The sequence below is a fragment of the Vicugna pacos genome, unplaced genomic scaffold (assembly GCF_048564905.1).
Source record: "Vicugna pacos unplaced genomic scaffold, VicPac4 scaffold_19, whole genome shotgun sequence".
Classification (NCBI taxonomy): domain Eukaryota; kingdom Metazoa; phylum Chordata; class Mammalia; order Artiodactyla; family Camelidae; genus Vicugna; species Vicugna pacos.
The window spans coordinates 50,979,241-51,051,183 of NW_027328740.1; the positions used below are offsets into that span (position 1 = coordinate 50,979,241).

Genomic DNA, 71,943 nt, shown 5'->3' on the forward strand with positions numbered 1-71,943 from the left:
TCTCTCCCTGTGAAGGTCCAGACAGTAAACATTCTAGGCTTTGAGGGACCTACAGTCCCTGTCACAACTACCACCCTCTGCTGTTGGAGGGCAAAGACAGCTCCTGCAGTAGGTAGTCCAGTCTCGCACCCCCGCTTCCTGACATAAGTATTCCTGAGATACAATTTTCACATAACTTTGTTGGCTTTAGGTGTGCAGCATAATGACTTGTTACATGTGCATATTGTGAAATGATCAGTGCATTAAGTTTACCTGACGTCTGTCATCACCCAAAGTCACACACTATTTTCCTTGTGATGAGAAATTTTAAGAGGTACTCTCTTAACTATCAAATGCACAACGCAGTGCTGTTAACTACAGTCACCTTTCAGTACATTATGTCCCCAGGACTTGTTTATCTTCTAACTGGAAGTTTGTACATTTTGATTATCTTTCCGAATTTCAATCATCCCCTGACTCACCTCTGGCAACCACCAACCTGATATCTGTTTCTATGTGTTTCGGTTTATTTTGTAGATTCCACATATAAATGAGATCATAGGTATTTGTCTTTCTGTCTTATTTATTTCACTTAGCATAATACCCTGAAGGTCCTCCCAAGTTGTCACAAATGGCAGGATTTCACTTTTTTAATGTCTGAATAAGATTCCATTTTATATACATATATATGCATCATGTTTTCTGTACCCATTCATCTGCTGATGGACACTTAGGTTGTTTACATATCTTGGTTATTGTAGATAATGATACAGTGAACATGAGGGTGCAGTTGTCTCATTGACATAGTGATTTCATTTCCTTTGGATATATTCCCTGCAGTGGACTTGCTGGATCATATGGAAGTTCTAATTTTAAATTTTGGGGGAGCCTTCTTACTCTTTTCCCGAGTGATGGCATCAATTTACATTCCCACCAACATTGCACAAGTTTCCCTTTTCTTCACACCACCACCATCACTTGTTGTCTCTTATATTTTGATGACACCCACCCTGACAGGTGAGAGGGGGTATCTCATTGTGGTTTTGATTTGCATTTCCCTGATGGTGAGTGATGTTGAGCACCTTTTCATGTACCTGTTAGACATCTGTGTGCCTTCTTTGGAAAAATGTCTATTCAGTTCCTCTGCCCACTTTTTAAATCACATTGCTTTTTTTTTTTTGCTGTTGAATTGTAAGAGTTCTTTATATGTTTTGAGTGTTAACCCCTTATCAGATATATAGTCTGAAAGTACTTTCTCCCCTTCTGTCTGTTACCCTACCCTCTGCTTTCTGGATGACAGGGGTCCAGGCACTTAGGAATCTCTGCTTCTCACGTGTTTCCAATGTTGGTTGGGTGAGGGCTGTGTTCTGATAAAAGTGTGCACAACCGTGTGTCACTACCCCTTATTTTAGTAGGTGGGCTCTGAAGAGTGCAGTGTGGGCAGGGATGTTTCCCAGAAGTCATCATTTGGATGGTCATGTGCTCTGGAACTCACACCAACTAGCCCGGATGTGATGGGGCAATTTGCAAAGGGAGGACCTTGCAGCTAAGACACAGACCAGGTGCTCTTGTGTCTTGTTGGAAGGACCTGGAAACAAAGTTGTGTGGAACAGGGAATCCTCCAGGTCACAAGGCTCAGTTCAGACTTCTGGGGTGCAGAGACCTGCTCTGAGCCACTGTCACTGAGGAGCGAAGGGCCTCAGGCAGGAGGGAGGAGTTGCTGGATTTCACTTGCCCTGTGTGTCAAGTTTCAGCTCTGGTGATTTGTGGAACATGGGCTTAGCTTTGGGAATGTAAGAGGAGAGGTTACTGGGGAAGGGCTGGCTTTTTCCTTTGATTGAGGTCCTACTGTGTGCCAAGCACAGCAGTCCTCTGAGTCAGGGCTGGAAAGCCAGGCACAGAGAGGTCAGGGAGTTTCCAGGTCACACAACATTAGGCGCATCATTAGGGTCTGATGCAGACCTGACGCCCAGCCCACATTCTCTCTCCTTTCCCAGGACCATCATGATCCCACATGTCAGAATCACCCAGAGAGGCCCAGGTATGGGCACTGGGACCTTTCCTGCCTAACATGCAAGGAGCCTTAAGAGGGACAACAAGGCACTTCCTGAGTCCATGATGCCCAGAGGCTGCTCTTAGCAAGAGGCTCAGCACACACTCTTGGATGAATCCTAGCTCTGTCCTGAGTCACTCTGTCCTCCCTGCCTCAGTTCTTCTGCCCACATGGGGCTGGAAACAGCAGCCACTTCACAAGGGTCTAAGGAACCTCCAGGATCCTGGAAGCAGCACCCTCACACAGGGAGCACGGTCTCCTTAACTTTTCCTCACCTCTTTGCTGGATGTAGAGTCCCAGCGGGGCCCTGGCTTGTCCCAATTCTCACCCCAGATCAGGGTCCAGCAGGGGGTGGTGTCCAGGCTGGACTCTGTCCTCTGCCCCTTTTGGGGACCCTCATTCATCGCACCTTGGCTGCCTAGACACTGTCTTCCAGGGGCCACTCTGTGCCTCCCACACCTACCTAGCATCCACCCACCCTGGGTTACTCCAGCGCCCTCTGGCCCTTGGACACACACCTACTCCGTGTTGAGTGGAAATGAGGTGACCGACATGCTGGGCCTCCTGGACAGTCTGGAGGAGACTGATATCCCCAACCTGCCCACCACCCCAAGAGCCCAAGATGGGGAGAGGGTGTGCCTCCATTCATACTCTGATTTGCTCAGATTCTCAGCACCTACTTTGCTGGGTGGATATGGGGGCAGAGGTATGATGTAAAAGCAGGAGACCTGGACAGCAGACCACGAGAAGGGGGCTAGCCCAGGCTGGTCTCATAACCCCCTTAGCTTTGGTTTTATCATCTTTAAAGTGGGACAGACTCTTGTGAGGTGAGCAGGATCCTGACCCATAGCCAGGAACTGTCCTACACGCCTTAGAGAAGCTCACTGACTCCTCACGAAAATCTGTGGGGCAGGGACAGGCATTATCACCCATTTCTGCAGAAGTAACTGAGGCACAGAGAGAACAGCTGAGGTGACCACCCCAGATTACAGAGCCCAGGTCATCTGGTTCCAGTGTCCAGGCTCATGGTCAGTGCCCACTCTGGGTTTTCCTCCTCCCTTCATCCACCACTGGGACCCATGGCCGCAGCCTCATCTCAGTGTGATTGTTCATGGGGAGCAGGATGGGTGCACTGAGGGCCCGTTTCTCTGAGGACTGCTTTCCCAGAAGGCTCAAGGGGTTGACTGTATTCACTACTGGACACCCAGGCCTGGGCCCAGGCCAGCCACACTGCAAAGCCTGAATCAATGATTGTTGAGTGAATACCTGAACCTCTGCATGTACCTGCATGTTGCCCCCATTTCCTCATCTCCACAGCTGGCTACCCGGCCAAAACCCCGTGTAATCAGGCCTGGGCCAGGGACAGTCACGGGGACCAGAGATGCTCAGCTGGGGACAGGAAGCCTCAGGGGCCCTGTGGCTGTCCCAAGCATCTCCTGGGGCAATTCACAGGGAAGCCCAGCCAGCTTCCAGGAACAGCAATCAGGTCCCAATCCCAGGGGTATAAGGTAGGTCTTGAGGGGTGTTTCCTGAGACTGACTCTGTGTATGAAGGGGGCCTGGGGGTCAGGCTGCTTTCAACGTCCATTCCAGGCCTACATCCCTGCTGGCAGCATGGAGCTAGTCATAAAGGACACAGGCCGTGGGGCCAAGGCTATAACAGGGCTCTGCTCCCTCTCTGTGGCTCAGTGTCCTCATCTGTAACAGAGAACTAGTAACAGGGCCATGGGAGGGCTCACTGAGACCCTCCTCTGTGGCTTTGGTTGGACACTGCCCTCCCTCTGCTCAGTGCCATTCTCTGTAATAGAGAATAGTAACATTTCTCTTAACCCGTTTTGGCCCCATTTTTCTGAGTCTCTTTCTACATTGGGCCCAGGGCTTTCACAGAGATCACAGACTTGGGATGTAATCAGAGTGTGGTCACAGCCCTAGTGGTCCCAATTGAGGCCAGAGGAGCTTCGGGGGGGGGTGGGAATCCAGAACTGCTTCATGGAGGAGGTGAGATCTGAGCTGTGTCCCCAAGGATGAGCTGTCATCTAGCTGAGGCCTGACACTGAGCAGGACCCATGTACATGGTTAATGAGGGTGTGAATGAATGAATGGGCACCCCTCTGACAGAGAGTGAGGGGGGAGTCCCCTAGGCCAAAGCAGGAAACACAGGGCACCCTGGGGGAGCAGAGGGCGTGGCTGCAGTGTGATGCCTGCCTCACCCTTTATGGGTGTCTTGCCACCACTTTAGCGTGTGTTCTGGTGGATTGGGAGCCCTTTTCTCTCCTCTGCTTCAGTATCCTGCTCTTCATTCCGAGGAACACCCGCCTGTGTCACCTCAGTGTCCCCAAGTGGACCTGGACCTGTCTTGTGGGAGATTTTGAAGAGGGATTTGGTGTGCAGCCCAAGACTGAATTGGGAGGGAGAGGATAATAGGGACCTCCAGAGGGGATCATGGGCTGGGAGTCATCGGAGGGGTGGGGAAGGCAGAGCCTCAGAGCTGTAGGATCCTGCTAGTGGTGGCTCCTTCACGAGGGGCTTCACAGGGAGGAAGCAATCATGGGGAAAAGGCAGAGCTCAGTTTGGGGCTTGCTGACATGGAACAGCTCATCACAGAGACGTCCAGAGGAGCTGGATGTAGGGAACGAAGATGCCACTGATGTCAGGGTCAAATCCTGAGACCCAGATGAGGTGAGGCGGTGGTGCAGGGGAAGGGGCTTGAGGATATCAAGATGTTCATTCATTGGGGTCCTCAGGGTGGGGACCTTCATGTTCATTTCACAGCCACCTGGTGCCTGACAGAGTTAGGCTTAGGGAGGTCACTGAGTAGACACGTGCCGATAACCTAGATTCTCCTCTTTCCACATAAAGTCCCTGGTGTGAAGCCAGCAGGCACTCTTCAGAGTCATACACCCTCACCCCTGGGCTCTCTGTGTGCCTAGAGCCCAGTGGCCCCTTACCTCCCACTCCCCACTGCAGGACCCTTTGCACACCTGCATTTCCACAAGCTATAAAACATCTTCTCTTGCTGTGTGTTTACTCTATGAAACCTCATTGCCCCAGGAAGAGAGGCCTCACATCCTTCCCTTATTAAAGTGGTAAAGCCTTTTGTTCAGAGAAGCCCCTGTCAGATCTCATAACCAACCAGGTACCTGTGCATGAATTGATCATGCAGCCCCCTCCTCCTTGTGTGCACAGCACCCCCCCCAATAACAGACCCCACACACTCAACCTTTGCGCTCTTGTAGGCACCTCTTACCTGTGTGGCCTGATGTTGTCTATAGCAGTGTCCCTATTGAACTTTCCTAAACCCTTCTCAGACGCTGGTATTTCTTTACCAACCCAAGTAATTAGCCTGCCATTGTGCCCACAACACCTGAAACAGAGTTGGCTAAATTATGCAGATTGATGATGCAGGTTAATTTGCTATAAAGCTGAAATCAAGGTTTACAAATAAAAGCAACATACATACTCAAGGCAGGACTAAGAACTCACACGGATAACTAAGACCCTCCACATACATCCCACTTTGCCCTTAGGGCCTTTGCGATGGCTGCTCTTCCAGCCAGGGTCTCTCTCCGCCTGCTTCTTAAACACCTCCAGGAATCTGCTCAAATGTCCTCCCTGACCTTATTTTTCTCCATGGAACATATCACCTCCGGACATTGTGTATATTTTACTTAATTTTCTCTGTGTCCCACACCAGGCTGTCTGCTGCATGAGGATGGAGAACTGACTGCTTCACTACCTGCTGTGCCCGGTATCTGGAACCCACCCAACACACAGTAGGACCTCAGAAATTGTGTGACGGGTGTGTGATCACTGTAGGCCACAGACAAAAGTCTTCCCAGCAGTCATGGTAAGAGTCATTCATTCTCTACTTACTGAGCCCTACTGTGTGCTGGATACTGACCTGGGTGGGAGGCATGCAGTGGATTAGACACAGTGAGCACACACAGCATGTTAGGAGGGACATGTGCTCTGGAGACCACACAGGGCTGGGGGAAGTCAGGAGTGCAGGAGTGGAGGAGAAGAGGGCCAGGTGGAGACAGTGGTGCCAGAGGAGACAGAGAGGTGGGGCCCAGGTCGTGCAGGGCTTTATGGCTCCTGTGAGAGCTTTTCCTCAGGGCAGCGGAACCATGGCTGGGTACGGAGCAGGGGCCCAGTTCCTGAGTGCTATGCAGGAAATGGAGCAGGTGTCTGCTGGGGAGATGTGCGTGGAGGAGGCTGTCCCTGTAGACTGTGCAGGCAGAGAAGGCTCCTCTGAGGAGGTGACATCTGAGCTGAGCCCTTGTATGGACCGTGTTTCCACCTTCTGTAGACTGGATGCTTTCATCTGCCCTGCAGCCCTATGCAGGACACACCCTGTTCTCAGTCACCTGGACTTGGCCTCCTGCCTGCCTTTTGGGCCCTCCCACCCCAGAAGGAGTCCTTCTAGATCTAACTCACTACCTCCTCCACTGGACTTGGACTCACACTGAGCCACTGTCCACCTGCCCAACTCACCCAGAGTCAAGTCCAGACACTTGGGGGAGCCCCTCCACTCCAGAGCCCATGAACTTACTCAAATGGCCAGTCCTCAGCCTGCTCACATGCCTCACACTCCCCTCCTGCAGAAACCCTGTGACAGATCATGTCCACAGCACCCTGCTCCTCCGATCCTGACCCCAGGCTTTCCCATGTGGTGTGACCCCGCATAGGTTGCAGTCCCCTCCTCCAGTCTGGTGAGTAGAAACTACCTTTTCTTTTTTCTTTTGTTAATATATTTATTTTTTAATTTTTATTTTATTGAGTTATAGTCAGTTTGCATTGTTGTGTCAATTTCCAGCATAGAACATAATTTTGTCAATTGTGTTTACTCTTTCAAGAAACCATCTCTTGGCTTGATTTTTTCAAATGTTCCTTATATCTCTATTTTATTTTTTTCCTCCCTGATCTTTATTATTTCCTTCCTTCTGCTTACTTTTGTTATTTTTGCTCTTCTTTTTCTAATTCTTTTAGGTGGTAAGTTTGATTGTTTATTGCAGTTGTTCCTCGTTTTTGAGGTAGACCTGATTCTCTCGCTATAAACTTCCCTCTAAGCACTGCCTTTTCTGGATCCCATAGGTTCTGTGTGATTGTGTTTTCATCATCATTTGTCCCAATGTGTTTTTTATTGCTTCTTTGATTTCATCATCCACCCATTTTTTTTTAAAGTAGTATGTTGTTTAACCTCCATACTGTCATTTATTTCTCCTTTATTTTTCTGTAGTTAATTTCTAGTTTCATGGTATTGTGGTCAGAAAAAGTTGCTTCAAATATTTTCTATCTTCTTCAAATTGTTAATGCTTCTTTTGTGCCAAAGTATATGACCTATCCTAGAAAATGTGGTATGTGCACTTGAGAAGAATGTATGTTCTATTTTAGGGAAATATAAAGTTCTGAAAATATTACCCAAAACAAATTGTTCTATTGTATCATTTAATTTCTATGTTGTCTTATTAATTTTATGTATGGAAGATCTGTCCAGTGATGTTAATGGATTGTTTAAGTCTTCTACCGTGATTGTATTCCGATCAAATTTTCCCTTTTTATCTGTTAGTATTCTCTTTTTGTCTGTTATATATTTAGGTGCTCCTATGTTGTGTTCATATATGTTAATGAGTGTAATATCTTCATCTATGACTCCTTTAATCATTATAAAATGGCCTTCTTAATCTTTCTTTATAATCTTTGTTTTAAAGTCTATTTTATTTGAAATCACTGTTGATATTCCTGCTTTCTTGTGATTTCCATTTGTGTGGAATATCTTTTTCAATCCTCTCACTTTCAATCTATGTGTTTCCTTCTCCCTAACGTGGGTCACTTGTATACAGCGTATTGTAGATACTTGCTTTATTATCCACTCTGCACTCTATGTCCTTTGATTAAAGCATTTAGTCCATTGACATTTATAGTAATTATTAATAGAAATGTGTTTATCACAATTTGAACTTTGTTTTGCAGTTCATTTTGTATTTCCTCTTTGTTCCTTACTTTTTCTTTTTGTGGTTTGATAATTTTCCTTTTTATTATCTTGGTGTCTTTTTAGTTTTGTGACTCTATTGTAACTTTTTGGCTTGTGGCTACCCTACTTTGTACATATATTAACCCATTACTATATCTGTTTGTTTTAAACAGATAATAATATAAGCTCAAACCCATCCTACCAAGAACAAAAAAGAGAGAGAGACAGAGAGAAAGAGAGAGAGAAACCTGCATATTTTCTTGCTCGCCTCTCCCACGCTTAATGATTTAGATGCCCTCTTTTATGATTTCATGTTTATTCTGTTGTAATTCATTGTAGCAATCACCTTTCCAATTATGGTTTTCTCCTTTTTGTAGCATCCTGCTTCTTTTCTATTTAGAGTAGGTCTTTCAATATTTATTTTAGCATAGGTTTAGTGTTGCTAACTTCTTTTAGTTTTTGCTTCTCTGTGAAGTTCTTTATCTCTCCTTCTATTCTAAAGGATACCCTTGCTGGATAAAGTATCCTAGGCTGCATCATTTTTTCATTCAGGACTTTGAATACACCTTGCTTCTCCCTTCTGGCCTGTACTGTTTTTGTAGAGAAATCAGCTGAAAATCTTATGGGGGTTCCCTTGTATCTCATTCTTTGTTTTTCTCTTTCTCCCTTTAGAATCATTTCCCATTCTCAACCCTGGTCATCCTGATTGTAATATGTCTTGGTGTGGGTCTGTTTGGGTCCTCCTTGTTTGGGACGCTCTGTGTTTCCTGTACTTGGATATCTGATTCCTTCTTTAGGTTTGGGAAGTTTTCAGTCATGATTTCTTCAAATATCTCTTCAATCTCCTTTGTTCTTTCTTCTCCTTCTGGGACCCCCATTATGAGTAGGTTGGCATGCTTTATGTTATTCCAAAGGTCCCGTATATTGCTTTCATTGGTTTTTATTTGTTGTCTTTCAGCTGTTTTGTTGTCCTGCCTTCTAAGTCACATATTCATTCCTCTCAATTATCCAGACTACATTTTATAGCCTTTACCTCAACTCTCCTCTCAGCAAATGAGTTTTCCAATTTTCACTGGCTCCTCTTTAGAGTTTCAGTTTCGTTATTTGACATATTCTCTGTCTCTATACACAATCTCTTTTAGTTTCTTCAGTACTTTGATCACTCCTTTTTTGAAATCATCTAGTAGACTATCAATGTCTATTTCATTGATTGTTCTTTCAGGGGGTTTATCTTGTTCTTTTAATTGAGACAGGTTGCTCTGCTTTTTTATCTTGCTTATATCTCTCTGGCACTATGGCTTATGGAGTATCAATTATCTACTGTGGTCTTTTAAGAGTTTATTTATTTATATAAAGTGGATGCAGAAATAAAACTAAGCACAAAGAAATTAGTTTTAAAAGCAGTATAATCAATAACAGAAGAACATATTGAAACAAGATAACAATTGAGTTGGGATGAATTTTTAAAATATTAAAGGAAGAAAAAATATTTGAGAACAGAGTATAATCACAACAGAAGAACAAAACAAGGATAAAACTGAAATTGGACCAATTGTAAGATAATAATAAAAGTATTTTAAAAGAAAATTTTAAAAGGGATTAAAAATAGAAATATAAAAATTATTTAAGAAGTAACATTTAAAAAGTAAAAGAAAATGGAACAGAAAAAGAAAAGAGTATGTTCCCTTGGAGATTGTGTGCCCTTAGTAATTTTATCAAGAGGTCCTTCTTAAACATGTGTGGTTACCAAGTCTTACTTCTGTGCCTTTTGTCTGTTATCCCTTTGGTTAATGATGTGGCCATTAACCTGTTAACCAGAGCCTACCCTGGCTATTGAATGGGGACTCCTCTTTGTTTTGTTGTTGTCAAAGCTCCTGCCCTTGCCTTGCTTCATGAACTCAGCTCGTTGTTTCCAGAGACCCTCTGGTCACACCCTTGGTCTGTGCTGCTCCCAGTGCCTGTAGGTAGACATGTCACTTCTCCTCCCAGTGCTGCATCTTGGTGCTGCACTCCTGCATGGTAGGTGGACAGGTTGTGTCCCTTCCCAATGCCGTGTCCAGGTGCAGCAGTCCTCCACAGTAGTTGGGTCGGTTGCTCCCATATTCAGTGCTACTCCCCACACCACATCTGTTCCACACTCTGTGGGTGGGCTTGAGGCAAATGGCCACACCAGCCCTAATCCCTGCTCTTTGCCAGAACTTTGCTCCTTGTTCATTTGTCTTAGAGGTGTGAGTTCATAGAGGCACCAGGACAGAAACGTCCTATATGTCTGGGGATGTAAACAAGTCTCAGTCCCACCTATGAGGTTACAGAACTGCCAGGTACATATTCAGGTTTCAACCCCATGTCTGCCTGGGTGGGTATGATGGCTGTGGCTGAGCCTCATCTCTCTTATTCTGAAAAATCACCAGTTATGTTGCCGTGAGTCAGCAGAAACAAAGGACGAAACACCCCTTCCCCCAGGCAAGCCAGCAATATTGCTTTGCTTTATTTTTTTCTTATTTTATGGGAGGCCCAGGCTGTTCTGATCTGTATACAATCCAAGCAGTTTTCCACAGCACACTGCAGTCCCCCAGGGTTACCTATGTACAGTCAACCAGAGTCTGCCTGGATCCAGCAGCCTGTCCCTTCCCATCCCTGATTCACTTCTAGGTTTGGGGGTTGTTGACACACTTTGTGCCCATTTAACTTAATTCTGTTAGTCAAGGGTGGTTCTGTACACATCTGAGCCTCAGAGGTTCCCTGTCCATCCTGCTGACCTCTCCGTTGGAAAGAGGGGACCCAGTCAACCAGCACTATCCCTCCTTTGCTGCTCCCTCTTCAAAGGACCAACCCCAAGCCATTTTGCATTTTCTTCCTTCTTTTTTCCTTTTCTCCTAGCAGATTGGTGGCACATTTTGTCTTTTGAAGATGGCAATGTTTTATCAAAGTTCAGCAGATGTCCTGAGTGGATGAGTGTGTCTGTGAATGTCAGTCTTGGTGAATTTATTGGAGAGGATAAGATACAAGCATCCTTCTACTCCAATATCTTGGCCTTTCTCCAAGAATATACACTCTTAATAATTTTGTCATAAGGTTATTTTTAACTATGGGTGGTTGCCAAGTCTTCCTTCTACGCCTTTTGCCTGTTATCCCCTTTTTTGGTGGTGTGGCTGGTGTTCTGGTGGCCTGAATCTGCCCTGGCTATTGAGCAGGAGCTCCTTTTTTCCTGTGGTTGTCACACTCCTGCCCATATCCTGCTGTGAAAACTCCACTTGCTGGTTCCAGAGGCCGTCTAGTCGTGCCCCTGGTCTGTGTCCCAGCATCTGTAAATGGGTGGTCTGCACCCCCCACCAGATGCCTGGTCCCAGGACCACACTTGTGCAAGGTAGTTGGCAGGTAGCTCCCCTGCCGCATTAGGTCCATGCTTTGTAGGTGGACTCAGAGGAAACAGCTGCACTAGCCCTCACCCCTGCTCTGTTCCAGAACACTGCTTCTTGTGCATTTGTCTTAGAAGAGCCAACTCAGAGAGGCATCGGTGTGTAATGGTCCCTTCTTCTTGGGACTGTAAACAAATCTCATTCCCACCTATGAGGTTGTGGAGCCCCTAGGTAGGGATTTGGGTTTTGACCCCTCCTCTATCTGGGAACCATGCACCAGAAAATATAGTGGCTATGGCTGAGCCTTGACTCTCTTCTCCCAAGAAGTCTCCAATAATGGCACTGTGGGTCTGCGGACACAAAGGCTATGGCTACCCTTCCCCCCAGGGCACACCAGCAGTGTTTTCTGCCTTTTTTTTTTATTTTATGGGGGACCCAGGCTGTTCTGTATACTCTCCCAGCCATGGCACACAGAACATTGCAGTCCCCCAAGGTTTCCTCTGTAGAGTCAGCCCGAGTCCTCTGCTCAACTCAGGCAGGCTGTCCCATCCCACACCTGCTGGTTCGCATCTAGGGCTGGGGATCGTTGGGACCCTTTGTGCCCCATTAACTTAGTTCTGTCAGTCAAAGTCTATTCTATACAGATCTGAGCCTCTGAGGTTCCATCTCCATCCTGCTGAACTGGCCATTGGAGTTGGAGAGACCCAGTGTATTAATGTTATTCCTCCTTTGCAGCTCCCTCCCCATTGGAATGGTCCAGAACTATTTTCCTTTTTCTCCTTTTCTCCTGTTCTCCCACCAGATTTGTGGAAAATTTTATCTTTTGAAGAAGCCAATATTCTGTCAAAGTTCAGCAGGTGTTCTGGGTGGTGGGTGTGTCTGTTGATGTCACTCTTGGTGAATTTGTGGGAGAGGGTGAGCTCTGAGCATCTTTTTTACTCCACCATCTTTCCTCCTCCTTCACTCTTTTTCTTTTGATTGGAACATTTAGTCCATTGACATTTATAGTAGTTATTTTATAGATGTGGGTTTATTGCCATTTTGAAATTTGTTTTCCAGTTGATTTTGGTATTTATTTGTTTCTTTCTTTTAATTATTTTTATTTTTGTGGTTTGATAAATTCCTTTTCTATTAGCTTGGTTTCTTTTTGGGTTTTATGACTCTATTATATACTTCTGATTTGTGGTTATCTTGTCATTCAAGTATGGTAACCCCTTACTTCATCTGTTTGGTTTTAGTTGATAGTCATGTGGGCTCAAGTGCATCCTAAAAAGAAAGAAGACAAAGAGAAAAAAGAAAAAAAAAAAGAGAAAAAATATATATTCTCTTGCTCTCCTCTTCCACCTTTTATGATTTTGCTATTCTCTCTTTCTTGTTTGCTTTCTTGTTTTCTTTATTGACTTACTGACTTATTTATATCCTCATGTTTTCCCTTGCAACTCATTGTATTTATCGCATTTCCAATTATGGTTTCTTAATTTCTATAGCTTCCTGTTTATTTTTTATTTAGATTAAAACTTTCAAATTTTTTTTTAGCATAGATTTAGTACTGCTGAATTCATTTAGTTTTTGCTTGTCTGTGAAATTCTTTCTCTCTTTCTGTTCTAAAGGATAGTCTTTCTAGATAGAATATCCTAGTTTGCAGCCTTTTCTTATTCAGGACTTTGAATATATCTTGCCACTCCCTTCTGGCCAGAAGTTTTTAGGTAGTGAAATCTGCTGAATGCTTATGGGACTCCCTTGTAACAAACACTTTGTTTTTCTCTCACTGCCTTTAGAATATTTTATTTAACTTTAGCCGTTTTAACTATAATATGTCTTGGTGTAGGTGTGTTTGGTTTCTCCTTGTTTGGGACCCTCTGTGCCTCCTGTACTTGGATAGTTCTTTCCTTCTTAAGGTTTGGAAAGTTTTCAGTCATGATTTCTTTAACTAACTTTTCAATCCCCCTTTCTCTTTCTTCTCCTTCTGGGACTCACCATTATGCATAGGCTGGCACACATTATATTATCTTGCTTTAATTGGTTTTTATTGACTTTTCTGTCTGCTGTTCTTTTTGGGTTATTTCTTTTATCTTGTCTCCTAAGTCATTTATTCATTCCTCTGCATTATCTAGTCTTCTTTTGATTGCCTGTATTTGAATTTTCTATTTTTAACTAGCTCTTCTTTATAGTTTAAATTTTATTTTAAAGTTTTCTGTCTCTATTGATAGTCTCTTTTAGTTCTTTCAGTGAGTTGATCATTCCCTTTTTCAAGTCTAGTAGACTATCAAAGTCTATTTTACTGCTTGTTCTTTCAGGGGATTTGTCTTGTTCTTTTAATTGAAAGTGGTTCCCCGGCTTCTTTATTTTACTTATATTTCTCTGGCTCTATGCATTTCTTCTAGACCCGTTTCTGAGCTTTTACATGTAGTAGGCAGGGTTGGAGCACTTCAGTTGTGAAGAAAAATAGGCAGAAGATGTTCACTGGGGAGTTCTCTCTGTGGTGTTGCCTGTCACTTGTTATGCAGACTTACAAAGTCCTATTTGTTGATTTTGGCTTTATCCCTGCCTTAGCTATGGGAATGTCAGCCACCTACTCTGGTGCCACTCAGGTTCTGAGCCCCAGGAAACATCAGTGCAGATCCAGCAGTGTCAGTCCCTTGGACCTGCCTTAGCAAGTGTGCAGTCACACATATGAATTTGTGGTCCACTACAGGTTCAGCTCAAACCCCAATCCCGCACTCACATATGGAACCATACACCACCCTGTTGTAAATACCCTCACTGGCCACCCTTCTTGAGTAAGAACTCCACTCACTACCTGTAAGTCTCAGAGGTGTGGATCCACAAAGTGACCAGATACAGCAAATCCACCCTCTCTGCCTGGGGCTGTAAACAAATCTCAGTCCCGCCTGTGAAGTTGCAATGGCACAGGGTATGGAGTCAACATTCAGCTCTGCCTTTGTTCAGCAGTGTTGGCTCTCACCAAGCCCCATTTCTCTTCTCACGAGAACACACCAGCAATGGAGCCAAGTGGAGTAAGTGACTTTGGCACAACTGTGTTTCATTCCTCCCCCATTATATCAAAATTTGTGCTTTTTTATGAGAGTTTCAGTCTTTTCTGTTCCACACACACACACACAGCCAGAGCTCACACTGCCCTCTAGTTTCCTGAGGCTGCCTCTCTGCAGTGTGACCCAGCCCTCTGCCTGGGCTCTTCACTGACTCCAGTAGCCTGTTCTGGCTCATCCCTTCTAGCTCATGTATAGGGCTGGTCATCACAGGGACCCTCTGTGTCAGTTTTCCCCAGTTCTGCCTGCCATGCAGTTGCCACTGTCTCCTCCAAACCTTGGAAGCTCTGCTTCTTTCCTAGCTGATCTCCCAGCTAGAGAGGTTGTGTCCCAGTGTGAGGGTGCCTTTATTCCTATGCTACTCTTTCCCTGCAGGATCAGTCCTGCACTTAATTTTTCTTTTCTCTTTTTATTCCTTACCATATTTTGTGAGAATCTTCCTGTATTTCAAAATAAGAGACACTCTACCAGAGTTCAGGAGGTTTCTGTGCAAATCAATGTTTTTGTAGATGTAATTCTTTGAGTATTTGTGGGAGAGGTCAAGCTGTGAGTCTGTCTACTCTGCCATTTTGGCTCCTTCAAATTTTAAAATAGGGCTAGTTCTTTCTTAATTACTCTCAAAAAGCTGTTGTAGTTTTCAGCGTACATGTCTTGTAATTTTTCCTTGCCTCTATTGGATGCTGATTCAGAACATACACAACCTTCTAGAGAAACCTGTCCCACCCTGCCATTTACTGCCAACTAGCTGGCCTGTGTCTGAATCACCAAAAGGTTTTGTTCTTTATCTGATTCTTAATTCTTTAGAATTTATCATTTTACTCTCATAAATGCTGATAGTACTTGTAACATATATTTTAAAATAAAAATAATAAACTTTATTCTATAGATGAAATATGAATGAATCTCAAGTAACATATGCTTTTAATACCTTAGAATTAGTAAAGCAATATAGATACATTATAAATGCTTGAAATGTTGCCTAAAGGAAAAGTGCAGAGATTTGCAAATCCCACTCCCAGAAGTGACCGTCATTAATGGTTTGGTGAACATCTCTCAGTCTCTATCTCTCTCATTCTCTCTGCCTCTGTGTCTCACACACCACAAGATTCATTTACATCTATGATGATTTGACACATATGTGGTTATAGAGATGGCATCTGGGATGTAGATGATGGATTAACAGGCATCCAAACTGAGGGCTTCCTTGACATCAGGTAAAGACCAAGCACTCATTTTTCCAGCTGCACAACAATCATTCCTCCATGTGAATCAGAACTGATGAATCCCACCCCCTCTCCATGAACATTAGTGTTGCTTCCATTTCCCTAGTAGTTTAACCAGGATTGTGATGAACATCCTTGAAAAGACATCTTTGAAAAATTGTGCAAGAATTTTAGTATGATCAACACTAAGCATCAGCACTGCTCGGAAAGTGGTGCACTTGTGGAACTGTGATGCATTCTGCATACTGTTCTCCCAGAGAGGAGAGTCTGCTCACTCTTCCCTCCAGGGGATCTACTGTGGCCTCTGCCTCCTCATGTTGTCACTAGAGCTGGTTGTCTCCAGGCTAAAGGCCTGCCAGTGTGATGTTGACCAATGCTGTCTCCGAAGTGTGGACATCTTCGTGCATCCTCACTTGAGAGGTCGAGCATCTCTAATATACACTGGCCACCTGCATTGCCACTTGTTGGAATTGCATGTGTTTGTTCTGTTTCTGTTTAGAACACAGTGTTTCAAGATATTTTTGGACCACAGGGATGTGAAACCTTTCTCTGACTTTAGGTTATGAAAAATGATTTTTCCATGTTATGGTTTGTCTTTCATGGATTTTGATTATTATTTTTTTTTTATTTTGTTAGGTTATGTTTTGCCACAGGAAGAGCTAAGCATCTCCCTCCTGGCTCTGGTTTCACACATAGAATAGCAGTGCCTATCTCGAGATTATGCACATAGTTACTAAAAATATTCATTTTGTATATCTCATATTTAATCCACCTGGATTTCCCTTTGAAATAACCATAATGCTACTTCAAGTAAAAAAAAAAACACCAATCCCTTGTTAAAATATGAGAGCAGACACAAACAGCCACCTTTTGTATGATTTCATTGATAGGGAACATCCAGTGTAGGGAAAGACACACAGAGAGAAAGAGGATTAGGGCTTGTCAGGGGTTGGGGGAGGGATAAACGAGAATGTGTGCTTTGGATACGGGGTTTTATTTTGAGGAAAGAAACAGTCTGAAACTAGACAGTGACGATGGTTACACAGCATTGTGAATGCACTTAATGCTCCTGAATTGCACAATTTAAAATGGAAAAACATCTAAATTTTATTATGGTAAACTTAAAACATAAAAATAGATGATACTCTAAATGACATGAAAGAAAACAAGGAAATGACAGAAAAAACAAACAAAAATGATGCCAGGAGAAGGGAAGTAAAGTTCGGGTCTGGGAGTGGGTTGATTCTTAGAATTAGATGACAGTGTTGGTGGTTGCAGAGACATCTCAGCCCGTAAGGGTGGTGATGCCTGAAATGGCTCTGGGTCTCATAGAAGTATGTGTGTAGGTTCAGGGGGAGCTACAAGATCAGGCTCAGGGTCTCCCTGCAGGACTGGTAATGTAACTTGGCTCTAGGTCTCCTGTAGGGCTAGTCTTACAGTCTGCAGAGCTGGTGGGATGTGACACGGTTCTGTGTGTTTTGCAGGTGCAGGCTCGGGTTCCCCAGCAGGGTTGTTGGAATGGGACCCAGTCCTGGGTCTCCTGCAGGAGCCAGATCAGGATCTCATGCAAGACCAGGCTCAGGGTATCCTTGTAAGGCTTGTGGAATGAGACCCCATCATTTTTCTCCTGCAGCAGCAGATTCAGGGTGTCCCTGCAAGGTTTTTCAATTTCACCCTGCTCTATATCTCCTGCAGGAGCAGGCTTGGACTGTCCCTGCTGGGTTGTTGGAATATGACCCATCTCTGATTCTCTTTCAGAAGCAGGCTCAGGGTCCCCCTACAGGGCTAGTCGATTTTGTTCCAGTCTTAGGTCCTTTGCAGGTGCAGGACTGGGGTCTCCCTTCAGGGCTGGTGAAATGTGACTCAGCTGTTTGTCTCTTGCAGAAACAGGCAGAGTTTCTCCCTGCAAGCCTTGTGGAATGAGACCCAGTGCTGGGTCTCCTACAGGAGCATGCTCAGGGTCTACATGCAGGGCTAGAGGAATTGGACCTGGCTAATGGTGTCCCTGCAGTGCTGCTGGAGTTGTTCCAATTCTTGGGTGTCTTGAAGGTGTAGGCTCTAAGTCTCCATGCATTGCTAGTGAAATGTGACTCTGTTGTGGTTCTCCTGAAGGGACAGTCTCAGGGTTTCCCTGCAGGGCTGGTGGATGGGACATAGTGCTGGGTCTCCTGCAGGAGCAGGCTCATCTTGCAACATGACCAATCTCAGGTTCTCCTGCAGGAGTAGGCTCGGGGCCTTCCTGCAGGGCTAGTGGAATTGGACATGGCTCATGGTCTCCCTGCAGTGCCATTGGAATTGGTCCAATTCTTGGGTCTTTTGAAGGTGTAGGTTGCAGGCTGATAAATTACCTGTAGGGCTGGTGGAATGTGACATGGCTCTTAGTCTAATGCTAGAGCTGATTCAGGGTCTTTCCACAGGGTTGGTAGAATTGGCCCAGACCTGGGTCTCCTGCATGTGCAGGCTCTGGTATCCCTGCAGGGCTTGTGGAATGTGACTGGGTTTCTGTTTCCTGCAGGGGCAGGCTCAGAGTCTCCTTGCAGTGTTGCTGGAATGGCACATGGTTCTGAGTTTCCTGCAACAGCAGGCTTATGTTCTTCCTGCATGGCTAGTTGAATATGACTCAGACCTTGGTCACTTGCAGAAGCAGGCTAGTTTTCTCACTGCTGGGGTGGTGGAATCAGACCCTGTCCTGAGTCTTCTGCAGAAGTAGCTCCAGGTCTTCCTACAGGGCTGTTGGAACATGACCCATCACTGGTTCTGCTTCAGGAGTAGGCACAGAGTCTCCTTGCAAGGATAGTGTAATTGGACCCAGCTCAGGGGTCACTACAGGGCTGATGAAATTTGTCCTGGCTCTGTGGTTCCTGCAAGTGTAGATTCTGTGTCTCCCTTCAGGGTTGGTTTAGTGGGACCCATTCCTGAGTCTCCTGTAGTAGTAGGCTCAGAGTCTCCCTGTAGGGCTGGTGGAATGGGCCCCTTCTCTAGGTCACCTGCCAGAACAGATTTGGACTCTGCCTTCAGGCTGGTGGAATTGGGCCTGTTCTTGCATCTCCTGCAGGAGCAGGCCTTGGGTCTTCCTGGAAGAATACTGTAATATGACCCATCTCTGGTTCTCTTGCAGGAGAAGCTCATGGTCTCCCTAGAAGGTTAGCAGAATTTGTCCCATTCCTTGGTCCAAGGCTCAGGGTATCCCTGCAAGGTTGGTGGAATGGGACCTAGTCCTGTGTATCCTGCAGTAGCAGGTTCTGTTCTCTTTGCAGGGCTGGTGGAATATGACTCCACACTGTGGTTCTTTGGCAGATGCAGGCTCAAGGACCCCACCAGAACTGATGGCTCTTAGTCTCCTATGGGAGCAGGTGAGGGATTCCCTGGAGAGCTGTTGGAATTGGTCCCAGTCCTAGGTCTCTTACAACTGCAGGCTCAGTGTCTCCCTGCAGGGTTTGTGGAATATGACTTGGCTGTGGGTATGCTGCAGGAGCAAGCTCAGTGTTTCCATGCAGGGTTGGTGGAATGGGATCTAGTTCTGGCTCTCCTGCAGGAGGAGGCTGGGGTTCTCCCTGGAGAGGCTGATGGAATTGGACTGGGATGTCTGTCTCCTGCAGGAGCAAGCCTATGGATTACCTGCAGAGCTGGTAGAATGTCACACAACTCTTGTTCTTCTGCAGGAGCTGGCTCATATTCTCTGTGAATGGCTTGGTCTCCCCCAGGAGTAGGTTTGTAGTCTCACTACAGGGCTGGTGTTATGTGACCCGCACTGTGTTTTCTGCAGATGCAGTCTTAGTGTTGGACTGCAGGTTTGGTGGAATGGGACGAAGTTCTGGGTTTCCTGGAGTAGCAGGCTCACGGTCTCCCTTCTGGGGTATTGGAATGTGACCCAGTCATGTGTTTCCTGCCAAAGTGGCCTCAGGATATCCCTGCAGGGCTGTTGGAATTGTACCTCACTGTGTATCACCTGCAGGATCAGGTTTGTGCTCTCCCAGCAAGGCTGGCGTATTTGGACCTATTCCTGGGTCTCCTGCAGAAGCAGGATTTCAGTCTTCCTGCAGGGCTTCTGGAATATGACGTATCTCTAATTTTCCTGCAGGATCAGGCTTGTGGGTCACCCAGCAAGGCTAGTGGAATTGGACCCAATTCAAGGTCTTAGTGCATGATTGATGGAATGGGACCCATTCCTGGGTCTCCTGCAGGAATTGGCTCAGAGTCTTCCTGCAGGACTGGTGAAATTGGACCAATTCCTGAGTCTCCTGCAGGAGGAGGCCCTGCATCTTCCTGGAGGGATGGTGGAATATGACAGAGATCTGTTTCTCCTGCAGGAACAGGCTCAAGGTCTCCCTACAAGGCTAGTGTAATTGGACACATTCCTGGATCCATTGCAAGTGAAGGCATGATGGTCTTCCTACAAAGCTGATGGAATGTGATTCGGCTCTGAGTCTCCTGCAGGAGTAGGCTTAGGGTCTCCTTGAAAGATTGGTGAAATGGGACACAGTGCTGTGTCTCCTGCAGTAGCAGGTTCAGGTTCTCCCTACAGTATTGGTAAAATTGGACCTGGCTCTAATTCTCCTGCAGTAGCAGACTGAGGGTATACCTGCATGGCTGGTTGAGTGTGAAGGAACAGCAAGTCTTAATACATTGGCCCACTCCTGGGAAAAGGATAAACAGGGCGTAGTGCATTGTCTCTTGTATTGTCTGAAAAAGCCCCTTGAGATGTGTTGATTCTGATGACCTCTTCCAAGAACTTGAACACTTTTAGAATCTCTGCCAACTCATCTTGTTTAGACTGAAGGACTCTGCCTTTCATCAGTTCTTGGAATAGAGATCAACACAAAAGGAAAGAGGGAAGAAAAAATTACCAATCTATCTGTTGAGAAATCAGCTGAAGACATTAAAAAGTTCTCTTGCAATGCACTTGTTTCTATTTTGGTGCATTTAGAATCATTTCCTTATTATCAATTTTTGCCATTTAAATTAGAATATATATTGTCGTAGGACTACTGGGGTTCATTATGCTTGGACGCTCTGTGCTTGCTGTGTTGAGATAGCCGGTTCTATCTTTGGTTTAAGAAAATTTCAGTCTGATTTCTTCAAATACCTTTTCAAACCATTTGTCTTTATTCTTTTCCATGTGGGATCCCTATGAGTCATACACTGGTATGTTTTCTCTTATCCCAGGTTTCAGTTGCATTGCTTGCATTGGTTTTCACTTGCTTTTCTATGTCGTGTTCTGACTGAGTGATTGCGGTTATCCTGTTTTCTAAGTCATTTATTTGTTCCTGTGCATTATCTAGTCCGATTTGGACTGTCTTTAGCTTAGCTATTCTCACCATTGAGTTTTCTGATTATATTTGGCTCATCTAAAGTGTTTCTCTTTCCATTTATACTAGCCTGCATTTGTATTCATAGACTCAAGATTTCCTTCAGTGTTTTTATGTCCTCCCTTTTCAAGTCATGTTCTAGTAAATTTTGGGGGTCTAATACATTGGATGTTCTTTCAGGAGACTCCTGTCTTTTGAAAATTTGGAATAGTTCTTTTAACTTTATTATATCTCTCTATCGCTATGGGTTAAGGATTATCAGTTATCTATTATAGACTTGAACGGCTTTTGTAAGTGAAATCATTTCTGTGCACATTTAGTTTTAATGCTGTGAGGATTGTTTTTGGTATGTAATGATGCCATGCATTCCTTCTGTGTCCGTTGCCTGTTATATCTATGATTGCTACCGTGGTTTTTGTTGTGGTGAATATAACCTATTCTAGTAAAGTTAGCAGAGTGTCATTTTGGTTAAATGTTTATCATAGCTCTGACAGTGCTGGGACTACTAATTTTTGCTGGAATAGAGGTTTCCAAATGATTTCTGGGCTGCAGGCTGGATATGTGGAAAGGGAATTGTTCCAATATACACTCATTAAAGTGCATTCGTCCTTACTGTTGCCACGGAAAAGTCAAAATTTTATAATGGGTTCCCTCAGGTTCTCTGCAAACAAAGACAAAAGTGGAAACAAATCTAATGATGTCACACATTAGAAACTGCTGAAACAATCCTGCAGTGCCACAATTGGGTCCTAAGTGTAGTACTGGGTCAGCACCACAACTTTAGTTGCATTAGCATGTGGTAGGCAAGGTTGATGGAAAAGCTTCAAATTCTCCTATTTTTCAGCAGATCTCTGCTCCAAGAACTCTTGTCAATAAGGCATGGGAACTCAAAGGCAAGCATGGAGCATTTCAAAAACCTCTGCTTTGGACAATAAGAAATTTCAATCCTGCCTATGATAGTTGCAGATCTTTTGGCTATAGAATCTTATTTCAACACGAAATTGCCCTGGATTCTAGAAACCAGATAAAGATGGCTCTGATTGAGACCATTTCTCCTTTATGGAGAAAATGAGCAATTATACTGTGGATGTGAAAAGGCTGTGACTAAGGCCCTGGGTTACTAAGCTAATCCACAACACATATGCCAGCAGATTTAATATTAAGAGAGGACCCAGGCAGATCTGTTCTCTAGATAGTACCAACCACAGCCCAAAACAATCTCCAAACCCCTGGGAATAAATTTGTGACATCAGCCACACCCCTAACACAGATTCCACAGGCACTCCTAGCTCAAAACTGGCAGATGCAGTCTTGGTCTGGGAATCAATTGCAGAGAAATTTTGTGATTATTGCTTTCAGTTATGTCAATCAAACGTCCACTATGCACTCTTTTAACCCTCAGCGCATCGTCTTCCATCTTAAATGACCTGTCCACTTTAGAGTGTGCATCCCAGTAAAACACAGTTTCGCCTTTAGTGCTCCTTCACCGAAGGTCAGGACCTGTACTGATTTCCATTCTCTACTTTGCCTTCTACTCTTTCCAGGTTATGTGAGAATTCTTTCTGACTTTTGAAGTAAGAGATGTTTGGCCATTATTCAGCAGGGATCCTGAGCCAAGGGCCGGGAGAGTGGATGTTTATCTTGCTGTATACATGGGAGAGAGTGAGCGAAGTTTGCACTGGTACTCTGCCAGTTTGGCATGGATAAATTAACACAGTTTAGACATAACTCACAGACACTTGATCCTTGTTTAGCTATTTTTCTCTATATCAATTGTGGAAGGATGTGTTCGAAGATTCCAAGTCTGACAATGTGTACATACCTCCATTGCAGACTTTCAAATAGTTAACAGAATTGAATTACATACTATGGGAAGTGTATCAAAATAAAGATAGTTTTAGAAATATACTAAATCTAACTACAAGACAGAGTTGCCATATTTAGGTATCAGCTTGAAATACCCAAATAAGAAAAATACACAGAAAATACTAGTTAGCAGCCAAAATTCATGAAGGAGGCAGGTCAACACTTTTCTCTTGGTGCTTCCAACACTAAGAAAAACAATGAAATAAATCTTAGAATCATTAACAACCACAACCATGGGTTTCCATTGTTCATGTGGTGCCCTTTCCTAATAATGGCACATACTGGTCAATGTTGGCGATTCAAGGGGCAACATTACTATTTAGGAAAGCACAAAGAAACCCAAACAATGTATTTTTATATAGGCTTGGTTTCAATAGCACTTAGAGACATTATAGATATGAGAACACTGCTGCACTTCTGCTAGGCTATTGAGAATCATGTGCTCTTCTATGAAAGATGAGTATGTTTAATCGTCCAATTATGTTGAGAAACACAATTAAACCCGACAAATATGGCAACCACATTATATCCTGCACCCGGTACTTGACTGAAGGGAAAAGATGGTCCACAAAAAATGTGTCACTACATATCTATGTCAACAATTACACTTCATTTCAATAACAGAATTATAATAGTTACAAATACTGTTTTGAAAAACTGAGGATAAATAAATATTCAAATTCAGGCAAAGAATCCACTCACTTACAAAACACCCTTCACACCAAAGTAGATATAACCCCAGCATGATCTGAATCTGGGGGAAGGTCATCATTTCACAGTGTGAACTAAGAATTCAAACCAACCTATTTTAGTCCAGAGTAGTTGACCATGGAGGAGTTCACTGTTGTGCACAAAATGTGAAGGTGGAGGAACTCTGAATCTAGGAGGGTCTTCCTGTGCTCCTACTGGCTTCAATGCAGTTCAAGGGCTGATTCTCTGAAATGGATAACTGAGTGAAGGGGAGGGAAAAGCAAGTGCTTCAGAGCAAGGCCCAACCCTGGGAAAAGGCTTACCAGGGCTTGGTGCTTGGTCGTCTGAGTGGTTTATAAATGCCCCGTGGGAAGTTTGGAATTTCAAGACATCTTCCAAGAACATGAGAGCTTCTATCATTTCTACCTTCTCTTCTGTTTTGGACGGAAGAAATCTTGGACCCGTACTTGGAGCAGAGAATTCAGTAACTTCCTCAAGTGCACGTTCAGATTCCACATGTAATTGACAGTATCAACGAGGCTCAATATGTCGATGAATGTCTTCCAAGCTTGGTATTCTCTACAGCTGTCTCCATGCCAGTATTCTTCATTGTAGCAGAACAACTCTCATCAATGTGTTCGCATCTCTCCTCAATCCATGCAGCCAGCTTTTCTGACAGATTCTCTTCGTGTCTCCTATAAAGTCAAATTCTAAATGATTGGGCAAATCTGAAAGTACCTCCGAGATTAACCAGTGAGCTGATGACACGCATTTCTTCCACTGTCTGCTCTTTAAGGTTCTGGAAACTGACCCGTGAACACAGGCCATTGGGCAGCAGCAGGATCTCGAACTTACACAGCTTCCCAAAAAAGAGACCTAAGCCAAGCTCCAAAGAGGGCGACAGCCCATCCATCACACTGATCCACCCACAGGGCTCTGCCCAGTTTCCATGGATCCACAGGCCACAACAAACCTCATGGAACAAACGAACATTCCACCTGGAATTAAACCGGCAACTGCCATCCCCAAAGGTGGCTGCAACTTGTCAGTGTTGGGGGAGGGGCTGTATGAGACAAGAGGTTCTAAAGGTAAATGTGATTCTATCCACTAGCGTCCCATGGGCTTTTCTCTTCCCTCTTTCCTTTTATTCAGATCTGTACGCACAGTACAAACGGAGGGAAGTGTGTCCAATTATAGTTGATGATTTCACACGTCTATAAACTTTCTAACAGTTCACAGTACACAGAGACCCACTAAAGGAGACTTATGTTCCTATAATATCCGTACACCCGGAATACATATGCGTCGCCTGATTTCTGCTGAAACACCCGCACTCTCAGGACATGGATCCATTTATTTCATGGGGGCTGAAATTCCTACAAATGAAACCAATCCCAATGTGCAATTTACTGTCTGTCTCTTTTGCCCTTAGAACACTTTTGCAGAGCTACTTCTCTTTGTTATAGGCTTATGCCATTTCTTCTCTACGTAGGGTATAATATGGCATACATTCAATCTGTTGGGAGACTTGCAAATTTATATCACGGACTATAAATCCATTTTATTCCAAATAGGCATTTGAATTAGGTCACGATATGCTCTTATGAATCAGTATTTATGAATATTAATGCACGCATCTGTTTTCTGAATACAAGTGTGTTGAGTACATGCAAGCTGTGATATTGGGTCGATGAGTGCTGAATGATTCTTGACATCACCTTGAGTACTTTCTTGAGAATATTCATGGTTCCATTGTTTTATGTCAGCCAACCGTGCCCTTTTGGTGCTTGTTTGTTTGTTTGATTGTTTGTTTGTTTGCTTCTTGTTTGTTTTGCAAACACATTAGGCCATGCATCACTCCGTTCACTTAAGAGAGTCATATAAGCAGATTCACTTAAGATAGTGCTTACAATCATCTATGATTTCCTGCTTCACTCTCCCATATATAGGGTTTTGATGTCCTCTTGCTTTCTTCTTGTTTATTCTCTGCAACTCATGCTCCTCTTGCATTTCCAATAATAGTCTTCTTCTTTCCATTTCATCTTGCTGCTTTTCTAATCAGCGAAGAATTCTCAATCATTCTTTTAGGATAAGTTTTGAACTGCTGAATTCTTTTAAGATGTGCTGGTCTGTGGAATTCTCTAGCTTTGCCGTTATTAAAAATGGCGGTCATGTGGCATAGGCTACCCTAGATGGCAGCATTTCCCCATTCAGGATATGGTCTAAATCCTGGCACTTCTCCCTTTCCTGAAATATTACTGCTGAGATACAAGCTGAAAGCGCTCTGGAGGTTCCCTTGTGATTATGTTGCTTTCCTCAAAGTGCATTTTTTTCATTTTTTTTCCTCCAGGTGCATTTTAAATCACATGGATGCTCATGAACTTTGTTGATTAGAATCATCTGGCTGCTGGTAAGTCTATTGGGATTTCAATTCCGTTGGATGCTGTGTACTTCCTGAATTCATATACATGATTCTATCTTGGTTTTCAGGAAGGTTCAGTCAAATTTATCTACAGATATCTTTTCAGAATTTTTTTTTTTTACCTCTTGCTTTTCCATCTGGGACTCTTATGAATCCTAGTCTTACATGCTTTACTTAACCCAGGACTCAACAGCAATGTTTTCATTGTATTCAACTTGCTTATCTATGTCTGCTTCTGACTTAGGGATTTCTGTTCCCCTGTATTCACATTCATTCACGTGTCCCTCTGCATTATCTAGTCAACTTAGGACTGAATTTAACCCTGATATTATCCCATCCATTGAGATTTCTGATATAATTTGGCTCGTCTTTAGACTTTATCTTCCACATTTCTGGTATTCTGATTTTGTGATTCTGAGACACGGTTGTGCTTCAGTGTTTCCCTCATCTCCGTTTTCAATACTAGCCCTGGTAGCATTTTGCAGTCTAGTTGTTTGAAAGCTTATCTTTTGGGCCTTCAATCCCTATGGAACTGAAAATGGTACTTCCTGTTTCTTTTACTGTACTTCTACATTTCAACTGGTCAAGTAATATCAGGCATCTAATGTAGACTTCAAGGGCTTTGTTAAGTGAAAAGTTTAGACCCTTGGCTCTATGCAATTCCATGGGATTACTGTGAGGACAATTTCTCCTAGACACTGATGCCATGTCCTGTTCCTGTGTGTGTTGTCTGGTATATCTCCAATTGCTGGTGTTGCCTTTGCTGTGATGAACAACCCGTACTATTTCGATTAGCATAACCTCATTTTGATTACGCTTATCTCACAATTCTGAACGTGCGCAGGACACTTTCTCTTGTGGAAATGAAGCTTCAAAAAGTTCTCAGCTCTGCATTCTTCTCTATGTCACTTTGGAGTGTTTCCTAAACAGCAAACTGAGAGTGCGCTTGTGCTTTTTAGTGCCACGGGAATGTCCCAATGAAACCAGTGCTTCCCAGAGCTTCTCTGTCTACTGAAACACCAGTGGAAGCACATCCATGGATGTCACAAATCAGGGCCTGCTGGAATGATCCCGCAGACCGACCTTGGTGTCCTCGGTGCCGTACCGTGCCATCCAAAATGTAGCAGCTTCATTCTGGAGATAATGCTGAAGGAAATGCTTCAACTTCTCATGCTGTGGACTTGGACCACTCTTCCTTGTCCTCTCATTCTTGTGGCACAGGTGCACGAAGACAACCACAGAGCTGTTGTGCATCCTGTGCCTCAAACCAAACCATAATCCTAGCCCAGGTTATGAATGTAGCAGATCCTAAGGCTTTTCATTCTGATATCAAAACCAAGGCCCCCTGGATCCTTCAGACCAAATGCACGATATCTCTGATTCAGCCCCACACGTGCTCTATTGGCAAAATGCCAAATTGTTCCCTGGTCTTGCAGATGCACTGGGTGTGGCCATGGGACATATCGATAATCTCAACCTCGCGCGCCAGTGTGGTTGCTTTCTCATTGGGGTCACAGGTCGGTTTGCTCTCTTGATAGGACCCACCACATCCCACAACGCACTCCAGGTCCCTGAGACACAGCGTGTGCCATCATCCGTAGCCCTATCCCTCCCTGACCGCTGACTCTGCTACCTCAAATTTGGAAGCTCAGATCTTGGTCTCAGAATCAAGTGTGGGGATATTTTGCGCTGGTTTCTTTGAGTTCTGTCAGCCAAGCATCTGCTGTGCACTCTTCTAACACTCAGCGCATCACCTTCAATCCCATGTCTCCTGTCTGCTTGAGAGTGTGCGTCCAAGTTCAACAGAGTTTCAACTTTGCTGCTCCATCACCAGGGGCCAGACCCTGCACTGGTTTCCATTCCCTGCTTTGCCTTCTCCTGCTTCCAGGTGTTCTGAGGCCTCATCCTGTCTTTGGAAGTAACAGACCTCTCTTCGGCAAGTGTCCTATGCCAAGGGCTGGGTGAGTGGATGTTTCCATTGCTGTGTACATGGGAGCGAGTGAGCGCAGTTTGCACTGCTTCTCTGCCAAGTGGGCATCGATGAATCAACACTTTCCAGATACACTTCCCAGATATGTGATTTTTGTTTACCTCTTGGTTTCTATACAGCCGTGGTGGGAGGGATTGTCCAAAGACTCCAGTTTTGACATTGTGTTGATATCTCATTTGCAGTCTTTAAAAAGTTTAATAGAATTGATTTCCATGTTTTGGGAGCTATACGAAAATGAAGTTAGTTTTTGAAACATACTAAATCGACCTAGAAGCCAGACTTGTCAATTTCGGTAACATTTTGTCAGCTCTAAGGAAAACATAGACAGATAGAATGCAAAGTAGCAGTCCAAACTGTAAAAGGGGTCATGTCAACTCTTTCCTGTTGAAGCCTCCAAAACCAACAGGAATCATGAAATATCTATTGGAAACATGAAATAACCCCCAACCTTGGATTCACTTGTGCATGTGGTGCCCTTTACTCCCAATGACACCTACTGGCCAATGTTGGCATTTCAAGGGGTAACATCCCTCTCTAGGAAAATACAAGAGAAAACAAACCAAATATATACATTTAGGCTTGAATCCAAAAGCACCTAGAGGCATTATAGCTTTGAGAACCGTGCTGCAACTATGCTAGGCTATTGAGAACCAGGTGTTATTCTATCAGTGATGAGAATGCTTAATCATCCGATCATGTTGGGTAAAGCAATTTAACGCAGCCGAGTCTGCACCCCCATGATATAGTGCCCCCGGGGGCTTGACTCAAGTGAAAGACGGTCCACATAAGCTGTGTCTTTAATGTCATTGGCGACTTTTACAGTTCAGTTCACTATCTGACTTATAGTATTTACCTATACTGTCTTGAAAGACTGAGGCCTGATACATATTCAAGTTCAGTCAAAGATTCCCCTCACTTACCACACTCCCTTCACCCCAGAGAAGACACAAACCCAGCATTTGCTGAATCTAGCGGAAGTCCATCGTTTCTTTGTGTGAGCTAAGTATTCAATTCCTATCTATTTCAGTCGAGACTATTTGAACTTTAAAGAGTTCCCTGTTGTTCACAGAGTGTGAAGCTGGGGGAACTCTGATTCGAGGAGGGGCATGCCCTTCTCGTACTGGCTTCATTGCAGCTCAGGTACTGATCCTTCAAAATGGATGCCTGAGTGGAGGTGAGGGAAGAGCTTTACTTGATAGCTTGGCGCATACCAGGGAAAAGGCTTACCTGGGCTTCGTGCACTTTGGTCTGAATGGCTTGGAAATGCCCCTTGGGACGTGTGGATTCTCAAGAACTCTTCCAAGAACATGAGCATTTTGATCACCTCTGCCATCTCTTCTCTTTTAGACGTCAGGGATCTTGGACCCGTTCTTGGAGCAGGGAATTGAGGAACTTCCTCAAATCCACGTTGGCACTCCGTATGTTTCTGCCAGTATCAGCGAGGTTCAATATGTCTCATGAATGTCTTTTGAGCCTGGTATACTCTACAGCTGTCTCCAGGCCAGTATTCTCCTTTGTAGCAGAACATCTCTCATCAATGTGTTCGCATCTCTCCTCAATCCGTGCAGCCAGCTTTTCGGCCAGCTTCTCTTCGTGTCTCCCATAAAGTCGACTTCAACAGGACTGGGCAAGTCTGAAATTACCTCGGAGTCTCACCAGTAAGCTGATGACAGGCAGATCTTTCACTGTCTGCCCTTTCAGCTTCTGGAAACTGACCCGTGAACTCAGGTCTTTGGGCAGCAGCAGTATCTCGAACTTACACAGCTTCCCGGACCAAACACCTAAGCCAAGCTCCACAGAGGGCGGCAGCCCCTCCATCACACTGATCCACCCACTGAACTCTGCCCGGTTACCTAGGATCCACCGGCCACAACAAGCCTCGCGTTACACACCAACAATCCACCTGGAATCCAACCGGTAACTGCCATCCCCAATGGCTGCCGCATCTTGTCAGTGTTGGGGGAGGGGCTGCATCCGACGAGAGGTTCCTTAGCTAAATGTGATTCTACACACTAGTGTCCCATGTGCCTTTGTTCTTCCCTCTTTCCTTTTCTTCAGATCTGTATGCACAGTACCAACGGAGGGAAGTGTGTCCATTTTCAGTTGATGGTTTCACACGTCTTTCAACTTTCTAACAGTTCACAGTACACAGAGACCCACTAAAGGAGACTTATGTTCCTATAATATCCGTACACCCGGAATACATATGCGTCGCCTGATTTCTGCTGAAACACCCGCACTCTCAGGACATGGATCCATTGGTTTCATGGGGGCTGAAATTCCTAGAAATGAAACCAACCCCAATGTGCACTTTACATTCTGTCTCTTTTGCTCTTAGTACACTTTTACAGAGCTACATTTTGTTATAGTCTTATGCCATTTCTCTTTGACGTAGGGTAGAATATGGCATTCATTCATCCTGTTGGAAAACTTGCAAGTCTATATCACAGACTAGGAATCCATTGACTCCAAATCGGAATTTGAGTTAGGGTTAGAGTTAGGGTTGGGGTTAGGCTTAGTGTTTAACTTTAGGGTTAGGATTAGGGTTTGGGTTAGGGTTTAGTGTTAGAATTAGTGTTAGGATTACGGTTAGGTTTAGGAGTTTGTGATAGTTTTTGGGTTAGTTTAAGTGTTAGGGTTATGGTTTAGTTTTAGGGTTAGGGTTATGGTTAGTGTTCAGGTTCGGGATAGGGTTAGGGTTAGTGTTTAGGTTACGGTTTAGGCTTCGGGTTAGGGTTACGGTCAGGGTTCGGGTTCGGTTTTCGGTTAGGTTTAGGGTTAGGGTTAGTGTTCAGGTTAGGATTCGGGTTCAGGTTAGGGTTTGACAAGCATTAGCGCGTGCATCTCTGTGGGCAGTGGAGTGTTTCAAACTGCTTCTCCAATCTTGGTGCACCTGTGCCACCATAAAGATTTGTGGAATATGTTTCCCCACCTCCAGCACACACACGGAGACGTGTTCAGGCATCCTAATTGTGGGGAGGCTCCTCCAAATGACAGCAGCGCCTGGGTTCTAATAGAATCCCTTAGTTTGTAATAAGAGTGTTTCCGTGGTCCGGGATGTGACGGAATTCGTGGGGTTGTGCTTCGAGTCCAAGTAGCAGTGGGTGCCAACTGATCAATTGAGGAAGTACTTAGAGGACTTCTCCCATAAGGGAACACATTTGCCGCCATTCATCTGGGTGGAGTGGGGCCGTACAACTCCCACACACAGAAGAATGTGTTCTGGAATCCTGAGTGCAGGGAAGATCCTGCAACTGACATCAGAGCCTGGGATCTAATTGAATCCCTTTGCTTGTCTTCCCTGATGGTATTCCTAGGCGGGAGTGCAGGGGAACATGTGGTTTGGGCTTCAAAACCAAGTATTTGAGAGTACCTCTCTGTGGTTAGTGGAGGTGTTTTAAATACATCCCTAACCTGGGAACACCTGTGCCCCCATAAAGATCCATGGAGTCTGTTTCAATACCTCCAGCACACACATTAACACTTGCACAGTTATCCTGAGAGTTGGCAGCCTCCTCCAACTGACAGCAGCGCCTGGGTTATAATAGAATCCTTTAGCTTGTAATATGAGTGTTTCCCTGATCCGGGATGTGAGGGAAAGCTGGAGGTTGGGCTTCGAGGTCAAGTAGCAGTGAATCCCCCCTGATTGATTGAGGAAGTACTTAGAGGACTTCTCCCTAAAGGGAACAACTTTGTACCCATTCATCTGGGTGGAGTGGGGCTGCACAACTACCCCCCACACACAAGAATGGGTTCCGGAATCTTGAGTGCAGGGAAGTTCCTAAAACTGACAGCAGCGCCTGGGTTCTAACTGAATCCCTTTGCTTGTCCTCCCTGATGGTATGCCTAGGCGGGAGTGCGGGGGAAAGTGTGATTTGGGCTCCAAAACCAAGTATTTGCTAGTACCTCCCTATGTTTAGTGGAGGTGTTTAAACTACATCCCTAACCTGGGAACACCTGTGTCCCCATACAGATCCGTGGAGTCTGTTTCCAGACCTCCAGCACACACACGAACAGTTGCACAGTTATCCTGACAGTGGGCAGCCTCCTCCAACTGACAGCAGGGCCTGGGTTCTAATAAAATCGCTTACCTTGTCTTCCCTGTTTGGTTGCCTGATACGGTGTGCGGGAGGAGGTTGGGGTTGGGCTCTAAAACCAAGTATTAGCGAGTGCTTCTCCATGGGAAGTGGAGGTTATTAATCAAAAACCCACAACCTGGGAATACCTGTGCTCCTTTAAAGATGCGTGGACTCTGTTTCCCCACTTCCAGCACACACATGAAGAAGTGTTCTGGTATCCTGAGTGTGGGGAGGCACCTCCCACTGACAGCAGCATCTGGGATCTAATAGGATCCCTTAGGTTGACTTCCCTGAGTGTTTTCCAAGGACAGGCTGGGAGCGAAGGTGGGGGTTGGGCTCTAAATCCAAGTAATAGCCAGTGACTCTCTATGGGCAGTGGAGGTTTGTAAAGTACATTCCCTCCTTGGGAACACCTGTGCCCCCATAAACTTGCATGGACTATGTATCCCCAACACCATCACACACACAAAGACTTGTTCAGGTATCCTGAGTGTGGGGAGACTTCTCCAACTGACAGCAGCGCCTGGGTTCTAATAGAATCCCTTAGCTTGTCTTCCGTGATGGCATGCCTAGGCTGGAGAGTGGGGGAAAGTGCGGGTTGGGCTTGAAGTCCAAGTAGCAACGAGTGCCCCCGATTTACTGAGGAAGATCTTAGAGGATTTACTCCTAAAGTGGAACACTTGTGCCCCCATTCATCTGCGTGGACTGGGTCTCCACAACTCCCCCACACACAAGGCTGGACTCCGCAATCCTGAGTGTGTGGATGTTCCTCCAACTGACAGCAGCGCCTTCGTTCTAATAGAATAACTCAGCTTGTATTCCCTGAGTGTTTCCCTAGGCCGGGCTGCGAGCGAAATCTGGGGTTTGGGCTTGGAGGCCAAGTAGCAGCTTGTGCCAACAGTTTGACTGAGATAGTATTTAGGGAACACCCCTACCGGGGAACACCTGTGTCACCATTCATCTGCGTGGATTGGAGCTGCACACCTCCCCCACACACAAGACTGTCTCCGGAGTCCTGAGTGTTGGGAAGTTCCTCCAAGTGACAGAAGCACCTGGGTTCAATACAATCCCTTAGCTTGTCTTCCATGATGGCTTGCCCTGCCAGGAGTGCGGGGGAAATTGGAGGCTGGGCTCTAAAGCGAAGAATTAGCGAGTGCCTATCCATGGGATGTGGAGGTGTTTAACCTACATCCTCTAACCTAGGAATATCTGTGCCCCAAGGAAAATGCGTGGACTCTGTTTCCACACCTCCAGCACACGTGCGAAGAAGTGTTCTGCTTTCCTGAGTGTGGGGAGTCTCCTCCAACTAACAGCAGCACCAGGGATTTAATAGAATTCTTTAGCTTGACTTCCTTGAGTGTTCTCCTAGGCCGGGCTTTGAGCGAAGGTGGGGGTTGGTCTCTAAATCCAAGTAATAGCCAGTGCCTCTCTATGGGCAGTGAAGATGTTTAAACTACATCATCTACCTGGGAAAACTGTGCCCCCATAAAGATGCATGGACTCTGTTTCCCCACTTCCAACACACACACGAAGACGTGCTCAGGTGTCCTGAGTGTGGGCCGGCACTTTCATGTGACAGCAGCGCCTGGGTTCTAATAGAATCCCTTAGCTTGTAGTCCCTGAGTGTTTCCCGAGGCCTGGCTCTGAGGGAAAGCTGGGGATTGGGCTTTGAGGCCAAATAGTAGCGAGTGCCCCCCGATGGACTGAGGAAGTATTTAGATGAATTCTCCCTAAAGGGGAACACCTGTGCCCACATCAAACTACGTGGGGTGGGTATACACAAAACCCCGCCTCCCACAAGCCTGGCTTCCGGAATCCTGAGTGTGGGAAAGTTCCTCCAACTGACAACAGTGCCAGTGTTCTAGTAGAATCCTTAAGCTACTCTTCCCTGATGGATTGCATAAGCTGGAGTGCGGTTCAAAGTGGGATTTGGGCTCTAAATCCAAGAATTAGTGAGTGCCTCTCCATGGGAATTGGAGGCGTTTAACCAACAACCCCCAACAAGGGACTACCTGTGCCCCCTGAAATATGCGTGGACTCTGTTTCTCCAACAACAGCACACACACGAAGAAGTTTTCTGGAATCCTGAGCATGGGGAGGCTACTCCAATGACAGCAGCACCTGGGTTCTATTAGAAACCCTGAGCTTGTGTTCCCTGAGTGTTTCCTTAGGCCGGGCAATGAGGGAAAGCTGGGGGTTGGGCTTGGAGGCCAAATAGCAGCGTGTACCCCCCGATGTCCTGAGGAAGTTCTTAGAGGAATTCTCCCTAAAGGGAAACACCTGAGCACCCATTCATCTGCGTGGAGTGGGGCTCCACACCTCCCCACCACACAAGGTTGGGTTCCAGAATCCTGAGGGTGGGGTAGTAACTCCAAGTGACATCAGCTTCTTGGTTTTAATAGAATCTCTTTGCTTGTCTTCCCTGATGGTTTGCCTAGGCCAGACTATGGTTGAAAGTGGGATTTTGGCTCTAAATCCAAGTATCAGCGTGTGCCTCTCCATGGGAAGTGGAGATGTTTAACCTACAACCCACAACCTGGGAATTACTGTGCCCCCTGAAAAATGCGTGTGCTTTGTTTCCCCACCTCCAGCACACACACGAAGTTTTCTGGTATCCTGAGTGTGGGGAGGCTCCTGCAACTGACAGTAGCACCTGGGATCTAATTGGATCCATTAGATTGACATCCCTGAGTATTTTCCTTGGCCGGGTTGTGAGCGAAGTTGGCGGTTGTGCTCTAAAACCAAGTATTAGCGAGTTCCTATCTTTTGGCAGTGGAGGTGTTTAAAGTATTTCCCCAACCTGGGAACACCTGTGCCCCCATAAAGATGCGTGGACTCTGTTTCCCCACCTCCAGCACACACACGAAGACGTGTTCAAGTATCATAATTTTTGGAGGCCCCTCCAACTGAGAGCAGGCCCTGGGTTTTAATAGAATCCCTTAGCTTTTCTTCCCTGATGGTTTGCCTAGACCGGAGTGCGAGGAAAAGTGGACTGTGGGCTCTAAATCCAAGTACTAGCGAGAGCCTCTCCATGCGAAGTGGAGGTGTTTAACCTACAACCCTCATCCTGGGAATACCTGTATCCCGCTAAAGATTTGTGGGATTTGTTTCCCTGTCTTCTGTAAACACACGAAGAAGTGTTCTGGTGTCCTGATTTTGTTGAGGCTGCTCCAAATGACACCAAGACCAGGGATCTAACTGTATCTCTTAGGTTGATTTCCCTGTGTGTTTTCCTAGGCCGCAGGGTTAGCGAATGTTGGGGTTGTGCTCTAAGTCCAAGTTTTAGCGAGTGCCTCTCTATGGGCAGTGGAGCTTTTTAAACTACATACCCAAACTGGGAACACCTGTGACCTCATAAATATGCTTGGACAATTTTCCACACCTCCAGCACAGAAAATATGTCGTGTTCAGTTATCCAGAGAGTGGGGAGGCTCCTCCAACAGACAGCAGCGCCTGGGTTCTAATAGAATCCCTTAGCTTGCCTTCCCTGATGACTTGTCTATGCCAGAGTGAGGGGGAATGTGGGGTTCAGCCTCGACAAACAAGTACAATCGAGTGCCTCTCCACGGGATGTGGAGGCCTTTAAACTGCAATCCAAAACTTGTGAATACCTGTGCCCCTTGCAAGATGTGTAGATCTGTTTCCCCAACTCCAGCACACACACGAAGAACTCTTCGGCTATCCTAAGTGTGGGGAGGCTCCTCAAACTAACGGCAGCACCTGGGATCTAATAGAATCTCTTGGATTGACATCCCTGATTGTTTCCTTTGGCCGCGATGTGAGTTAAGGTGGGGTTGGGCCCTAAACCAAAGTAATAGCGAGTGCCTCTCTATGAGCAGTGGAAGTGTTTACATACATCCCCAACCTGGGAACACCTGTGATCCAATAAATAAACGTGGACTTTGTTTCCCCAAATCCAGGACACACATGAAGAACTTTTCTGGTATCCTGAGTGTGGGGAGGCTCCTCCAACTGACAGCAGCACCTGGGATCTAATAGAATCACTTGGCTTGACATCCCTGAGTGTTTCCATAGGCCGGGCTGTTAGCGAAGGTGTGGTTGGACACTAAACCAAAGAAATAGCGAGTGCCTCTCTATGAACAGTGGAAGTATTTAACAACATCCCCAACCTGGGAACACCTCTGCCCCCAGAAAGATGCGTGGACTCTGTTTCCCTCCTCCAGCACATACACGGCATTGGGTTCAGATGTCTTGAGTGTGAGGAAATTCTTCCCACTAATAGCAGCGCCAAGGTTCTAATACAATACCTTAACTTGTATTTCATGATGGATTGAAAAGGCCGGTGTGCGGGGGAAAGTTGGGATTTGGCTCTAAACCAAGTATTAGCGAGAGCCTATCCATGTAATGTGGGTGTTCGACCTAAAACCCACAACCATGGAGTAACTGTGCCCCCTGAAAAATGCGTGTGCTATGTTTCCCCACGTCCAGCACACACAGGAAGAAGTGTTCTGGGGTTCTGAGTGTGGGGAGGTTCCTCCAACAGACAGCAGCACCAGGCATTTAATAGAATCCCTTAACTTGACTTCCCTAAGTGTTTTCCTAGGCCTAGCAGTAAGCGATGGTGTGGGATGGGCTCTAAAGCCAAGTATTAGCGAGTGCATCTCTGTGGGCAGTGGAGGGTTTTAAACTACTTCCCCAACCTTGGAACACCTGTGCCCAATAAAGATGCGTGGAATCTTTTTCCCCACCTCCAGCACACACACGGAGACGTGCTCAGGTATCCTGATTGTGGGGAGGCTCCTCCAAATGACAGCAGCGCCTGGGTTCTAATAGAATCCCTTAGATTGCCTTCCCTGATGGCATGCCTAGGCTGGAGAGAGTGGGAAAGAGGGGGTGGGGCTCTAAACCAAGTATTAGCGAGAGCCTATCCATGGGATGTGGGATTTTAACCTACAACCCACAACCATGGAATAAATGTGCCCCCTGAAAGATGCTTTGACTGTTTCCCTACATCCAGCACACACGCGAAGAAGTGTTCTTGTATTCTGAGTGTGGGCAGGTTCCTCAAACTGACAGCAGCACCTGGGTTCTATTAGTATCCCTTAGCTTCTGTTCCCTGAGTGTTCCTTTAGGCCAGGACATGAGGGATAGCTGGGGGTTGGGCTTGGAGGCCAAGTAGCATTGAGTGCCACCTGATCCACTGAGGAAGTACTTAGAGGACTTCTCCCTAAACGGAACACCTTTTCCTCCATTCATCTGGGTGGAGTGGGGCTGCACATCTCTCCCACACCTAAGAATGTGTTCTGGAATTCTGAGTGCAGGGAAGTTCCTCCAACTGACAGCAGCGCCTGGGTTCTAATTGAATCCCTTTGCTTGTCTTCCCTGATGGAAAGCCTAGGCGGGAGTGCGGGGGACAGTGTGGTTTGGGCTCCGAAACCAAGTATTTGCGATGACCTCTCTATGGTTTGTAGAGGTGTTTAAACTACATCCCTAACCTGGGAACACCTGTGCCCCCATAAAGATCCGTGGAGTCTGTTTCCACACCTCCAGCACACACACGAACTCTTGCACAGTTATCCTGAGGGTGGGCAGCCTCCTCCAACTGAGAGCAGGGCCTTGGTTCTTATAAAATCACTTAACTTGTCTAAACTTTTTGGTTGCCTGATTCGGAGTGCTGGGGAAATGGTGGGTTGGGCTCTAAATCCAAGTATTAGCGAGTGCTTCTCCATGAGATTTGGAGGTTATTAACCAAAACCCCACAACATGGGAATACCTGTGCTCCTTGAAAAAAGCATGGACTCTGTATCCCCACCACGAGAACACACATGAAGAAGTTTTCTGCTATCATGAGTGTGGGCTGGCAATTTCAGGTGACAGAAGCGGCTGGGTTCTAATAGAATCCCTTAGCTTGTAATCCCTGAGTGTTTCCCTAGGACTGACTCTGAGAGAAACCTGGGGGTTGGGCTTTGAGGCCAAATAGTAGCGAGTGTCCCCGATGGACTGAGGAAGTATTTAGATGAATTCTCCATAAAGGGAAACACCTGAGCACCCATTCATCTGCGTGGAGTGGGGCTTCAAATCTCCACACCACACAAGGTTGGGTTCCAGTATCCTGAGGTTGGGGTAGTTCCTCCAACTGACATCAGCGTCTTGGTTTTAATAGAATCCATTTGCTTGTCTTCCCTGATGGTTTGCCAAGGCCAGTGTGTGGTTGAAAGTGGGATTTGGGATCTAAAGCTAAGTATTAGCGTGTGCCTCTCCATGGGTAGTGGAGATGTTTAAACTACAACCCACAACTTGGGAATTACTGTGACCCCTGAAAAATGCGTGTTCTTTGTTTCCCCACCTCCAGCACACACACGACGTTTTCTTGTATCCTGAGTGTGGGGAAGCTCCTGCAACTGACAATAGCAGCTGGGATCTAATTGGATCCATTAGATTGACTTCCCTGAGTAATTTTCTTGGCCGGGTTTTGAGCGAAGTTATGGGTTGTGCTCTAAAACCAAGTATTAGCGAGTTCCTAACTTTTGGCAGTGGAGGTGGTTAAAGTATATCCCCTAGCTGGGAACACCTGTGCCACCATAAAGATGTGTGGACTCAGTTTCCCTCCTCCAGCACACACACGATATCTGGTTCAGATGTTTTGAGTGTGGGGAGCATCCTCCAACTAAAAGCAGCGCCTGGGTTCTAATACAATACATTTACTTGTCTTCAATAATGGCTTGCCAAGGGCGGTGTGTGGGGGAAATTGGGGGTTTGGCTGCAAATCCAAGTATTAGCGAGTGCTTCTCTATGGGAAGAGGAAATTATTCACCAAAATCACACAAAATGGGAATACCTGTGCTCCTTGAAAATTGCGTGGGCTCTGTTTCCCACATCGAGCACACACATGAAGAATTGTTCTGGTATCCTGAGTGTGGGGAGGCACCTCCAACTGACAGCAGCATCTGGGATCTAATAGGATCCCTTAGGTTATCTTCCCTGAGTGTTTTCCAAGGACGGGATGGGAGCGAAGGTGGGGGTTGGTCTCTAAAGCCAAGTAATAGCGAGTGCCTCTCTATGGGCAGTGGAGGTGTTTAAAGTACATTCCCTCCCTGGGAACACCTGTGCCCCCATAAAGTTGCGTGGACTTTGTATCTCCAACAACAGCACACACACAAGACTTGTTCAGGTTTCCTGAGTGTGGGGAGTCTCCTCCAACTGACAGCAGCGCCTGGGTTCTAATAGAATCCCTTAGCTTGTCTTACCTGATGGCATGCCTAGGCTGGAGAGTGGGGGAAAGTGGGGGTTGGGTTTGAAGTCCAATTAGAAACGAGTGCCCCCCGATTTACTGAGGATGTACTTAGAGGATTTCACGCTAATGTGGAACACCTGTGCCCCCATTCATCTGTGTGGACTGGGTATCCACACCTCCCCCACACACAAGGCTGGGATCCGGAATCCTGAGTGTGTGGAAGTTCCTCCAACTGACAGCAGCGCCTGCGTTCTAAGAGAATAACTCAGCTTGACTTCCCTAAGTTTTTTCCTAGACCTAGCAGTGAGCGATGGTGGGGAATGGGCTCTAAAGCCAAGAATAAGCATCTCTGTGGGCAGTGGAGGATTTGAAACTTCTTCCCCAACCTTGGAACTCCTGTGCCCCCATAAACATGCGTGGACTCTGATTCCCCACCTCCAGCACTCACACGGAGACGTGCTCAGGTATCCTGAGTGTGGGTAGACTCCTCCAACTGACAGCAGCACCTGGGATCTAATATAATCCCTATGTTTGACATCCTTCAGTGTTTTCCTAGGCCGGGCTCTGAGCCTAGGTGGGGGTTGGGCTCTAAAGCCAAGTATTAGCGTGTGCCTCTCTATGTTCAGTGGAGGTGTTTAAACGACATCCAAACCTGGGAACACCTGTGCCCTCATGAAGATGCGTGGACACCCTTTCACCACCTCCAGCACACACACGAAAATGTGTTCAGGTGTCCTGAGAGTGGGGAAGATCTTCTAAATGACAGCAGTGCCTGGGTTCCAATAAAACCCCTTAGCTTGTATTTCCTGTGTGTTTCCCTACGCCGGACTGCGAGGGAAAGCTGGGGGTTGGGATTGGAGGCCAAGTAGCATCGAGTGCTTCCAATGGACTGAGGAAATATTTTGAGGAATTCTCCCTAACGTGGAACACCTGTGCCCCCATTCTTCTGCGTGGGGTGGGTCTCCACACATCCCCCACACTAAAGGCTGGATTCCGGATCCTGAGTGTGGGGAAGATTCTCCAACTGACAACAGCGACTGGGTTCTAATACAATCCCTAAGTTTGCCTTCCCTGATGACTTATCTATGCCAGAGTGCGGGGGAATGTGGGGTTCAGCCTCGAGAAACAAGTACAATCGAGTGCCTCTCCACGGGATGTGGAGGCCTTTAAACTGCAATCCACAACCTGTGAATACCTGTGCCCCTTGCAAGATGTGTAGATCTGTTTCCCCAACTCCAGCACACACACGAAGAACTCTTCGGCTATCCTAAGTGTGGGGAGGCTCCTCAAACTGACGGCAGCACCTGGGATCTAATAGAATCTCTTGGATTGACATCCCTGATTGATTCCGTTGGCCGCGATGTGAGTTAAGGTGGGGTTGGGCACTAAACCAAAGTAATAGCGAGTGCCTCTCTATGAGCAGTGGTAGTGTTTACCTACATCCCCAACCTGGGAACACCTGTGATCCAATAAATAAACGTGGACTTTGTTTCCCCACCTCCAGGACACACATGAAGAACTTTTCTGGTATCCTGAGTGTGGGGAGGCTCCTGCAACTGACAGCAGCACCTGGGATCTAATAGAATCACTTGGCTTGAAATCCCTGATTGTTTCCATAGGCCGGGCTGTGAGCGAAGGTGTGGTTGGACACTAAACCAAAGTAATAGCGAGTGCCTCTCTATGAGCAGGGGAAGTGTTTAACTACATCCCCAACCTGGGACCACTTGTGCCCCAGAAAGATGCGTGGACTCTGTTTCCCTCCTCCAGCACACACACGGCATTGGGTTCAGATGTCTTGAGTGTGGGGAGGTTCTTCCCACTAAAAGCAGCGCCGGGGTTCTAATACAATACCTTAACATGTCTTCCATGATGGATTGAAAAGGCCGGTGTGCGGGGGAAAGTTGGGATTTGGCTCTAAACCAAGTATTAGCGAGAGACTATCCATGGGATGTTGGTGTCTGACCTAAAACCCACAACCATGGAATAACTGTGCCCCCTGAAAAATGCGTGTGCTATGTTTCCCCAACCCCAGCACACACAGGAAGAAGTGTTCTGGGGTTCTGAGTGTGGGGAGGTACCTCCAACAGACAGCAGCACCTGGCTTTTAATAGAATTCCTTAGCTTGACTAACCTAAGTGTTTTCCTAGGCCTAGCAGTAAGTGATGGTGGGGGATAGGCTCTAAAGCCAAGTATTAGCGAGTGAGTCTCTGTGGGCAGTGGAGGGTTTTAAACTACTTCCCCAACCTTGGAACACATGTGCCCCATAAAGATGCGTGGAATCTGTTTCCGCACCTCAAGCACACACACGGAGACGTGCTCAGGTATCCTGATTGTGGGGAGGCTCCTCCAAATGACAGCAGCGACTGGGTTCTAATAAAATCCCTTAGCTTGTCTTCCCTGATGGCGTGTCTAGGCTGGAGAGTGGGGGAAAGTGGGGGTTGGACTCTAAACCAAGTATTAGTGAGAGCCTATCCATGGGATGTGGGTTTTTAACCTACAACCCACAACCAAGAAATAAATGTGCCCCATGAAAGATGCTTTGACTGTTTCCCTACATACAGCACACACGCGAAGAAGTGTTCTGGTATTCTGAGTGTGGGCAGGTTCCTCAAACTGACAGCAGCACCTGGGTTCTATTAGTATCCCTTAGCTTCTGTTCCCTGCGTGTTCCTTTAGGCCAGGCCATGAGGGAAAGCTGGGGGTTGGGCTTGGAGGCCAAGAAGCAGTGAGTGCCCCCTGATCCACTGAGGAAGTACTTAGAGGACTTCTCCCTAAACGGAACACCTTTTCCTCCATTCATCTGGGTGGAGTGGGGCTGCACATCTCTCCCACACCTAAGAATGTGTTCTGGAATTCTGAGTGCAGGGAAGTTCCTCCAACTGACAGCAGCGCCTGGGTTCTAATTGAATCCCTTTGCTTGTCTTCCCTGATGGAAAGCCTAGGCGGGAGTGCGGGGGACAGTGTGGTTTGGGCTCCGAAACCAAGTATTTGCGATGACCTCTCTATGGTTTGTAGAGGTGTTTAAACTACATCCCTAACCTGGGAACACCTGTGCCCCCATAAAGATCCGTGGAGTCTGTTTCCACACCTCCAGCACACACACGAACACTTGCACAGATATCCTGAGATTGGGCAGCCTCCTCCAACTGAGAGCAGGGCCTTGGTTCTTATAAAATCGCTTAACGTGTCTACACTGTTTGGTTGCCTGATACGGAGTGCTGGGGAAAGGGTGGGTTGGGCTCTAAATCCAAGTATTAGCGAGTGCTTCTCCATGGGATTTGGAGGGTATTAACCAAAACCCCACAACTTGGGAATACCTGTGCTCCTTGAAAAAAGCGTGGACTCTGTATCCCCACCACCAGAACACACATGAAGAAGTTTTCTGCTATCCTGAGTGTGGGCTGGCAATTTCAGGTGACAGAAGCGGCTGGGTTCTAATAGAATCCCTTAGCTTGTAATCCCTGAGTGTTTCCCTAGGACTGACTCTGAGAGAAACCTGGGGGTTGGGCTTTGAGTCCAAATAGTAGCGAGTGTCCCTGATGGACTGAGGAAATATTTAGATGAATTCTCCATAAAGGGAAACACCTGAGCACCCATTCATCTGCGTGGAGTGGGGCTTCAAATCTCCCCACCACACAAGGTTGGGTTCCAGTATCCTGAGGTTGGGGTAGTTCCTCCAACTGACATCAGCGTCTTGGTTTTAATAGAATCCATTTGCTTGTCTTCCCTGATGGTTTGCCAAGGCCAGTGTGTGGTTGAAAGTGGGATTTGGGATCTAAAGCTAAGTATTAGCGTGTGCCTCTCCATGGGTAGTGGAGATGTTTAAACTACAACCCACAACTTGGGAATTACTGTGACCCCTGAAAAATGCGTGTTCCTTGTTTCCCCACCTCCAGCACACACACGAAGTTTTCTAGTATCCTGAGTGTGGGGAGGCTCCTGCAACTGACAATAGCAGCTGGGATCTAATTGGATCCATTAGATTGACTTCCCTGAGTAATTTTCTTGGCCGGGTTTTGAGCGAAGTTATGGGTTGTGCTCTAAAACCAAGTATTAGCGAGTTCCTAACTTTTGGCAGTGGAGGTGGTTAAAGTATATCCCCTAGCTGGGAACACCTGTGCCACCATAAAGATGTGTGGACTCAGTTTCCCTCCTCCAGCACACACACGATATCTGGTTCAGATGTTTTGAGTGTGGGGAGCATCCTCCAACTAAAAGCAGCGCCTGGGTTCTAATACAATACATTTACTTGTCTTCAATAATGGCTTGCCAAGGGCGGTGTGTGGGGGAAATTGGGGGTTTGGCTGCAAATCCAAGTATTAGCGAGTGCTTCTCTATGGGAAGAGGAAATTATTCACCAAAATCACACAAAATGGGAATACCTGTGCTCCTTGAAAATTGCGTGGGCTCTGTTTCCCACATCGAGCACACACATGAAGAATTGTTCTGGTATCCTGAGTGTGGGGAGGCACCTCCAACTGACAGCAGCATCTGGGATCTAATAGGATCCCTTAGGTTATCTTCCCTGAGTGTTTTCCAAGGACGGGATGGGAGCGAAGGTGGGGGTTGGGCTCTAAAGCCAAGTAATAGCGAGTGCCTCTCTATGGGCAGTGGAGGTGTTTAAAGTACATTCCCTCCCTGGGAACACCTGTGCCCCCATAAAGTTGCGTGGACTTTGTATCTCCAACAACAGCACACACACAAGACTTGTTCAGGTTTCCTGAGTGTGGGGAGTCTCCTCCAACTGACAGCAGCGCCTGGGTTCTAATAGAATCCCTTAGCTTGTCTTACCTGATGGCATGCCTAGGCTGGAGAGTGGGGGAAAGTGGGGGTTGGGTTTGAAGTCCAATTAGAAACGAGTGCCCCCCGATTTACTGAGGATGTACTTAGAGGATTTCACGCTAATGTGGAACACCTGTGCCCCCATTCATCTGTGTGGACTGGGTATCCACACCTCCCCCACACACAAGGCTGGGATCCGGAATCCTGAGTGTGTGGAAGTTCCTCCAACTGACAGCAGCGCCTGCGTTCTAAGAGAATAACTCAGCTTGACTTCCCTAAGTTTTTTCCTAGACCTAGCAGTGAGCGATGGTGGGGAATGGGCTCTAAAGCCAAGAATAAGCATCTCTGTGGGCAGTGGAGGATTTGAAACTTCTTCCCCAACCTTGGAACTCCTGTGCCCCCATAAACATGCGTGGACTCTGATTCCCCACCTCCAGCACTCACACGGAGACGTGCTCAGGTATCCTGAGTGTGGGTAGACTCCTCCAACTGACAGCAGCACCTGGGATCTAATATAATCCCTATGTTTGACATCCTTCAGTGTTTTCCTAGGCCGGGCTCTGAGCCTAGGTGGGGGTTGGGCTCTAAAGCCAAGTATTAGCGTGTGCCTCTCTATGTTCAGTGGAGGTGTTTAAACGACATCCAAACCTGGGAACACCTGTGCCCTCATGAAGATGCGTGGACACCCTTTCACCACCTCCAGCACACACACGAAAATGTGTTCAGGTGTCCTGAGAGTGGGGAAGATCTTCTAAATGACAGCAGTGCCTGGGTTCCAATAAAACCCCTTAGCTTGTATTTCCTGTGTGTTTCCCTACGCCGGACTGCGAGGGAAAGCTGGGGGTTGGGATTGGAGGCCAAGTAGCATCGAGTGCTTCCAATGGACTGAGGAAATATTTTGAGGAATTCTCCCTAACGTGGAACACCTGTGCCCCCATTCTTCTGCGTGGGGTGGGTCTCCACACATCCCCCACACTAAAGGCTGGATTCCGGATCCTGAGTGTGGGGAAGATTCTCCAACTGACAACAGCGACTGGGTTCTAATACAATCCCTAAGTTTGCCTTCCCTGATGACTTATCTATGCCAGAGTGCGGGGGAATGTGGGGTTCAGCCTCGAGAAACAAGTACAATCGAGTGCCTCTCCACGGGATGTGGAGGCCTTTAAACTGCAATCCACAACCTGTGAATACCTGTGCCCCTTGCAAGATGTGTAGATCTGTTTCCCCAACTCCAGCACACACACGAAGAACTCTTCGGCTATCCTAAGTGTGGGGAGGCTCCTCAAACTGACGGCAGCACCTGGGATCTAATAGAATCTCTTGGATTGACATCCCTGATTGATTCCGTTGGCCGCGATGTGAGTTAAGGTGGGGTTGGGCACTAAACCAAAGTAATAGCGAGTGCCTCTCTATGAGCAGTGGTAGTGTTTACCTACATCCCCAACCTGGGAACACCTGTGATCCAATAAATAAACGTGGACTTTGTTTCCCCACCTCCAGGACACACATGAAGAACTTTTCTGGTATCCTGAGTGTGGGGAGGCTCCTGCAACTGACAGCAGCACCTGGGATCTAATAGAATCACTTGGCTTGAAATCCCTGATTGTTTCCATAGGCCGGGCTGTGAGCGAAGGTGTGGTTGGACACTAAACCAAAGTAATAGCGAGTGCCTCTCTATGAGCAGGGGAAGTGTTTAACTACATCCCCAACCTGGGACCACTTGTGCCCCAGAAAGATGCGTGGACTCTGTTTCCCTCCTCCAGCACACACACGGCATTGGGTTCAGATGTCTTGAGTGTGGGGAGGTTCTTCCCACTAAAAGCAGCGCCGGGGTTCTAATACAATACCTTAACATGTCTTCCATGATGGATTGAAAAGGCCGGTGTGCGGGGGAAAGTTGGGATTTGGCTCTAAACCAAGTATTAGCGAGAGACTATCCATGGGATGTTGGTGTCTGACCTAAAACCCACAACCATGGAATAACTGTGCCCCCTGAAAAATGCGTGTGCTATGTTTCCCCAACCCCAGCACACACAGGAAGAAGTGTTCTGGGGTTCTGAGTGTGGGGAGGTACCTCCAACAGACAGCAGCACCTGGCTTTTAATAGAATTCCTTAGCTTGACTAACCTAAGTGTTTTCCTAGGCCTAGCAGTAAGTGATGGTGGGGGATAGGCTCTAAAGCCAAGTATTAGCGAGTGAATCTCTGTGGGCAGTGGAGGGTTTTAAACTACTTCCCCAACCTTGGAACACATGTGCCCCATAAAGATGCGTGGAATCTGTTTCCGCACCTCAAGCACACACACGGAGACGTGCTCAGGTATCCTGATTGTGGGGAGGCTCCTCCAAATGACAGCAGCGACTGGGTTCTAATAAAATCCCTTAGCTTGTCTTCCCTGATGGCGTGTCTAGGCTGGAGAGTGGGGGAAAGTGGGGGTTGGACTCTAAACCAAGTATTAGTGAGAGCCTATCCATGGGATGTGGGTTTTTAACCTACAACCCACAACCAAGAAATAAATGTGCCCCATGAAAGATGCTTTGACTGTTTCCCTACATACAGCACACACGCGAAGAAGTGTTCTGGTATTCTGAGTGTGGGCAGGTTCCTCAAACTGACAGCAGCACCTGGGTTCTATTAGTATCCCTTAGCTTCTGTTCCCTGCGTGTTCCTTTAGGCCAGGCCATGAGGGAAAGCTGGGGGTTGGGCTTGGAGGCCAAGAAGCAGTGAGTGCCCCCTGATCCACTGAGGAAGTACTTAGAGGACTTCTCCCTAAACGGAACACCTTTTCCTCCATTCATCTGGGTGGAGTGGGGCTGCACATCTCTCCCACACCTAAGAATGTGTTCTGGAATTCTGAGTGCAGGGAAGTTCCTCCAACTGACAGCAGCGCCTGGGTTCTAATTGAATCCCTTTGCTTGTCTTCCCTGATGGAAAGCCTAGGCGGGAGTGCGGGGGACAGTGTGGTTTGGGCTCCGAAACCAAGTATTTGCGATGACCTCTCTATGGTTTGTAGAGGTGTTTAAACTACATCCCTAACCTGGGAACACCTGTGCCCCCATAAAGATCCGTGGAGTCTGTTTCCACACCTCCAGCACACACACGAACACTTGCACAGATATCCTGAGATTGGGCAGCCTCCTCCAACTGAGAGCAGGGCCTTGGTTCTTATAAAATCGCTTAACGTGTCTACACTGTTTGGTTGCCTGATACGGAGTGCTGGGGAAAGGGTGGGTTGGGCTCTAAATCCAAGTATTAGCGAGTGCTTCTCCATGGGATTTGGAGGGTATTAACCAAAACCCCACAACTTGGGAATACCTGTGCTCCTTGAAAAAAGCGTGGACTCTGTATCCCCACCACCAGAACACACATGAAGAAGTTTTCTGCTATCCTGAGTGTGGGCTGGCAATTTCAGGTGACAGAAGCGGCTGGGTTCTAATAGAATCCCTTAGCTTGTAATCCCTGAGTGTTTCCCTAGGACTGACTCTGAGAGAAACCTGGGGGTTGGGCTTTGAGTCCAAATAGTAGCGAGTGTCCCTGATGGACTGAGGAAATATTTAGATGAATTCTCCATAAAGGGAAACACCTGAGCACCCATTCATCTGCGTGGAGTGGGGCTTCAAATCTCCCCACCACACAAGGTTGGGTTCCAGTATCCTGAGGTTGGGGTAGTTCCTCCAACTGACATCAGCGTCTTGGTTTTAATAGAATCCATTTGCTTGTCTTCCCTGATGGTTTGCCAAGGCCAGTGTGTGGTTGAAAGTGGGATTTGGGATCTAAAGCTAAGTATTAGCGTGTGCCTCTCCATGGGTAGTGGAGATGTTTAAACTACAACCCACAACTTGGGAATTACTGTGACCCCTGAAAAATGCGTGTTCCTTGTTTCCCCACCTCCAGCACACACACGAAGTTTTCTAGTATCCTGAGTGTGGGGAGGCTCCTGCAACTGACAATAGCAGCTGGGATCTAATTGGATCCATTAGATTGACTTCCCTGAGTAATTTTCTTGGCCGGGTTTTGAGCGAAGTTATGGGTTGTGCTCTAAAACCAAGTATTAGCGAGTTCCTAACTTTTGGCAGTGGAGGTGGTTAAAGTATATCCCCTAGCTGGGAACACCTGTGCCACCATAAAGATGTGTGGACTCAGTTTCCCTCCTCCAGCACACACACGATATCTGGTTCAGATGTTTTGAGTGTGGGGAGCATCCTCCAACTAAAAGCAGCGCCTGGGTTCTAATACAATACATTTACTTGTCTTCAATAATGGCTTGCCAAGGGCGGTGTGTGGGGGAAATTGGGGGTTTGGCTGCAAATCCAAGTATTAGCGAGTGCTTCTCTATGGGAAGAGGAAATTATTCACCAAAATCACACAAAATGGGAATACCTGTGCTCCTTGAAAATTGCGTGGGCTCTGTTTCCCACATCGAGCACACACATGAAGAATTGTTCTGGTATCCTGAGTGTGGGGAGGCACCTCCAACTGACAGCAGCATCTGGGATCTAATAGGATCCCTTAGGTTATCTTCCCTGAGTGTTTTCCAAGGACGGGATGGGAGCGAAGGTGGGGGTTGGGCTCTAAAGCCAAGTAATAGCGAGTGCCTCTCTATGGGCAGTGGAGGTGTTTAAAGTACATTCCCTCCCTGGGAACACCTGTGCCCCCATAAAGTTGCGTGGACTTTGTATCTCCAACAACAGCACACACACAAGACTTGTTCAGGTTTCCTGAGTGTGGGGAGTCTCCTCCAACTGACAGCAGCGCCTGGGTTCTAATAGAATCCCTTAGCTTGTCTTACCTGATGGCATGCCTAGGCTGGAGAGTGGGGGAAAGTGGGGGTTGGGTTTGAAGTCCAATTAGAAACGAGTGCCCCCCGATTTACTGAGGATGTACTTAGAGGATTTCACGCTAATGTGGAACACCTGTGCCCCCATTCATCTGTGTGGACTGGGTATCCACACCTCCCCCACACACAAGGCTGGGATCCGGAATCCTGAGTGTGTGGAAGTTCCTCCAACTGACAGCAGCGCCTGCGTTCTAAGAGAATAACTCAGCTTGACTTCCCTAAGTTTTTTCCTAGACCTAGCAGTGAGCGATGGTGGGGAATGGGCTCTAAAGCCAAGAATAAGCATCTCTGTGGGCAGTGGAGGATTTGAAACTTCTTCCCCAACCTTGGAACTCCTGTGCCCCCATAAACATGCGTGGACTCTGATTCCCCACCTCCAGCACTCACACGGAGACGTGCTCAGGTATCCTGAGTGTGGGTAGACTCCTCCAACTGACAGCAGCACCTGGGATCTAATATAATCCCTATGTTTGACATCCTTCAGTGTTTTCCTAGGCCGGGCTCTGAGCCTAGGTGGGGGTTGGGCTCTAAAGCCAAGTATTAGCGTGTGCCTCTCTATGTTCAGTGGAGGTGTTTAAACGACATCCAAACCTGGGAACACCTGTGCCCTCATGAAGATGCGTGGACACCCTTTCACCACCTCCAGCACACACACGAAAATGTGTTCAGGTGTCCTGAGAGTGGGGAAGATCTTCTAAATGACAGCAGTGCCTGGGTTCCAATAAAACCCCTTAGCTTGTATTTCCTGTGTGTTTCCCTACGCCGGACTGCGAGGGAAAGCTGGGGGTTGGGATTGGAGGCCAAGTAGCATCGAGTGCTTCCAATGGACTGAGGAAATATTTTGAGGAATTCTCCCTAACGTGGAACACCTGTGCCCCCATTCTTCTGCGTGGGGTGGGTCTCCACACATCCCCCACACTAAAGGCTGGATTCCGGATCCTGAGTGTGGGGAAGATTCTCCAACTGACAACAGCGACTGGGTTCTAATACAATCCCTAAGTTTGCCTTCCCTGATGACTTATCTATGCCAGAGTGCGGGGGAATGTGGGGTTCAGCCTCGAGAAACAAGTACAATCGAGTGCCTCTCCACGGGATGTGGAGGCCTTTAAACTGCAATCCACAACCTGTGAATACCTGTGCCCCTTGCAAGATGTGTAGATCTGTTTCCCCAACTCCAGCACACACACGAAGAACTCTTCGGCTATCCTAAGTGTGGGGAGGCTCCTCAAACTGACGGCAGCACCTGGGATCTAATAGAATCTCTTGGATTGACATCCCTGATTGATTCCGTTGGCCGCGATGTGAGTTAAGGTGGGGTTGGGCACTAAACCAAAGTAATAGCGAGTGCCTCTCTATGAGCAGTGGTAGTGTTTACCTACATCCCCAACCTGGGAACACCTGTGATCCAATAAATAAACGTGGACTTTGTTTCCCCACCTCCAGGACACACATGAAGAACTTTTCTGGTATCCTGAGTGTGGGGAGGCTCCTGCAACTGACAGCAGCACCTGGGATCTAATAGAATCACTTGGCTTGAAATCCCTGATTGTTTCCATAGGCCGGGCTGTGAGCGAAGGTGTGGTTGGACACTAAACCAAAGTAATAGCGAGTGCCTCTCTATGAGCAGGGGAAGTGTTTAACTACATCCCCAACCTGGGACCACTTGTGCCCCAGAAAGATGCGTGGACTCTGTTTCCCTCCTCCAGCACACACACGGCATTGGGTTCAGATGTCTTGAGTGTGGGGAGGTTCTTCCCACTAACAGCAGCGCCTGGGTTCTAATACAATACCTTAACATGTCTTCCATGATGGATTGAAAAGGCCGGTGTGCGGGGGAAAGTTGGGATTTGGCTCTAAACCAAGTATTAGCGAGAGACTATCCATGGGATGTTGGTGTCTGACCTAAAACCCACAACCATGGAATAACTGTGCCCCCTGAAAAATGCGTGTGCTATGTTTCCCCAACCCCAGCACACACAGGAAGAAGTGTTCTGGGGTTCTGAGTGTGGGGAGGTACCTCCAACAGACAGCAGCACCTGGCTTTTAATAGAATTCCTTAGCTTGACTAACCTAAGTGTTTTCCTAGGCCTAGCAGTAAGTGATGGTGGGGGATAGGCTCTAAAGCCAAGTATTAGCGAGTGAATCTCTGTGGGCAGTGGAGGGTTTTAAACTACTTCCCCAACCTTGGAACACATGTGCCCCATAAAGATGCGTGGAATCTGTTTCCCCACCTCAAGCACACACACGGAGACGTGCTCAGGTATCCTGATTGTGGGGAGGCTCCTCCAAATGACAGCAGCGACTGGGTTCTAATAAAATCCCTTAGCTTGTCTTCCCTGATGGCGGGTCTAGGCTGGAGAGTGGGGGAAAGTGGGGGTTGGACTCTAAACCAAGTATTAGTGAGAGCCTATCCATGGGATGTGGGTTTTTAACCTACAACCCACAACCAAGAAATAAATGTGCCCCATGAAAGATGCTTTGACTGTTTCCCTACATACAGCACACACGCGAAGAAGTGTTCTGGTATTCTGAGTGTGGGCAGGTTCCTCAAACTGACAGCAGCACCTGGGTTCTATTAGTATCCCTTAGCTTCTGTTCCCTGCGTGTTCCTTTAGGCCAGGCCATGAGGGAAAGCTGGGGGTTGGGCTTGGAGGCCAAGAAGCAGTGAGTGCCCCCTGATCCACTGAGGAAGTACTTAGAGGACTTCTCCCTAAACGGAACACCTTTTCCTCCATTCATCTGGGTGGAGTGGGGCTGCACATCTCTCCCACACCTAAGAATGTGTTCTGGAATTCTGAGTGCAGGGAAGTTCCTCCAACTGACAGCAGCGCCTGGGTTCTAATTGAATCCCTTTGCTTGTCTTCCCTGATGGAAAGCCTAGGCGGGAGTGCGGGGGACAGTGTGGTTTGGGCTCCGAAACCAAGTATTTGCGATGACCTCTCTATGGTTTGTGGAGGTGTTTAAACTACATCCCTAACCTGGGAACACCTGTGCCCCCATAAAGATCCGTGGAGTCTGTTTCCACACCTCCAGCACACACACGAACACTTGCACAGTTATCCTGAGAGTGGGCAGCCTCCTCCAACTGAGAGCAGGGCCTTGGTTCTTATAAAATCGCTTAACTTGTGTACACTGTTTGGTTGCCTGATACGGAGTGCTGGGGAAAGGGTGGGTTGGGCTCTAAATCCAAGTATTAGCGAGTGCTTCTCCATGGGATTTGGAGGTTATTAACCAAAACCCCACAACATGGGAATACCTGGGCTCCTTGAAGAAAGCGTGGACTCTGTATCCCCACCACCAGAACACACAAGAAGAAGTTTTCTGCTATCCTGAGTGTGGGCTGGCAATTTCAGGTGACAGAAGCGGCTGGGTTCTAATAGAATCCCTTAGCTTGTAATCCCTGAGTGTTTCCCTAGGACTGACTCTGAGAGAAACCTGGGGGTTGGGCTTTGAGGCCAAATAGTAGCGAGTGTCCCCGATGGACTGAGGAAGTATTTAGATGAATTCTCCATAAAGGGAAACACCTGAGCACCCATTCATCTGCGTGGAGTGGGGCTTCAAATCTCCCCACCACACAAGGTTGGGTTCCAGTATCCTGAGGGTGGGGTAGTTCCTCCAACTGACATCAGCGTCTTGGTTTTAATAGAATCCCTTTGCTTGTCTTCCCTGATGGTTTGCCTAGGCCAGTGTGTGGTTGAAAGTGGGATTTGTTATCTAAAACTAAGTATTAGCGTGTGCCTCTCCATGGGCAGTGGAGATGTTTAAACTACAACCCACAAGTTGGGAATTACTGTGACCTCTGAAAAATGCGTGTGCTATGTTTCCCCAAGTCCAGCACACACAGGAAGAATTATTCTGGGGTTCTGAGTGTGGGGAGGTTCCTCCAACAGACAGCAGCACCTGGGTTTTAATAGAATCCCTTAGCTTGACTTCCCTAAGTGTTTTCCAAGGCCTAGCAGTAAGCGATGGTGGGGGATGGGCTCTAAAGCCAAGTATTAGCGAGTGCAACTCTGTGGGTAGTGGAGGGTTTTAAACTACTTCCCCAAACTTGGAACACCTGTGCCCCATAAAGATGCGTGGAATCTGTTTCCCCACCTCCAGCACACACACGGAGACGTGCTCAGGTATCCTGATTGTGGGGAGGCTCCTCCAAATGACAGCAGCGCCTGGGTTCTAATAGAATCCCTTAGCTTGTCTTCCCTGATGGCATGCCTAGGCTGGAGAGTGGGGGAAAGTGGGGGTTGGGCTCTAAATCAAGTTTTAGAGAGAGCCTATCCATGGGATGTGGGTTTTTAACCTACAACCCACAACCATGGAATAAATGTGCCCCCTGAAAGATGCTTTGACTGTTTCCCTACATCCAGCACACACGCGAAGAAGTGTTCTGGTATTCTGAGTGTGGGCAGGTTCCTCAAACTGACAGCAGCACCTGGGTTCTATTAGTATCCCTTAGCTTCTGTTCCCTGAGTGTTCCTTTAGGCCAGGCCATGAGGGAAAGCTGGGGGTTGGGCTTGGAGGCCAAGAAGCAGTGAGTGCCCCCTGATCCACTGAGGAAGTACTTAGAGGACTTCTCCCTAAACGGAACACCTTTGCCTCCATTCCTCTGGGTGGAGTGGGGCTGCACAACTCTCCCACACCTAAGAATGTGTTCTGGAATTCTGAGTGCAGGGAAGTTCCTCCAACTGACAGCAGCGCCTGGGTTCTAATTGAATCCCTTTGCTTGTCTTCCCTGATGGAAAGCCTAGGCGGGAGTGCGGGGGACAGTGTGGTTTGGGCTCCGAAACCAAGTATTTGCGATGACCTCTCTATGGTTTGTGGAGGTGTTTAAACTCCATCCCTAACCTGGGAACACCTGTGCCCCCATAAAGATCCGTGGAGTCTGTTTCCACACCTCCAGCACACACACGAACACTTGCACAGTTATCCTGAGAGTGGGCAGCCTCCTCCAACTGAGAGCAGGGCCTTGGTTCTTATAAAATCGCTTAACTTGTGTACCCTGTTTGGTTGCCTGATACGGAGTGCTGGGGAAAGGGTGGGGTGGGCTCTAAATCCAAGTATTAGCGAGTGCTTCTCCATGGGATTTGGAGGTTATTAACCAAAACCCCACAACATGGGAATACCTGTGCTCCTTGAAGAAAGCGTGGACTCTGTATCCCCACCACCAGAACACACATGAAGAAGTTTTCTGCTATCCTGAGTGTGGGCTGGCAATTTCAGTTGACAGAAGCGGCTGAGTTCTAATAGAATCCCTTAGATGGTAATCCCTGAGTGTTTCCCTAGGACTGACTCTGAGAGAAACCTGGGGGTTGGGCTTGGAGGCCAAATAGTAGCGAGTGTCCCTGATGGACTGAGGAAGTATTTAGATGAATTCTCCATAAAGGGAAACACCTGAGCACCCATTCATCTGCGTGGAGTGGGGCTTCAAATCTCCCCACCACACAAGGTTGGGTTTCAGTATCCTGAGGGTGGGGTAGTTCCTCCAACTGACATCAGCATCTTGGATTTAATAGAATCCCTTTGCTTGTCTTCCCTGATGGTTTGCCTAGGCCAGTGTGTGGTTGAATGTGGGATTTGGAATCTAAAACTTAGTATTAGCGTGTGCCTCTCCATGAGTAGTGGAGATGTTTAAACTACAACCCACAACTTGGGAATTACTGTGACCCCTGAAAAATGCGTGTGCTATGTTTCCCACGTCCAGCACACACAGGAAGAAGTGTTCTGGGGTTCTGAGTGTGGGGAGGTTCCTTCAACAGACAGCAGCACCTGGGTTTTAATAGAATCCATTAGCTTGACTTCCCTAAGTCTTTTCCTAGGCCTAGCAGTAAGCGATGGTGGGGGATGGGCTCTAAAGCCAAGTATTAGCGAGTGCATCTCTGTGGGTTGTGGAGGGTTTTAAACTACTTCCCCAACCTTGGAACACCTGTGCCCCATAAAGATGCGTGGAATCTGTTTCCCCACCTCCAGCACACACACGGAGACGTGCTCAGGTATCCTGATTGTGGGGAGGCTCCTCCAAATGACAGCAGCGCCTGGGTTCTAATAGAATCCCTTAGCTTGTCTTCCCTGATGGCATGCCTAGGCTGGAGAGTGGGGGAAAGTGGGGGTTGGGCTCTAAATCAAGTATTAGCGAGAGCCTATCCATGGGATGTGGGTTTTTAACCTACAACCCACAACCATGGAATAAATGTGCCCCCTGAAAAATGCTTTGACTGTTTCCCTACATCCAGCACACACGCGAAGAAGTGTTCTGGTATTCTGAGTGTGGGCATGTTCCTCAAACTGACAGCAGCACCTGGGTTCTATTAGTATCTCTTAGCTTCTGTTCCCTGAGTGTTCCTTTAGGCCAGGCCATGAGGGAAAGCTGGGGGTTGGGCTTGGAGGCCAAGAAGCAGTGAGTGCCCCCTGATCCACTGAGGAAGTACTTAGAGGACTTCTCCCTAAACGGAACACCTTTTCCTCCAATCCTCTGGGTGGAGTGGGGCTGCACATCTCTCCCACACCTAAGAATGTGTTCCGGAATTCTGAGTGCAGGGAAGTTCCTCCAACTGACAGCAGCGCCTGGGTTCTAATTGAATCCCTTTGCTTGTCTTCCCTGATGGAAAGCCTAGGCGGGAGTGCGGGGGACAGTGTGGTTTGGGCTCCGAAACCAAGTATTTGCGATGACCTCTCTATGGTTTGTGGAGGTGTTTAAACTACATCCCTAACCTGGGAACACCTGTGCCCCCATAAAGATCCGTGGAGTCTGTTTCCACACCTCCAGCACACACACGAACACTTGCACAGTTATCCTGAGAGTGGGCAGCCTCCTCCAACTAAGAGCAGGGCCTTGGTTCTTATAAAATCGCTTAACTTGTGTACCCTGTTTGGTTGCCTGATACGGAGTGCTGGGGAAAGGGTGGGTTGGGCTCTAAATCCAAGTATTAGCGAGTGCTTCTCCATGGGATTTGGAGGTTATTAACCAAAACCCCACAACATGGGAATACCTGTGCTCCTTGAAGAAAGCGTGGACTCTGTATCCCCACCACCAGAACACACATGAAGAAGTTTTCTGCTATCCTGAGTGTGGGCTGGCAATTTCAGGTGACAGAAGCGGCTGGGTTCTAATAGAATCCCTTAGCTTGTAATCCCTGAGTGTTTCCCTAGGACTGACTCTGAGAGAAACCTGGGGGTTGGGCTTGGAGGCCAAATAGGAGCCAGTGTCCCCAATGGACTGAGGAAGTATTTAGATGATTTCTCCATAAAGGGAAACACCTGAGCACCCATTCATCTGCGTGGAGTGGGTCTTCAAACCTCCCCACCACACAAGGTTGGGTTCCAGTATCCTGAGGGTGGGGTAGTTCCTCCAACTGACATCAGCGTCTTGGTTTTAATAGAATCCCTTTGCTTGTCTTCCCTGATGGTTTGCCTAGGCCAGTGTGTGTTTGAAAGTGGGATTTGGGATCTAAAACTAAGTATTAGCGTGTGCCTCTCCATGGGCAGTGGAGATGTTTAAACTACAACCCACAATTTTGAATTACTGTGACCCCTGAGTAATGCGTGTGGTGTTTCCCCACGCCCAGCACACACAGGAAGAAGTGTTCTGGGGTTCTGAGTGTGGGGAGGTTCCTCCAACAGACAGCAGCACCTGGGTTTTAATAGAATCCCTTAGCTTGACTTCCCTAAGTGTTTTCCTAGGCCTAGCAGTAAGCGATGGTGGGGGATGGGCTCTAAAGCCAAGTATTAGCGAGTGCATCTCTGTGGGTAGTGGAGGGTTTTAAACTACTTCCCCAACCTTGGAACACCTGTGCCCCATAAAGATGCGTGGAATCTGTTTCCCCACCTCCAGCACACACACGGAGACGTGCTCAGGTATCCTGATTGTGGGGAGGCTCCTCCAAATGACAGCAGCGCCTGGGTTCTAATAGAATCCCTTAGCTTGTCTTCCCTGATGGCATGCCTAGGCTGGAGAGTGGGGGAAAGTGGGGGTTGGGCTCTAAATCAAGTATTAGCGAGAGCCTATCCATGGGATGTGGGTTTTTAACCTACAACCAACAACCATGGAATAAATGTGCCCCCTGAAAGATGCTTTGACTGTTTCCCTACATCCAGCACACACGCGAAGAAATGTTCTGGTATTCTGAGTGTGGGCAGGTTCCTCAAACTGACAGCAGCACCTGGGTTCTATTAGTATCCCTTAGCTTCTGTTCCCTGAGTGTTCCTTTAGGCCAGGCCATGAGGGAAAGCTGGGGGTTGGGCTTGGAGGCCAAGAAGCAGTGAGTGCCCCCTGATCCACTGAGGAAGTACTTAGAGGACTTCTCCCTAAACGGAACACCTTTTCCTCCATTCATCTGGGTGGAGTGGGGCTGCACATCTCTCCCACACCTAAGAATGTGTTCTGGAATTCTGAGTGCAGGGAAGTTCCTCCAACTGACAGCAGCGCCTGGGTTCTAATTGAATCCCTTTGCTTGTCTTCCCTGATGGAAAGCCTAGGCGGGAGTGCGGGGGACAGTGTGGTTTGGGCTCCGAAACCAAGTATTTGCGATGACCTCTCTATGGTTTGTGGAGGTGTTTAAACTACATCCCTAACCTGGGAACACCTGTGCCCCCATAAAGATCCGTGGAGTCTGTTTCCACACCTCCAGCACACACACGAACACTTGCACAGTTATCCAGAGAGTGGGCAGCCTCCTCCAACTGAGAGCAGGGCCTTGGTTCTTATAAAATTGCTTAACTTGTGTACCCTGTTTGGTTGCCTGATACGGAGTGCTGGGGAAAGGGTGGGTTGTGTTCTAATTCCAAGTATTAGCGAGTGCTTCTCCATGGGATTTGGAGGTTATTAACCAAAACCCCACAACATGGGAATACCTGGGCTCCTTGAAGAAAGCGTGGACTCTGTATCCCCAACAGCAGAACACACATGAAGAAGTTTTCTGCTATCCTGAGTGTGGGCTGGCAATTTCAGGTGACAGAAGCGGCTGGGTTCTAATAGAATCCCTTAGCTTGTAATCCCTGAGTGTTTCCCTAGGACTGACTCTGAGAGAAACCTGGGGGTTGGGCTTGGAGGCCAAATAGGAGCGAGTGTCCCCGATGGACTTAGGAAGTATTTAGATGAATTCTCCATAAAGGGAAACACCTGAGCACCCATTCATCTGCGTGGAGTGGGGCTTCAAACCTCCCCACCACACAAGGTTGGGTTCCAGTATCCTGAGGGTGGGGTAGTTCCTCCAACTGACATCAGCGTCTTGGTTTTAATAGAATCCCTTTGCTTGTCTTCCCTGATGGTTTGCCTAGGCCAGTGTGTGGTTGAAAGTGGGATTTGGGATCTAAAACTAAGTATTAGCGTGTGCCTCTCCATGGGCAGTGGAGATGTTTAAACTACAACCCACAACTTGGGAATTACTGTGACCCCTGAGTAATGCGTGTGGTGTTACCCCACGCCCAGCACACACAGGAAGAAGTGTTCTGGGGTTCTGAGTGTGGGGAGGTTCCTCCAACAGACAGCAGCACCTGGGTTTTAATAGAATCCCTTAGCTTGACTTCCCTAAGTCTTTTCCTAGGCCTAGCAGTAAGCGATGGTGGGGGATGGGCTCTAAAGCCAAGTATTAGCGAGTGCATCTCTGTGGGTAGTGGAGGGTTTTAAACTACTTCCCCAATCTTGGAACACCTGTGCCCCATAAAGATGCGTGGAATCTGTTTCCCCACCTCCAGCACACACACGGAGACGTGCTCAGGTATCCTGATTGTGGGGAGGCTCCTCCAAATGACAGCAGCGCCTGGGTTCTAATAGAATCCCTTAGCTTGTCTTCCCTGATGGCATGCCTAGGCTGGAGAGTGGGGGAAAGTGGGGGTTGGGCTCTAAATCAAGTATTAGCGAGAGCCTATCCATGGGATGTGGGTTTTTAACCTACAACCCACAACCATGGAATAAATGTGCCCCCTGAAAGATGCTTTGACTGTTTCCCTACATCCAGCACACACGCGAAGAAGTGTTCTGGTATTCTGAGTGTGGGCAGGTTCCTCAAACTGACAGCAGCACCTGGGTTCTATTAGTATCCCTTAGCTTCTGTTCCCTGAGTGTTCCTTTAGGCCAGGCCATGAGGGAAAGCTGGGGGTTGGGCTTGGAGGCCAAGAAGCAGTGAGTGCCCCCTGATCCACTGAGGAAGTACTTAGAGGACTTCTCCCTAAACGGAACACCTTTTCCTCCATTCCTCTGGGTGGAGTGGGGCTGCACATCTCTCCCACACCTAAGAATGTGTTCTGGAATTCTGAGTGCAGGGAAGTTCCTCCAACTGACAGCAGCGCCTGGGTTCTAATTGAATCCCTTTGCTTGTCTTCCCTGATGGAAAGCCTAGGCGGGAGTGCGGGGGACAGTGTGGTTTGGGCTCCGAAACCAAGTATTTGCGATGACCTCTCTATGGTTTGTGGAGGTGTTTAAACTACATCCCTAACCTGGGAACACCTGTGCCCCCATAAAGATCCGTGGGGTCTGTTTCCACACCTCCAGCACACACACGAACACTTGCACAGTTATCCTGAGAGTGGGCAGCCTCCTCCAACTGAGAGCAGGGCCTTGGTTCTTATAAAATCGCTTAACTGGTGTACCCTGTTTGGTTGCCTGATACGGAGTGCTGGGGAAAGGTTGGGTTGGGCTCTAAATCCAAGTATTAGCGAGTGCTTCTCCATGGGATTTGGAGGTTATGAACCAAAACCCCACAACATGGGAATACCTGTGCTCCTTGAAGAAAGCGTGGACTCTGTATCCCCACCACCAGAACACACATGAAGAAGTTTTCTGCTATCCTGAGTGTGGGCTGGCAATTTCAGGTGACAGAAGCGGCTGGGTTCTAATAGAATCCCTTAGCTTGTAATCCCTGAGTGTTTCCCTAGGACTGACTCTTAGAGAATCCTGGGGGTTGGGCTTGGAGGCCAAATAGTAGCGAGTGTCCCTGATGGACTGAGGAAGTATTTAGATGAATTCTCCATAAAGGGAAACACCTGAGCACCCATTCATCTGCGTGGAGTGGGGATTCAAATCTCCCCACCACACAAGGTAGGGTTCAAGTATCCTGAGGGTGGGGTAGTTCCTCCAACTGACATCAGCGTCTTGGTTTTAATAGAATCCCTTTGCTTGTCTTCCCTGATGGTTTGCCTAGGCCAGTGTGTGGTTGAAAGTGGGATTTGGGATCTAAAACTAAGTATTAGCGTGTGCCTCTCCATGGGCAGTGGAGATGTTTAAACTACAACCCACAACTTGGGAATTACTGTGACCCCTGAGTAATGCGTGTGGTGTTTCCCCACGCCCAGCACACACAGGAAGAAGTGTTCTGGGGTTCTGAGTGTGGGGAGGTTCCTCCAACAGACAGCAGCACCTGGGTTATAATAGAATCCCTTAGCTTGACTTCCCTAAGTGTTTTCCTAGTCCTAGCAGTAAGCGATGGTGGGCGATGGGCTCTAAATCCAAGTATTAGCGAGTGCATCTCTGTGGGTAGTGGAGGGTTTTAAACTACTTCCCCAACCTTGGAACACCTGTGCCCCATAAAGATGCGTGGAATCTGTTTCCCCACCTCCAGCACACACACGGAGACGTGCTCAGGTATCCTGATTGTGGGGAGGCTCCTCCAAATGACAGCAGCGCCTGGGTTCTAATAGAATCCCTTAGCTTGTCTTCCCTGATGGCATGCCTAGGCTGGAGAGTGGGGGAAAGTGGGGGTTGGGCTCTAAATCAAGTATTAGCGAGAGCCTATCCATGGGATGTGGGTTTTTAACCTACAACCCACAACCATGGAATAAATGTGCCCCCTGAAAGATGCTTTGACTGTTTCCCTACATCCAGCACACACGCGAATAAGTGTTCTGTTATTCTGAGTGTGGGCAGTTTCCTCAAACTGACAGCAGCACCTGGGTTCTATTAGTATCCCTTAGCTTCTGTTCCCTGAGTGTTCCTTTAGGCCAGGCCATGAGGGAAAGCTGGGGGTTGGGCTTGGAGGCCAAGAAGCAGTGAGTGCCCCCTGATCCACTGAGGAAGTACTTAGAGGACTTCTCCCTAAACGGAACACCTTTTCCTCCATTCATCTGGGTGGAGTGGGGCTGCACATCTCTCCCACACCTAAGAATGTGTTCTGGAATTCTGAGTGCAGGGAAGTTCCTCCAACTGACAGCAGCGCCTGGGTTCTAATTGAATCCCTTTGCTTGTCTTCCCTGATGGAAAGCCTAGGCGGGAGTGCGGGGGACAGTGTGGTTTGGGCTCCGAAACCAAGTATTTGCGATGACCTCTCTATGGTTTGTGGAGGTGTTTAAACTACATCCCTAACCTGGGAACACCTGTGCCCCCATAAAGATCCGTGGAGTCTGTTTCCACACCTCCAGCACACACACGAACACTTGCACAGTTATCCTGAGAGTGGGCAGCCTCCTCCAACTGAGAGCAGGGCCTTGGTTCTTATAAAATCGCTTAACTGGTGTACCCTGTTTGGTTGCCTGATACGGAGTGCTGGGGAAAGGGTGGGTTGGGCTCTAAATCCAAGTATTAGCGAGTGCTTCTCCATGGGATTTGGAGGTTATTAACCAAAACCCCACAACATGGGAATACCTGTGCTCCTTGAAGAAAGCGTGGACTCTGTATCCCCACCAGCAGAACACACATGAAGAAGTTTTCTGCTATCCTGAGTGTGGGCTGGCAATTTCAGGTGACAGAAGCGGCTGGGTTCTAATAGAATCCCTTAGCTTGTAATCCCTGAGTGTTTCCCTAGGACTGACTCTGAGAGAAACCTGGGGGTTGGGCTTGGAGGCCAAATAGTAGCGTGTGTCCCCGATGGACTGAGGAAGTATTTAGATGAATTCTCCATAAAGGGAAACACCTGAGCACCCATTCATCTGCGTGGAGTGGGGCTTCAAACCTCCCCACCACACAAGGTTGGGTTCCAGTATCCTGAGGGTGGGGTAGTTCCTCCAACTGACATCAGCGTCTTGGTTTTAATAGAATCCCTTTGCTTGTCTTCCCTGATGGTTTGCCTAGGCCAGTGTGTGGTTGAAAGTGGGATTTGGGATCTAAAACTAAGTATTAGCGTGTGCCTCTCCATGGGCAGTGGAGATGTTTAAACTATAACCCACAACTTGGGAATTACTGTGACCCCTGAGTAATGCGTGTGGTGTTTCCCCACGCCCAGCACACACAGGAAGAAGTGTTCTGGGGTTCTGAGTGTGGGGAGGTTCCTCCAACAGACAGCAGCACCTGGGTTTTAATAGAATCCCTTAGCTTGACTTCCCTAAGTCTTTTCCTAGGCCTAGCAGTAAGCGATGGTGGGGGATGGGCTCTAAAGCCAAGTATTAGCGAGTGCATCTCTGTGGGTAGTGGAGGGTTTTAAACTACTTCCCCAACCTTGGAACACCTGTGCCCCATAAAGATGCGTGGAATCTGTTTCCCCACCTCCAGCACACACACGGAGACGTGCTCAGGTGTCCTGATTGTGGGGAGGCTCCTCCAAATGACAGCAGCGCCTGGGTTCTAATAGAATCCCTTAGCTTGTCTTCCCTGATGGCATGCCTAGGCTGGAGAGTGGGGGAAAGTGGGGGTTGGGCTCTAAATCAAGTATTAGCGAGAGCCTATCCATGGGATGTGGGTTTTTAACCTACAACCCACAACCATGTAATAAATGTGCCCCCTGAAAGATGCTTTGACTGTTTCCCTACATCCAGCACACACGCGAAGAAGTGTTCTGGTATTCTGAGTGTGGGCAGGTTCCTCAAACTGACAGCAGCACCTGGGTTCTATTAGTATCCCTTAGCTTCTGTTCCCTGAGTGTTCCTTTAGGCCAGGCCATGAGGGAAAGCTGGGGGTTGGGCTTGGAGTCCAAGAAGCAGTGAGTGCCCCCTGATCCACTGAGGAAGTACTTAGAGGACTTCTCCCTAAACGGAACACCTTTTCCTCCATTCCTCTGGGTGGAGTGGGGCTGCACATCTCTCCCACACCTAAGAATGTGTTCTGGAATTCTGAGTGCAGGGAAGTTCCTCCAACTGACAGCAGCGCCTGGGTTCTAATTGAATCCCTTTGCTTGTCTTCCCTGATGGAAAGCCTAGGCGGGAGTGCGGGGGACATTCTGGTTTGGGCTCCGAAACCAAGTATTTGCGATGACCTCTCTATGGTTTGTGGAGGTGTTTAAACTACATCCCTAACCTGGGAACACCTGTGCCCCCATAAAGATCCGTGGAGTCTGTTTCCACACCTCCAGCACACACACGAACACTTGCACAGTTATCCTGAGAGTGGGCAGCCTTCTCCAACTGAGAGCAGGGCCTTGGTTTTTATAAAATCGCTTAACTTGTGTACCCTGTTTGGTTGCCTGATACGGAGTGCTGGGGAAAGGGTGGGTTGGGCTCTAAATCCAAGTATTAGCGAGTGCTTCTCCATGGGATTTGGAGGTTATTAACCAAAACCCCACAACATGGGAATACCTGTGCTCCTTGAAGAAAGCGTGGACTCTGTATCCCCACCACCAGAACACACATGAAGAAGTTTTCTGCTATCCTGAGTGTGGGCTGGCAATTTCAGGTGACAGAAGCGGCTGGGTTCTAATAGAATCCCTTAGCTTGTAATCCCTGAGTGTTTCCCTAGGACTGACTCTGAGAGAAACCTGGGGGTTGGGCTTGGAGGCCAAATAGGAGCGAGTGTCCCCGATGGACTGAGGAAGTATTTAGATGAATTCTCCATAAAGGGAAACACCTGAGCACCCATTCATCTGCGTGGAGTGGGGCTTCAAATCTCCCCACCACACAAGGTTGGGTTCCAGTATCCTGAGGGTGGGGTAGTTCCTCCAACTGACATCAGCGTCTTGGTTTTAATAGAATCCCTTTGCTTGTCTTCCCTGATGGTTTGCCTAGGCCAGTGTGTGGTTGAAAGTGGGATTTGGGATCTAAAACTAAGTATTAGCGTGTGCCTCTCCATGGGCAGTGGAGATGTTTAAACTACAACCCACAACTTGGGAATTACTGTGACCCCTGAGTAATGCGTGTGGTGTTTCCCCACGCCCAGCACACACAGGAAGAAGTGTTCTGGGGTTCTGAGTGTGGGGAGGTTCCTCCAACAGACAGCAGCACCTGGGTTTTAATAGAATCCCTTAGCTTGACTTCCCTAAGTCTTTTCCTAGGCCTAGCATTAAGCGATGGTGGGGGATGGGCTCTAAAGCCAAGTATTAGCGAGTGCATCTCTGTGGGTAGTGGAGGGTTTTAAACTACTTCCCCAACCTTGGAACACCTGTGCCCCATAAAGATGCGTGGAATCTGTTTCCCCACCTCCAGCACACACACGGAGACGTGCTCAGGTGTCCTGATTGTGGGGAGGCTCCTCCAAATGACAGCAGCGCCTGGGTTCTAATAGAATCCCTTAGCTTGTCTTCCCTGATGGCATGCCTAGGCTGGAGAGTGGGGGAAAGTGGGGGTTGGGCTCTAAATCAAGTATTAGCGAGAGCCTATCCATGGGATGTGGGTTTTTAACCTACAACCCACAACCATGGAATATATGTGCCCCCTGAAAGATGCTTTGACTGTTTCCCTACATCCAGCACACACGCGAAGAAGTGTTCTGGTATTCTGAGTGTGGGCAGGTTCCTCAAACTGACAGCAGCACCTGGGTTCTATTAGTATCCCTTAGCTTCTGTTCCCTGAGTGTTCCTTTAGGCCAGGCCATGAGGGAAAGCTGGGGGTTGGGCTTGGAGGCCAAGAAGCAGTGAGTGCCCCCTGATCCACTGAGGAAGTACTTAGAGGACTTCTCCCTAAACGGAACACCTTTTCCTCCATTCATCTGGGTGGAGTGGGGCTGCACATCTCTCCCACACCTAAGAATGTGTTCTGGAATTCTGAGTGCAGGGAAGTTCCTCCAACTGACAGCAGCGCCTGGGTTCTAATTGAATCCCTTTGCTTGTCTTCCCTGATGGAAAGCCTATTCGGGAGTGCGGGGGACAGTGTGGTTTGGGCTCCGAAACCAAGTATTTGCGATGACCTCTCTATGGTTTGTGGAGGTGTTTAAACTACATCCCTAACCTGGGAACACCTGTGCCCCCATAAAGATCCGTGGGGTCTGTTTCCACACCTCCAGCACACACACGAACACTTGCACAGTTATCCTGAGAGTGGGCAGCCTCCTCCAACTGAGAGAAGGCTTGGTTCTTATAAAATCGCTTAACTTGTGTACCCTGTTTGGTTGCCTGATACGGAGTGCTGGGGAAAGGGTGGGTTGGGCTCTAAATCCAAGTATTAGCGAGTGCTTCTCCATGGGATTTGGAGGTTATTAACCAAAACCCCACAACATGGGAATACCTGTGCTCCTTGAAGAAAGCTTGGACTCTGTATCCCCACCAACAGAACAAACAGGAAGAAGTTTTCTGCTATCCTGAGTGTGGGCTGGCAATTTCAGGTGACAGAAGCGGCTGGGTTCTAATAGAATCCCTTAGCTTGTAATCCCTGAGTGTTTCCCTAGGACTGACTCTGAGAGAAACCTGGGGGTTGGGCTTGGAGGCCAAATAGGAGCGAGTGTCCCCGATGGACTGAGGAAGTATTTAGATGAATTCTCCATAAAGGGAAACACCTGAGCACCCATTCATCTGCGTGGAGTGGGGCTTCAAACCTCCCCACCACACAAGGTTGGGTTCCAGTATCCTGAGGGTGGGGTAGTTCCTCCAACTGACATCAGCGTCTTGGTTTTAATAGAATCCCTTTGCTTGTCTTCCCTGATGGTTTGCCTAGGCCAGTGTGTGGTTGAAAGTGGGATTTGGGATCTAAAACTAAGTATTAGCGTGTGCCTCTCCATGGGCAGTGGAGATGTTTAAACTACAACCCACAACTTGGGAATTACTGTGACCCCTGAGTAATGCGTGTGGTGTTTCCCCACGCCCAGCACACACAGGAAGAAGTGTTCTGGGGTTCTGAGTGTGGGGAGGTTCCTCCAACAGACAGCAGCACCTGGGTTTTAATAGAATCCCTTAGCTTGACTTCCCTAAGTCTTTTCCTAGGCCTAGCAGTAAGCGATGGTGGGGGATGGGCTCTAAAGCCAAGTATTAGCGAGTGCATCTCTGTGGGTAGTGGAGGGTTTTAAACTACTTCCCCAACCTTGGAACACCTGTGCCCCATAAAGATGCGTGGAATCTGTTTCCCCACCTACAGCACACACACGGAGACGTGCTCAGGTATCCTGATTGTGGGGAGGCTCCTCCAAATGACAGCAGCGCCTGGGTTCTAATAGAATCCCTTAGCTTGTCTTCCCTGATGGCATGCCTAGGCTGGAGAGTGGGGGAAAGTGGGGGTTGGGCTCTAAATCAAGTATTAGCGAGAGCCTATCCATGGGATGTGGGTTTTTAACCTACAACCCACAACCATGAAATAAATGTGCCCCCTGAAAGATGCTTTGACTGTTTCCCTACATCCAGCACACACGCGAAGAAGTGTTCTGGTATTCTGAGTGTGGGCAGGTTCCTCAAACTGACAGCAGCACCTGGGTTCTATTAGTATCCCTTAGCTTCTGTTCCCTGAGTGTTCCTTTAGGCCAGGCCATGAGGGAAAGCTGGGGGTTGGGCTTGGAGGCCAAGAAGCAGTGAGTGCCCCCTGATCCACTGAGGAAGTACTTAGAGGACTTCTCCCTAAACGGAACACCTTTTCCTCCATTCATCTGGGTGGAGTGGGGCTGCACATCTCTCCCACACCTAAGAATGTGTTCTGGAATTCTGAGTGCAGGGAAGTTCCTCCAACTGACAGCAGCGCCTGGGTTCTAATTGAATCCCTTTGCTTGTCTTCCCTGATGGAAAGCCTATTCGGGAGTGCGGGGGACAGTGTGGTTTGGGCTCCGAAACCAAGTATTTGCGATGACCTCTCTATGGTTTGTGGAGGTGTTTAAACTACATCCCTAACCTGGGAACACCTGTGCCCCCATAAAGATCCGTGGGGTCTGTTTCCACACCTCCAGCACACACACGAACACTTGCACAGTTATCCTGAGAGTGGGCAGCCTCCTCCAACTGAGAGAAGGCTTGGTTCTTATAAAATCGCTTAACTTGTGTACCCTGTTTGGTTGCCTGATACGGAGTGCTGGGGAAAGGGTGGGTTGGGCTCTAAATCCAAGTATTAGCGAGTGCTTCTCCATGGGATTTGGAGGTTATTAACCAAAACCCCACAACATGGGAATACCTGTGCTCCTTGAAGAAAGCTTGGACTCTGTATCCCCACCAACAGAACAAACAGGAAGAAGTTTTCTGCTATCCTGAGTGTGGGCTGGCAATTTCAGGTGACAGAAGCGGCTGGGTTCTAATAGAATCCCTTAGCTTGTAATCCCTGAGTGTTTCCCTAGGACTGACTCTGAGAGAAACCTGGGGGTTGGGCTTGGAGGCCAAATAGGAGCGAGTGTCCCCGATGGACTGAGGAAGTATTTAGATGAATTCTCCATAAAGGGAAACACCTGAGCACCCATTCATCTGCGTGGAGTGGGGCTTCAAACCTCCCCACCACACAAGGTTGGGTTCCAGTATCCTGAGGGTGGGGTAGTTCCTCCAACTGACATCAGCGTCTTGGTTTTAATAGAATCCCTTTGCTTGTCTTCCCTGATGGTTTGCCTAGGCCAGTGTGTGGTTGAAAGTGGGATTTGGGATCTAAAACTAAGTATTAGCGTGTGCCTCTCCATGGGCAGTGGAGATGTTTAAACTACAACCCACAACTTGGGAATTACTGTGACCCCTGAGTAATGCGTGTGGTGTTTCCCCACGCCCAGCACACACAGGAAGAAGTGTTCTGGGGTTCTGAGTGTGGGGAGGTTCCTCCAACAGACAGCAGCACCTGGGTTTTAATAGAATCCCTTAGCTTGACTTCCCTAAGTCTTTTCCTAGGCCTAGCAGTAAGCGATGGTGGGGGATGGGCTCTAAAGCCAAGTATTAGCGAGTGCATCTCTGTGGGTAGTGGAGGGTTTTAAACTACTTCCCCAACCTTGGAACACCTGTGCCCCATAAAGATGCGTGGAATCTGTTTCCCCACCTACAGCACACACACGGAGACGTGCTCAGGTATCCTGATTGTGGGGAGGCTCCTCCAAATGACAGCAGCGCCTGGGTTCTAATAGAATCCCTTAGCTTGTCTTCCCTGATGGCATGCCTAGGCTGGAGAGTGGGGGAAAGTGGGGGTTGGGCTCTAAATCAAGTATTAGCGAGAGCCTATCCATGGGATGTGGGTTTTTAACCTACAACCCACAACCATGAAATAAATGTGCCCCCTGAAAGATGCTTTGACTGTTTCCCTACATCCAGCACACACGCGAAGAAGTGTTCTGGTATTCTGAGTGTGGGCAGGTTCCTCAAACTGACAGCAGCACCTGGGTTCTATTAGTATCCCTTAGCTTCTGTTCCCTGAGTGTTCCTTTAGGCCAGGCCATGAGGGAAAGCTGGGGGTTGGGCTTGGAGGCCAAGAAGCAGTGAGTGCCCCCTGATCCACTGAGGAAGTACTTAGAGGACTTCTCCCTAAACGGAACACCTTTTCCTCCATTCATCTGGGTGGAGTGGGGCTGCACATCTCTCCCACACCTAAGAATGTGTTCTGGAATTCTGAGTGCAGGGAAGTTCCTCCAACTGACAGCAGCGCCTGGGTTCTAATTGAATCCCTTTGCTTGTCTTCCCTGATGGAAAGCCTATTCGGGAGTGCGGGGGACAGTGTGGTTTGGGCTCCGAAACCAAGTATTTGCGATGACCTCTCTATGGTTTGTGGAGGTGTTTAAACTACATCCCTAACCTGGGAACACCTGTGCCCCCATAAAGATCCGTGGGGTCTGTTTCCACACCTCCAGCACACACACGAACACTTGCACAGTTATCCTGAGAGTGGGAAGCCTCCTCCAACTGAGAGAAGGCCTTGGTTCTTATAAAATCGCTTAACTTGTGTACCCTGTTTGGTTGCCTGATACGGAGTGCTGGGGAAAGGGTGGGTTGGGCTCTAAATCCAAGTATTAGCGAGTGCTTCTCCATGGGATTTGGAGGTTATTAACCAAAACCCCACAACATGGGAATACCTGTGCTCCTTGAAGGAAGCTTGGAACCTGTATCCCCACCACCAGAACACACAGGAAGAAGTTTTCTGCTATCCTGAGTGTGGGCTGGCAATTTCAGGTGACAGAAGCGGCTGGGTTCTAATAGAATCCCTTAGCTTGTAATCCCTGAGTGTTTCCCTAGGACTGACTCTGAGAGAAACCTGGGGGTTGGGCTTGGAGGCCAAATAGGAGCGAGTGTCCCCGATGGACTGAGGAAGTATTTAGATGAATTCTCCATAAAGGGAAACACCTGAGCACCCATTCATCTGCGTGGAATGGGGCTTCAAACCTCCCCACCACACAAGGTTGGGTTCCAGTATCCTGAGGGTGGGGTAGTTCCTCCAACTGACATCAGCGTCTTGGTTTTAATAGAATCCCTTTGCTTGTCTTCCCTGATGGTTTGCCTAGGCCAGTGTGTGGTTGAAAGTGGGATTTGGGATCTAAAACTAAGTATTAGCGTGTGCCTCTCCATGGGCAGTGGAGATGTTTAAACTACAACCCACAACTTGGGAATTACTGTGACCCCTGAGTAATGCGTGTGGTGTTTCCCCACGCCCAGCACACACAGGAAGAAGTGTTCTGGGGTTCTGAGTGTGGGGAGGTTCCTCCAACAGACAGCAGCACCTGGGTTTTAATAGAATCCCTTAGCTTGACTTCCCTAAGTCTTTTCCTAGGCCTAGCAGTAAGCGATGGTGGGGGATGGGCTCTAAAGCCAAGTATTAGCGAGTGCATCTCTGTGGGTAGTGGAGGGTTTTAAACTACTTCCCCAACCTTGGAACACCTGTGCCCCATAAAGATGCGTGGAATCTGTTTCCCCACCTCCAGCACACACACGGAGACGTGCTCAGGTGTCCTGATTGTGGGGAGGCTCCTCCAAATGACAGCAGCGCCTGGGTTCTAATAGAATCCCTTAGCTTGTCTTCCCTGATGGCATGCCTAGGCTGGAGAGTGGGGGAAAGTGGGGGTTGGGCTCTAAATCAAGTATTAGCGAGAGCCTATCCATGGGATGTGGGTTTTTAACCTACAACCCACAACCATGGAATAAATGTGCCCCCTGAAAGATGCTTTGACTGTTTTCCTACATCCAGCACACACGCGAAGAAGTGTTCTGGTATTCTGAGTGTGGGCAGGTTCCTCAAACTGACAGCAGCACCTGGGTTCTATTAGTATCCCTTAGCTTCTGTTCCCTGAGTGTTCCTTTAGGCCAGGCCATGAGGGAAAGCTGGGGGTTGGGCTTGGAGGCCAAGAAGCAGTGAGTGCCCCCTGATCCACTGAGGAAGTACTTAGAGGACTTCTCCCTAAACGGAACACCTTTTCCTCCATTCCTCTGGGTGGAGTGGGGCTGCACATCTCTCCCACACCTAAGAATGTGTTCTGGAATTCTGAGTGCAGGGAAGTTCCTCCAACTGACAGCAGCGCCTGGGTTCTAATTGAATCCCTTTGCTTGTCTTCCCTGATGGAAAGCCTAGGCGGGAGTGCGGGGGACAGTGTGGTTTGGGCTCCGAAACCAAGTATTTGCGATGACCTCTCTATGGTTTGTGGAGGTGTTTAAACTACATCCCTAACCTGGGAACACCTGTGCCCCCATAAAGATCCGTGGGGTCTGTTTCCACACCTCCAGCACACACACGAACACTTGCACAGTTATCCTGATAGTGGGCAGCCTCCTCCAACTGAGAGAAGGCCTTGGTTCTTATAAAATCGCTTAACTTGTGTACCCTGTTTGGTTGCCTGATACGGAGTGCTGGGGAAAGGGTGGGTTGGGCTCTAAATCCAAGTATTAGCGAGTGCTTCTCCATGGGATTTGGAGGTTATTAACCAAAACCCCACAACATGGGAATACCTGTGCTCCTTGAAGAAAGCTTGGACTCTGTATCCCCACCAACAGAACAAACAGGAAGAAGTTTTCTGCTATCCTGAGTGTGGGCTGGCAATTTCAGGTGACAGAAGCGGCTGGGTTCTAATAGAATCCCTTAGCTTGTAATCCCTGAGTGTTTCCCTAGGACTGACTCTGAGAGAAACCTGGGGGTTGGGCTTGGAGGCCAAATAGGAGCGAGTGTCCCCGATGGACTGAGGAAGTATTTAGATGAATTCTCCATAAAGGGAAACACCTGAGCACCCATTCATCTGCGTGGAGTGGGGCTTCAAACCTCCCCACCACACAAGGTTGGGTTCCAGTATCCTGAGGGTGGGGTAGTTCCTCCAACTGACATCAGCGTCTTGGTTTTAATAGAATCCCTTTGCTTGTCTTCCCTGATGGTTTGCCTAGGCCAGTGTGTGGTTGAAAGTGGGATTTGGGATCTAAAACTAAGTATTAGCGTGTGCCTCTCCATGGGCAGTGGAGATGTTTAAACTACAACCCACAACTTGGGAATTACTGTGACCCCTGAGTAATGCGTGTGGTGTTTCCCCACGCCCAGCACACACAGGAAGAAGTGTTCTGGGGTTCTGAGTGTGGGGAGGTTCCTCCAACAGACAGCAGCACCTGGGTTTTAATAGAATCCCTTAGCTTGACTTCCCTAAGTCTTTTCCTAGGCCTAGCAGTAAGCGATGGTGGGGGATGGGCTCTAAAGCCAAGTATTAGCGAGTGCATCTCTGTGGGTAGTGGAGGGTTTTAAACTACTTCCCCAACCTTGGAACACCTGTGCCCCATAAAGATGCGTGGAATCTGTTTCCCCACCTCCAGCACACACACGGAGACGTGCTCAGGTGTCCTGATTGTGGGGAGGCTCCTCCAAATGACAGCAGCGCCTGGGTTCTAATAGAATCCCTTAGCTTGTCTTCCCTGATGGCATGCCTAGGCTGGAGAGTGGGGGAAAGTGGGGGTTGGGCTCTAAATCAAGTATTAGCGAGAGCCTATCCATGGGATGTGGGTTTTTAACCTACAACCCACAACCATGGAATAAATGTGCCCCCTGAAAGATGCTTTGACTGTTTTCCTACATCCAGCACACACGCGAAGAAGTGTTCTGGTATTCTGAGTGTGGGCAGGTTCCTCAAACTGACAGCAGCACCTGGGTTCTATTAGTATCCCTTAGCTTCTGTTCCCTGAGTGTTCCTTTAGGCCAGGCCATGAGGGAAAGCTGGGGGTTGGGCTTGGAGGCCAAGA

At 47.7% G+C, this 71,943-nt stretch overlaps 1 long non-coding RNA gene across 1 annotated transcript; it reads left to right on the plus strand.

Annotated features, from left to right (window-relative positions):
* The first annotated feature begins 6,611 nt into the window (after positions 1–6,611).
* Positions 6,612–29,522, plus strand: LOC140693261 (uncharacterized). Its single transcript, XR_012068985.1, has 4 exons — positions 6,612–6,743; positions 25,853–25,912; positions 27,813–27,885; positions 29,262–29,522. It is a non-coding gene; the product is annotated as an uncharacterized lncRNA (long non-coding RNA).
* Positions 29,523–71,943: the final 42,421 nt, after the last annotated feature.